Consider the following 70426-nt stretch of genomic DNA (forward strand, 5'->3'; position numbering starts at 1 on the left):
CCAGAAAGCAGGGCATTAGAGTATATACGACTGGAGATAACAGCATGCATTAGTGTCTCTGTGTTAGCTTGGGAAACTGGCAAACTCTGGCTATGTTTTTTAGATGATGAAAGTCTGTTTTTGCTATATGCTGAATATGTGGAATAAAAGTAAGCTCAGAGTCAAAAATAACGCCCAGTTTTTGAACTTGAATTTAAGGATTTAAGGACAATGCCTTCAATTTTGGTAAAAGTTTCGTTCTCTGTGTAACACTGTGGTGAAGTTGTCTCGTCTTGGTTTTATTTTGTCTTGTCATTTCCTGTTTTATTTTGAAATTCCTAACTCTCCTCTCGTTTCAGAACACTTGCCCTTCCTCATGTATCCTGTGTGTCTCCCTGTTTGCCATTGTTTGCACCTGCTCCCCATTACCCCCACATCTTAAATAATCTGACTTCCGGTTGTCTTGTGCCAGTGTGTTGTTGATTCATGTCCCACACCAGCGTTACGCCCATGCCACAGTCCTTGTTTCCTTGAGTAAGCCTTTGGTCCTTGAATTTAGTGAATGTTTGTTTGTAATTTCTATACCTGAGTTAGCCCTTTTTTTCCATAGCCTTTTGTGTTTCCTCTGCCTGAGTGATTCTTTTGGACAGATTAATTATCAAAGCTTTTGTTTTCCTCATTTAGAGTGATTTTGAGTTCTAGTAGCGTTTTCAAAGTATTACCTTTTGATTCTCCGCTTAGCAGCATGAGTGAGTTTCTCTTGTTTTCTTAGTCAGGTTTTTCCTCCTTATGGAGTTTTTTTTTTCCTCCTTTTAGGTTCCTCTAGTATAGAGTTTTTACCTCCTTTGGGAGTGATTTTGTTTTCCCACGACTTAGAACCTAGTGACATCCCTTTTATTTAATGTTCCATAGACCTGTTTCCTTTTTTCACTTGGCTCTGAAATCTTTGCTGCCAAGAATAAATTCTGTGTCTTACAAAGCCTCTGCATCTGAGTCCCGGCCTGACCCTCTGTGCCAATGATCAAATGTCAGTTATGTCCTGGTTGAGCTACAGAAAGTTTTATGCCATCCAGGATTTGATGTCTAAAATACAATTTTTAAAAAGGCCATCAGATGGCCCTGTGTCATCAGGACATAATGATACAACCAAGAGGCAGCATGTGCAGATTTAAAAGTACAGGACAGTACAGTACAGGAGCCTTGGGAGACACCACATTTAATTTCATGGATCTCTGAAGAGCATGTATCCATACATACCAAGAATTTTGTCTCTGTGAGATAGGAAGTGAACCACTCAAGAACAGTACCAGAGAGGCTGACCAACCGTTGGAGTCTGTTTAAAAGAATAGGGTGAGCTGCTGTTTGGAAGGCAGTGCAGTAGCACCAGGACTGAAAACTAAAAGACAGCCTGATAATCACCTGATAAAATTATCATAAGCGGAATGGATTATTGATACAAACTCAGAAAATCCATTCATAAAAGTAGCAGATTGTTTGGGTGGTCTGTAGATTGTGACACATAGGATAGAATGTTCAAAGGTGTACTGATCAAATAACATGTTATTTGATCACACCTTTGAACATGCAAATTTGTGGAGATTGATGCAGTCGGTACCACCGCCCTTCCTACCGCTCCATACAGAAAATGCACAGTTAAAATTTGGTGGGGGCCTCGGTGAGCACAATTGGTGCGTCTGCATTCAGTCATGTTTAAGAGCTTTCTGGTGACAGCAATGCATTGGACAGAAAACTGCATTGGATGGTATTTAGTTTGCATTGTTCAGCTTCAGTTACAGTGCAGACATTTGTATATGTATTAAAATCAGAAAAATTTATCTGATTCCTGCAGGGAAATCACCTTCATAAGTTTCAATTGAAAAACAGACTAAATAAGGAAGAACTCCTATAAAATAGTATAATACTCTGCACAACACAAACCAAAAGTGTGAGAGCACATTGAAAATTATAAAGTCTGAAGATTCTAATAAGTTTTAAAACACAAGAAATATCATTTGCTACCATACTTTATGCCAGGTCAACCAAATGTTTGCCTGATATTACAACATATTGAATATGACATTACCTATTGCTCACATAGAAACTGATAATGGTAAAAAATGACACCTACATTTTAAAGCAGCCTGTCTACCCAACAGCCACATATGTTTAAATTTTGAGTGTGTTGGCATTTGCCTCTTCAGTGTCTGGCAAAAGCAGCGGTGAACGACAGCAGCAAGATCTTCACTGAGCTGCAGGAGCTTCTGGAGTTGTGTTGCATGGAGAAGAAGGAGCTGATCCAGGCTCAGCAAAAGACTGAAACAACATGAGCAAAGAACCAGCTGCACCGTCTGGAAAAGCACATCTCAGAGTTTAGGAAGAGACTCTGAGCTGGATAAGCTGATGAGTCTTAATATTGAAGATAATTTCCTGAGGTGACCATGGAGGATTTTTTTCTATTCTGATAACCTCCTATGGAATCTACGGAATCATCCATAAGTATCTTCAGTTTATGGGCAAGCCTTTGTTGTTTGTTTTGTTGTATTTCTAGGCAGCATCACTTTGGCTTCCAGCTCCACTGTTAGAAACCTTGGAGTAACCTTTGACCAGGATATGTCCTTTGTCCCTCACATAAGTCAGTAGGGCAGCTTTCTCCCCCCTGAGAAACATTTGGAAAATCAGAAACATCTTTTCTCAGGATGATGCAGAAAAACTAGTCCATGCATTTGTAACTTCTAGGCTGGACTACTGTAACTCATTACTATCTGGATGTCCACAAAAAAAAAAACAAGGAAAAACAAAACAAAACAAAACTTGTTCAATCTAGTTTGCATCAGCCTTTTGGTCATATTCAAGGCACATACGGGCCCCCAGGCTGAAGCAGTGCTGCCCATCACTGAGGGCTGAGGGCTGAGGGCTGGTGACTTCTCCTACATACTGTAGCAGCTGCTGTGATGTGTTCCTGCTGTCACGACTGGACTTGGACCCAACCCAAATGCACAACTTAAGGACAAAGTATCAAAGTAAACAATCCTTTAATGAAAAGTATGAACAGAAAAAAAACACAGAAGAAATTATCTACGTACAAAAATAACAGGGGGGGAGACAAAATATTAGTACAATGCTAGGGCATGGAAAATACAAGTACCGACAAAAACACAAAACCTGGCAGGACATGAAACTTAGCAAAGCAGTAAGTGCTGGTTCTCTGACATGAAAAGAAGACAAACTGGCCCAAATCTTCTTCTTCTTCTTCTCTTTGTTGTTTTATGGCGGTTGGCATCCAGCTTAATGGTGCATTACCACCACCTTCTGCTCCGGAGTGTGGGTCAGACTGGAAACTTACATTCTTGGTCCCCAGAAAGAAAAGACAAAAATAAATAAATAAACGCTAACCTGCCCCGATTCACACATACCCACCTATATTCTCATTCACTTATACCAGAGGTGTCCAAATCTTGTCCTGGAGGGCCAGTTTTAGATGCTGCCCTACTCCTATGCACCTCATTCTCATGATCAGCTCATCATCAAGCTCTGCTGAAGCCTGATCAGGAGTCACTCATCTAAAACATGCAGGACAGTGGCCCTCCAGGGCTAGATTTGGACATCTCTGACTTATACTGTTTGTCTACTCCCCATCATACACCCCTAGTGCCCTGTAACTCTATAGTAGAGCCCTGTGCTCTTTAGGTATTCTAAGAGTGCTTTGACCTGTGCTCTGTCCTCCATTTTTAATACACCCTTCAGTGCAAACTCATTTATTCCCAACTCTTTTATCCTATTCCTCATTGTCACTCTCTGCATCTCGTATTTACTGCACCTGAGAAGAACATGTTCTTCAGCAGATGGGTCCAACTCCAGTCCTGGAGGGCCACTGTCCTGCATGTTTTAGACGTTTCCTGCTCCCACACAACTGATTCAGATGATCAGCTTGTTCTCAAGCTCTGCTGAAGTCTGATCAGGAACCACTCACTTGAATCAGTTGTGTGGGAGCAGAAAACATGTAAAACATGCAGTACAGTGGCCCTCCAGGACTGGATTTGGACAACTCTGTTCTACAGACTCAGACTACAGGTTAATAATATATTAATGATATTAATTCTGTGTTTTGCTTTTTTAAGGCTCTCTTTGCCAACTCATCTACCGTTTCGTTCCTCCTCATGCCAACATGCACTGGTACCCACAGAAACTTAACTTGTCCCCCCTAATTTGATATTTTTGTGACTAATTGTAGTATTTCATATAGGATGTTTTGACGGCAGTTTGAACAGAATGACTGAAGTCTTGCCAAGACTGAAGTGCAGATCAACACCATATCGTGCTTTGCTTTTTCCAACCATTTTAGTGCAACTAACACCACCACCATCCCCACGATGTAAACCCCCAGTTTATCTAATATTCTTTAATATTCTATTCTAATATTCTTTTGTCGGTACAGCCACCCCAAATTATGTCACACCAGTGTAAACTTCTTGATTTTTTTTTTTCCCCCCTGCAGACTCTATTAAATACCCTTGCCAGGTCCCTCCTTTCCTTTCTTCTAATTTATAACAATTGCCAGTCTATCTCTGGGTCTACTAGCATCCAGGGGGGCACATCTGGGTACACCACTGTGGGGCTTATCTTCAATCCTATTACTCCCAACTCTTAATTTCGTTCCCTATTCTACCAAAGTTACTCCTCTGGCTCCTGCCATTTTCCCAGCACTCCTGTAGCACAGCTTTGGTTGAGTGAGAGTCCTTGTGCCCTTGCAGATTAGCCCAGTCATAGTTATCCGCTGCTTCCTTCTAATTTCTAAGGGCATTTCACCCATTTCTACTTGTAGGGCTGGTACTGGTGAGGTTAAAGGCCCCGCTGCACACAGCAGAACAATACACAACACACCCATAGTCAATCACAGATCTAATCAAGGCCACATATGTTCGTTTAAGGGCTGAACAGCTTGCCCCCCAATTGCTACCTTTTAGACACCTCATCACATTCATTACTTTTTTACATTTCTTCTTCTATTCTTTGTATATGTTGTGACCAGGTTAGGCAAGTGTCAAGGAGCACCCCTAAGAACCCTTTCTAATTTCTTTTCATACATTTTTAGCTTCAGCCCTTCTTTTACTCTCCTCCTTGCAAAAAAAAAAAAAAAATATATTGTCTGAGTCTTTTCCACTGAGAAGCTGCACTGCACCGTCTATCCCCATTTCACCACCTCATCTGGCACAGATCCAAGGGAGACACGGGTTATATATATACACACACAGGTAATGGAAACAGGTGAGACAAATTAGGGCCAGGTAGACAATCAGAACAGAGGGAAACACACAAGGGGAAGAGCAAGTTACCTGAAACGAGAGGAGAGAAGAGTTTCAAAATAAATCAGGAAGTCACGAGACAAAAAGCCAAAAAAAAAAAAAAAAAAAAACAACAGAATGTGATTTCCTTGACATGACACTTGCGGAGATCAAGATGCAGATGTAGAATAGTTGTTGCACGAACAACACAATAGAGACGAGATGAGGATCTGCTTCCACTGACATTGGGATTTGAATTTTAGATATAGATCTGAACTGAATCCCTGTCTACTTCAGTACAATAGGGACAGAATGAAATATTCATTAATTAATCTTATCAGTCAAACTCGCATATCAAAGTCAGTGGGCGGGGCTAACGCAAATCGAGTGTAATCGATTGCTTTGGTCAGAAGCCTGAAAATATTTATAAGACTATGGACTATGTTCTTCAACTTTCTCTGGAGTTGGTGGTAGACATTTTAGACCTTGCAGAGGATGTGGAAGTGGGGCCTGCTGACCCAGAGCATGTAACGTGTAAAGCAGGGGAATTTACTGAAGTTGTAGAAATTATTTGCGCATTTTCCAACAAAAAGAATGACACACCGACTACAGTTCTGGAGCACCGACTACTTTCTGCTAAACCAGCTTGTTCGGAAAGTCAACGAAGACTATCAGGAGGCACATGCAATAAAGCGGTCTGAGGTATTTACTTTAAATTTGTGCGTTTTAAGCGTATGAATTGCTGGTCATGCCAGATATTACGCCTAGTCTAACATTACTCGTTATTGTTTGTTTTTTGTTGTGCAGAGAGACAGACCTGTACTCAGCTGTGAGTGATGAGGAGTTGGATCGTGTTGTAAGTGATTTTCACAGAAGACATCCAAACACCGGCTACAAGCTAATCCGTGCTCATGTGAAGGCAAGAGACGTGCGTGTTTCATCCTACCTGGGATTATTTCTCCATAAAGATCGGCTCATTCTACATTATACATCGTGGCCGTATTATTACCTGGAACACCTGCAACCCCCCGAAATTAGTTCATTTTTAATAGAACCTTTCCCTTTTCTCACTGCACCTATGTCAATTGAATATATGCAAGAAGACATAACCATTTGTCTACCCAATGTTATTGATCACTATGATGAACCGAAATTATAATAAAATTTTTTACATTATTGTTAGTCATAGTTGTACTATTGATTACGCAGGTCTGTGTCTTCCTGACTGGTTTAAACCTTAACAATGCGGTGCATTTTAAAAGATTGTCACATTTCCCTTTATATCAAATCTTGATCTAGAAACTAATGTCAAATAAAAATAGTGAAGGAAAAAAATATGCAGTTGAGCAATAGAACAGTGAATGGAAATTGGAAAAAAAAACAAAAAAAACAAAAACAAAAAAAAACTTCAAAAGCTTTATTGCATATTCAACTGAAGTAGCCTTGAGTGCAGTAATAAATAACAGATGGATCGTCTTTGTTGATCTTGCACCTGATCACTCAGTTAGGGTTCCTAAATGTCAATGGTGGCCTGCATAAATAAAAAAATTTTAGGTCAGGACATCAGAGGAAAACATCAAAAAGGGAGAAGACACATTACCAGCTTTATTAATGTTAAATTAAAAGATGAGGTTATTCATCTGTTGGGCATAGTAAGGGTTTATTCATACACTTGGACAAAATTAACACTGCCAACATTGTAAACTATTAAATTATCATCAATGTAATAAAGCATGAAAGAGCTGTCAAACAAATAAAACAGATAAAAAAAAATGAGCATTACTCATAAACATGAACATTTGAATTTAATTAGTAAGTTCCCTCATTGTAGTTCCCCTATTGCTACTTTTGGGAAAGTGTGAGTGTGTGTAAGAGTGGGGGGCATTATGGTAAAGTGTTTTATCTGACTGGCTCTATAATGTATATGACTATATGAATTCAGTGTTTTTACCATTTTTGCATTAGAATGAATGGAGGTGAAAATGACCTCTTGGCGGTTCTAGGTAAAACCACAGTTCTTTTTCTCTTTTTCTCCATTCCAGAATCACGAAAATGCACAAGATGTAGAACACAATTTTAGGAAAAGTCATGGACTTTTACGCAAACAGAGTTACATGCATTTTAAGTGGCAAGCGAGGTCAAAATTATCTCACTGCGGTGTTTTGTCACAGGAACATCCTGCTGGATTTCCTCTGCACACTGTCCAGCATGTCTTTCAGTAACCTTAAGAATGACATCTTAAGAACTCTGGTTGAACATTTATTGTTTATAAACCTTTTAACCTTTATTCTTTCCTTGGAAATTAGGCCTTCAACCCCTTTATTCTTGAGGTAGGTCAAAGTGCTACAAAGTACATAAACAAATAAGCAGCACAGAACAATAAATTATTTAACTGATTAAAGTAGTAGTAGAATGGTGAAGATTGGTCAAACCTGGTGAAGTCGTATGGCTCAGGCAGGTCACACCCACATGTGAAAATGCTTGACTGACTGGGCTCATAACAGTCACAGTCTTTGTGCAGTCAGCCATTGCATGTCTCGCACTTCATCCAGTCCTCCTTCTGCACATGCGGATGTGGATACAACGGCCTACAATTTCAAAGGACATGACAGGCCTAAATTAAGGAGCAGCTACAGCAGTGGCTGCAGTGTGCTACTGCCAACTGAAATTGAGATTCAGATGCTACATTGAATCTCCAATTTCAACATTTGAACTGTACAAAGCTTCAAATTTGCAGATATTTCTCTGCCTGATGTAACATTGCCAGCAAACTATGTGCAGCTAACAGCTCCAAGCTTTGAATCTGGCACTTAGTGCATAGTTTTAACAACTCTAATACCACTGTACCTTGACTGTCCCTTTCCAGTACTGTCGTAGTAATTGCAGGCATATGTACGCAGCCTCCATATGTTCTGAAATGCAAGGCTAAAAACAACTGACGTATCAAATTGTGTTATGGTTTTCATATAATGTTCATCAAAATGATTTTGTTTGCATAGCTACCTTAGAATGTCCATATCAGGTGGAGAAATCAAGGTGTACTTCTCAAGGGAATCGTACACTCTAATTTCTGTTTTTGAGCCATCTAATACCTATCAACACAAAGGCCAGTATAACTGTCGTGCAGTGCGCTGCATGTAAATATAAATTATTAAAGTCTTTCTATGATTATCCATGGTGGCGCATTAGGCTATGGGCATAGCATTATTGTGATGTGAGGTTTTAAGTACTCACCTACAGAATGAAATGATGGCCAGTTGCTGGAGTCTCATGGCCAACAACCCGTGGAAACAGAACCTTTGAGTCTTGCTTTAAGTCCTTGAATAAGAATTTAACACCAATTTACAGCTGCAACACTAAGGAATGATGCCCTCTTCTGTTAAACTGTCACGTGTAAACAATTATTACTAGTTGTGGCAAGAGTGTATTTCTCTAAGATAAAGCAAAAAAATATGCAATGCAAATGGCGGGAGCTGATGGATTCCTTATTGATTCAGTTCGTCCACCAAGCCATGGAATGAAATGTGTGCAAAGTAAACACCTATAAAAAGAGCAAAGGCTTTTTGGTAGCTGCACATTGTTTCTGTATGCACTATCCATGCCAAAGACAAATTACAATAAAAACTCATCTTACATTCTCCAGAGGTCTTGCCAGCTGGAAAAGTCACTTTGGTGTAATGGAACATCACATGCATTCATGTGTACTTGCATTATCTGTAAGCCATGGATATGAGACATGGAGGTACATGGAGGACATGGAAGATAAAGTAATGCCTGGTCCACCTTAACAATGGCATAGTCTGTTGCTGTTCCCTTCAACAGCTCAAGCTGTTTTGCCTTTGTGGGGGGAGGCGGGAAGTTTAAAACAGAAATCACTGTTACACATTAAGATTACAAATGCGTAACATTTGATGTATATATCCTACATAACAAGGTAACGTAACCTGTTCCATTAGCATTGTTTAGGGTTAACATCCCAACCTAGCATGAATTACCTCTACACTATTATGTAAATAAAGTTGGACTGCCAGCTATTATTTAAAGTCTGAGAAAGTACACACCAATTGACAGTGATAAAGTATCTTTTTCTACAACAATAATTTATGTTAATTGTAGGGAATTAATTTATGGCTTTATTGACTTTTTTTATTTGTAGATTTGCATTTGTCACATGCTAGCAACTTAATGGATTGGACTATGCCCAGCAGTCCACACTTGTAAGATATGATTTAAAAACTTAACATACCCACAATAGGAAATACTATGTTTGAACACAACTTTTTAAATACCTTGTGTTGTATTGTCAAATCTACATCCACATTTCCTTCTGGGGCAGTGACCTCTGAAGTCATAAAAATTCATATTACCACAAATTAGTTTTTCATGTTATGTGGAAAAGGTCAGGACCAAAATGGGTGGGCGTTGCCAGGAAGATGACAATTTGTCAGAGAACTACCTGTACTTGGACCGCAATGGTCCATCTAGCCCAATTTGAATACCTTCCTTTGCTTGTTTCTCCATGTTTTTCATGAATGTCTGATTAATGTTTTCATTGTGCAAATGGAAGACCAACCTTATACAAAACAAGAAATGTGTCTCCTTCATTTGACAGAGGAAGTATCAGTCAAAAGACAGCTCTCTGTTTTTTTGCTCTGCCTCTGAGGAATTGACAACACTGCACGAATCAGGCACAAGGTTGAGGCCACGCAGTACTTCGTCAGCCGGGTTTGATTGTTTTGATGGAAACGATCATACAAAGAGAACAGCCCAGCAGAGTCTGTGATGGGATGTTCTTCATGATTTGATCATTTTGGGGGTTGGCGGTATTCCTCCTGTACAGAAGATATTTCATCCAATGAAGATTTACAGTTAGACTTTTATCTTGTGCTGCCACTATGTTTTCTCGTGTAGGTGGGCAAGACTTCCATCATTTGGATTTATTTAAAAAAATAAAAAAATAAAAAATCACTGCTTTTTCCTGTTGGTGGTGTGTCTTGCAGCTTGACTAGCTATGTCTGAAATGTAAATTGTTTGTGGCTTTGCAAAGCTTTACAAGCCATCAGCATGGTCCCTGACACTTTCCTGCCACAGAAGTGGGGAGCAGTAATAAACCACTGAGTGAGAAGAGCCCACGTGCAGTGCACCACCTAGATGAAAACAAATGATCATAACTGATGTTACTAACAGAAGAACAAGTATTAGCTCACTCTTGCTTGATTAAAAATTTACATCACCTTCTTTGAGTCACTTAAGCGAAGAGGATCATCCTCATTAAGGCATGGATCTTTGTGAGTTTTGAGGTCTGTTGCTGGCCTATTGTTTAAAAATTCCAGGATCACAGTCAAAGGTAGCACATCCCCAACTCTAGCAGCTGGTCCCATTCACGGCACAGGAGTGTGTCAACTCCACTGAATACGGGTTGCGGGTTTTCAACTCTTAAAATAGTAGAAAAAAAAATGTTTAATAACTTAATGTAATTTTCTGCAGTGTCACATTCCTTGTTCTTCGTTGCTGCATTCAGCTAAGTCCCAATTTTAAAAAATATACTACAATTACAAACCTTCGCATATGCCGCTGGCTATAATTTCTTTTTCCAGTTGGTCCCACTTTGCAGGAATGTTGACTGAAAGATCTTCTTCCTTCACATCTTTGGCAGCTGGTCTCTTCAGTGTGGTCACTAGTTATAGAAGCGAAACATCGCGAAACAATTTTTTTGCTATAGTGTTCAACACTTCACCCAACAATAGACACGTATAGCAACCGATCTGTTGATATTTTGAGTTTCAAACAGATGGGTACTCTGACTCTCTGAGTTCCATAACAGCAGCTATGAGTAGAAAATACATTTCTACAAGCCTCAAAGAACTTGACATAAAAATATTGTGGTTTTTTTTAGCCTAATGGGTGCATTACTGAGTGCTCACATACCTGGCATATCAAAAGACAGCTTCCAGTTGGCATCTGCTATTTGCACTCGGTGGTGGTGGCCACATTTGAAGCAAAAGAAATCATACTGATAAGCAGTAAGTGTAGAATACTGAAAAAATGCCTTCCGGATGGTGTTGTGGTGGATTGTCACATTTAGTTGGTGTTCCATTGCACTGATGAATCTTCCAATTGCTGTGTGGGTCTGTTAAAAGGTCAAGCAATTATTTGTTCTAGACTTGCTGTACAAATTAGTGCTATGCCATGTTTTTAATGAAAAAGGACCATGTTACCCTCAGTAAATTTGTCATGAAAGAGCATAACTGAAGGGTCAGATACACTTTGTTATTGTAGTTGTGACTGCCTGTCAATTCTGAAATCTGGCAGGTGTTTTGCAGACAGGGCACATTTTGATGTTGACATGATTTCTTTGTATAAATGAACCCTACTTCTATCGACTCCGGTGCTTGTATACCAAAGGCATACAATTTGGCAAATCAAAGAAATATGTAACCAGCAGTTTCAGCAGACAAACCTTTTTTGATAGTAAGAACGCCATACATTGTTGCATTTTTAATGATGCATTTCTCTTCAGACAAGTCTGGTGGTGTAGGACCTGGACAGTACAGGCACTTGGTTTCCTCAGGTGAGAACTTCTGTGGGATGTTTGCTGTGTTATTTTGCAAGTCTGGTACATTTTGTTATGGTTTGCCTTCTGTCCTTGTAGCCAGGTTCAGATTTTGTGAAGTCTACAATCAGTGAGGTCTATTGACATGTTTTTCTTAACATAAGTTCCTTTTATCGGATGCAGTCATATGACTATTCCTGTTTGATACCTATCAGTATTACAGTTTTTCCCAACTGCTAAAATACAAAAGCCAATTCTCTAAACCAAATGACCAATTCTCTAAACACATTTAATAAAACTAGCCCCTAATTGCCTAAACCATGAACAAATTTCACAAGACAATTCACAAAACACAATCCTCCTTTTCTCATAAATCTAAACACATTTTTCCTTGCTAAAACACAAGTTGCAAAAAACTCTACTGAAGTCCTCAAATTAAAGCTCATGTGATGCAAAATGCTTGCCAAAGTCAGCAAAGTGAACACACCTTGCTTCATTAATATTTAGAAAAAACACAAGAAACTTGTGCGACAAAAAATGGACCAGACTCAGTGATCACCTTCCTAGCAACAAACCTTCACCCTGCTCTATGTTCCCTGCAGATAATATCCAACTAGGCCAGTGAGCGGTGATAGCTATCATGTCTTTGGTATCATCAGGTGGGAACCTCCTTTCATCGGTGTTTCATCTAGTTAGTCCCGCAACACCTCCAGGAGGCTAGACCATGAACACTTGCGTCCCAGAGTCACCCCCCTAATGCCAGCCATCACCACTCCTCACACAAAGAAGCTCAACCCTCAAACCCTCAAAATAAATGTTTATTGTTCACTGTAGGCTAAATGCATGTAGCAAAACAAAAAACCTGTGCATTAGCACATGTACATAGTAAAAAATATAGAAGTACAATAAACAGAAATATTGCGTATTTATATGAAGCACTTGTACAGTACAAAAACAAACAAATCTTGTGCATTTAACACTTTCAGACAGTAAGCCTACATAAAAATAAAAGTACAAAAATATACAAATGAGAAGTACATTACTCAGCCACAGCATCATTTCTCCGAACTGGGTCAGGCCACAGGCCACAATCACAGGCCACATTTTGTCTGGCCAGGCAAGGGGAGGAAAAAAAAATAAAAAAAATAAAAAACCTTCACCATCACCACAGGCTAGTTCCATGGCTTGCAGGAGATTTACCCTGGTGTAAGGTTTGCGTTCATACACCTTCCACCGAGGATGAGGAGAATAATTCTTCAATGGGGTTTAGGAAAGGGGAGTATGGTGGAAGGCAAAGATTGATGAAACCTTGGTTCATATTGAACCACTCTCTAACCCGGAGGGCTCCAAAAACTCACATTGTCCCAAACAACAATATAGATGGGATGCTCATCCTGCTGCCCTAACAGAGCATCTCCCATGTGATTGAGGTAATGGTAATGGAGCTGGTGAGTGTCGTAGGGCCCAAGATTGGCATGATGCTGGACAACACCATGATTGCTGATGGCAGCACACAATGTGACATTGCCACCACGCTGCCCAGGGACACCACCGTTGGCCAATCATGCTACGGCCTCTCCTTCTCCTTTTGGTGAGATTAAAGCCTGCTTCAGCCATGTAGATGTAATCATGGGGTCTTTCCATTGTATCCAGTTGAAAAACTCTCTGTAAAAATAAATATACTTGTGTAAGTGATCCAGAAAGTAATTTAGGCCACTACAGTAAATCACTACTTACAGTAATCAATATTGAATGTGTCTGAATATATACCAACCTGCACATACTGGACTCTTTGCTCTTTGCCTCTGTCCAAGTTACGTTCAAAGGGCACTCTGTACAGCTGCTTAATGCGTAGTCTGTTGAGCTTGAGGACACAATCAACAGTAGAGAAGCTGACATTGCTGATACCCTCAAAATTTACCTGGTCCTCAATGATCTTCTGCTGAATTTCATGCAGTTTAATGGTGTTGTTCTCACGGACCATATCGACAATTAGGGTCTCTTGGTGTGGGGAGAGCATAGCTGTCCTCCCACCCCCATGTGGCAGTCTTTCAATTCTACAGAAAGAACATGCAGTTACAAAAATATACATGGAATACAAAGCCTACCAACAGTTAGACTAACCCTGCATTACAATACTACAGTACATCGGCACAGTGATGTGCTGAAACATATATTTACTTAGAGTATACTGTGGTACAGTATATAGTATAGTCATACAGTAATTGCTGTCAACATTTACATACCATAATGTCAAAAAAGGTAATTATCCATTCTCTTCTCTAAATCTTCAGATTCTGGTGGACACAGTGAGTCTACTGATGTTTGGTTGTACCCTTTGTCCAGCCTCCCTCATGCTCATAACATGGTCAATCAAAGTAGCTCTGATTTCATCAGTGATTACTGTTCTTTGTCTTCCCTGACCACCTCTTACACCAACTCCTCTCAGATTTCTATCCATTGTAATGCCTCACAAACCAGTGCTCTCTGAACTGGCTTGTTCCCTCACATCATTAGCCACAAGTGTCAACCAGTGACACCTGTGTTTTAATTGTGTTTGACTTTTGCCACCTGTGCTCACCATTATGCAACACACGTGCATCACAATGAAAATGTGTTGGCGAGTTGTGTCTAAACAGGTGAAAGGTGCTTATGTTTTTTCCAAAGGAGTGGGTCCAGACAATAGGGTTTAGTGGTTTAACAACTGAGAAAAACTATAAGCAGGCCTATAGGGTACACTTTGAGTGCAACTCTGATCAAATCAAAGACCTGTGTTATGAGTGTGCAAGTAAGTATACATCCATGGTCACAGTACTGTGGGTGCACATATTGTGTTGCTCAGTGTCCTACAGTACAGCTGTACAGTACTGTGCTATTGTATTTACTGTTCTGAACATCTAAACACTTTCACATTTTCACAGAGGATATTCCGGTTGGACTTGATGGCCAGACCTCATGAGCACAACTTCCTGGATGAGGCGAGGTTCAATCTCATGAAATGAAGGCAAAGAGGGCGCAACATCATTGACCAAAGAGCTATTGTTGAGGTTCCTGGCCAACGTGGGGGTAACATCACTCTTTGTGCTGCAATGAGTTCAGAGGGGCTTGTCCACCGGCATGCTGTCCTTGGCTCATAAAACACCCAACGTCTCCTCACCTTCCTGGCAGAGCTACGAGACATCCTCTTGGAATGCCAGCAACAGAATCCTGGGCCTGCATATCATCCCATTTATGTCATCATTTGGGACAATGTTCGTTTCCATCCAACGAACAAGATTAGAGTGTGGTTTAACATCAACCAACAATTCCTTGATGTCTGCCTGCCACCCTACTCGCCTTTCCTTAACTCCATAGAGGAGTTTTTCCTCATCATGGAGGTGGAAGGTGTATGACCTCCAACCTTACACAAGAGAGAACATTCTCAGGGCTATGGAACTGGTCTGTGATGACGTGCCTGTGGAGGCCTTCTAAGGCTGGATGTGCCATGCCATGGCCTTCTTTGTGGGCGTTCTTCCCACGTCGCAGGCAATATGTAGATGAGGTCCTGTGGCCTAAACCAGCTTGACAGCGTGATGCTGCACAATGACTGTAGTGTGTGTGTTTGTGTAGTATAGTTCAATAAATAAATAAAAAACATCACACCTTGAACATTGTTTTCAATGAGTATTGCTGTGTGTTATGGATCCTCTGTAGTGTTTGCATTGAGTTGTGATACAGTAGTGTACATACTGTATTTTCTGTAGATTTACATACTTTTCATATGAAACACAGAAATCTATGAATGCCAAATTCTCGACAGTGATATATTTTTGAGAATGGATACTGTAAGGTTTCTTAAAATATGCTTTGGGAGTTGTGGAAAAAAAGAACATTGTGTTTTCAGTTGTTTTGTTGTAGTCTGTAATGATGTGTATAGTGTTTTAACTTTTGCAGGATTTGAGCAGCTGTTTTGGTGTGAAAGTCTTGGGGCAGCATGATGGCATAGTGGTTAACACTGTCGCCCCGCAATAAGAAGGTTGCGGGTTCAGTTCCTGGGTCCTTTCTGTGCGGAGTTTGCATGTTCTCCCCATGTCTGCGTAGGTTTCCTCCCACCGTCCATGCATGTATAGGTCAACTGGAGATTCTAAATTGACCATAGGTGTGAATGCGAGTGTGGGTGGTTGTTTTTGTGTGTTGGACTGGCGACCTGTCCAGGGTGTACCCTGCCCCTTGCCCAATGTGAGCTGAGATAAGCTCTAGCAGCCCCACGATTTGGATGAGTGAATTTTTGAAGACAGAAGGTGCTGTCTTGTTTATGTAGCTTTAGAAAAGTGTGTTGTGTTTAAAGGTTTGGGAAAATGGAAGACAGTTTTGTGAAACGTGTTTTAGCATTAAGAAAAACTGTAATTTAGGTTTTTTTTAAATGGTTTATTAAAATGTATGTAAATAATACAAACTGAATAATTTAATTGTAATACTGTGGAAGTAATTTTAAAAAACAATTCATCCAGTATCTTTCATTTACAGTACAAACTGTTAATTGAGAAAAAGTGCTGCTAGTTGTTTCCTGTTTTTTTACTGGAAAATTTCTTACAGTGTAGCAGTCTCAGAAATTGACTCCAAAGCATAATTGACCACACTGTGAGAACACTTTGTCTTTCCCTATTTGTCTCAGAGACCATTCAGCATCACAAAGTGCTTTAAAACAAACTTTTCTGTGTAGGAATGCAAGTAAATGACTATAATTTGACATCTTGATTGGGTAATAAAGTAAATGTGAAAATTAATGGATAACAACTATATTTTTGCATTAAAAATATAATTTTGGCAAAAGAGCTTCTACATACCGGTGTATTAATTACTACAGAAACTTGCAAAATTTGTTTGGTCATTGCAAATGCTGTTATTTTAAGAAAGCTGTGGCATAACATTGGGTGGTGGTCTAATAAATTTGTTAAGCACTGTATATTTAATATGATTAAAAGGTGTTGATGGTAGCTGATTGTAGCTTTTATTGACACCATTACTATTCACATTATTTGCCTCAAATTAGACTATCCTTATATCCTGTGTACTAATATAATATATATAAACGCCAAACAAATGGGTTTGTCTGACTCACATGGCACGAGGAACTAGTCAGTCAACATTTCTTTTCTGTTACTCATTTATAATTGAGGTGGTTAACGTGCAGTCTTACCTCTGCCTTATAATTTGTACGGTAAGCACACAAGAGACACAGTAGCTTCAGTGCTACAATTGCTTTTTATTATTGTTATTAACCGTTAACACAATCAGCAGAGAATAAAGGGGTGAAAAAAGACAGAAAAAGACTAACTGGTATCAGATCTTGTTGAAAGCTGCTACATCAACACTCTGGACCTGAAAGAGGAAAAAGGCTGACATGAGTTTACAAGGTTTCAAATACAACAGCATAGTATGATGCGCTTTAATGGCAGTAATATACAGATCACTGTAACCACTGCCAGTTTAGTGGGTACATACAAAGTGATTAACTTATCCAAAGTGAGTTACATTGTTTGCATGTGGGCAAAAACAAGTGTCAGCAGAAGCAAATACAACTTTAGTTTAAGATGTTTAAGTGTTTTGCAGCTCCACAACACAGTTGATACAGATAAACAGTTGGGAAAATGCAGCTCCAAAACAAAGACGTTTGACACCAAGATTAAGTGGTGAAAATTAAATTGATCATATCATTCAGAATAGTTGGTCGGTTTCTGTGTGTGACCACTATAGATACGCTGAGGAGTACTCACATAGTCTTCAAACTTGGTGATCTCCTCCTCCAGCATGTCTGTTCCCACCTTGTCATCCTCCACCACACATGCAATCTGGAGCTTTTTGATGCCATAACCCACAGGAACCAGCTTGGATGTGCCCCATAACAGGCCATCAGCCTGAATTGAGCGCACACACTCCTCAAGCTTGGTCATGTCTGTTTCATCATCCCACTGAAATAACAGGACAGTCTCCATCAGCTAAAGACATTTTTAATCCCATTTTGATAGATGGATGTTACATTGGGACTCACAGGTTTGACGTCCAGTAAGATGGAAGACTTGGCAATGAGGGTGGGCTTCTTGGCCTTCTTCTCTGCATACTCTTTCAATCTTTGCTCTTTTAGCTTCTCTGCCTCTTCATCCTCATCACTACCGAACAGGTCAATGTCGTCCTCATCCTCATTAACTGGTGTGCTGGTCTTCTGCTGGACAGTAGTACCCTAAGAGGAGAAACTGTGTTTACTCGTATATGCTGCTAAAATAAAACTAAAGCCAACGATGATGAACTGAGGGAGACTTTGTGTAGAAAGGGAGACTCACATTTGTGTAGCGGACTGAAGGAGCGGGAGCTGGTGTCACAGCTGCAGGAGATTTCTCCAGGACTGCTATGCGACATTCCAGTTTAGAAAGTGCTACCCTCAAATCATCTACCACTGGAGAAACGGAGCCAGAGACCATGAAGATTATTAAGCAAACTGGCATGGAAATTACTCAAAGATCCATTATAATGTCTAATGAGTGATCCTGCAAGAAATTTTTTTCAGGAAATAATCAAATATATTTCCCAGTTAGAGCTTCTCAAATACTAGTATTCTCCATTTGAATATAATTTTAAAATGAATATTTCTAAGCCACTGGTCACCTAAAATAAGCAGCACAGATTTAATAATTTGAACACATTGAATATTAATTTCCTGACTAGATTTTGTTGTACAACTACTTAAGGATCTGATAAATTTGGTCATAATTTTTCTACATATTTTCATTTATCCACCTTATTTAGCAAATAAAACATGAAAAAAAAAAAAAAAGGTACTTATCTCATAATGCAATTGCTTATATTTTCTGACCAACAGCTCTGGACAATGACAAATAGCTATAGAGCCTCATGTTGAAGAGACTGGAGTCCACAAATGTTTGGAATCTCTATTTGTCAAATTCACATTTTCAGTTATTCATTCATAATCAATCAATATATTTCATCAATATATTTGATTCTCACAAGCAGATCTACACACACATGGTACCTATAAAAATAAGGATCTGCCTTCAAAAAGATAAAGATAAATTGCATGAATATTTCATCCACGTTGAAAAACATAACCACCTTTGTGTAGGTTGTGGTTCTCCAGCTCCAAGCTCTTTATGCGAGAGATGATTTCTCCTTGATCAGCTGCACTGTTGCAACTGCTGGTGCTCTACACACAAAGACAGGAGCAATAGTTTGAAATCTAATGCACAAACCAGAAAAATTTGTACCTTGAAACTCACTGACCACAGCACACAACAGATTCATAGACCCTGACGGAAATATAAAAGGCAACTCTTTGTTTTGTGTGTGCAACAGCATGCACAAAATCACGCAGCTTCTGTCTTTGAACTCTGTCTTTGGTTGAACTCTACTTAAATCAAACTTAAGCGTTGATGTCAGTGTGGCCCCATGACCAAGCGGTTGGCAGCAAACGTGCCTGCAGTGACACACAATGCTCGGTAGCACTTACAAGGTGGGGGTGTTGGCTCATGGGTGCTTGACCAGACCCTGTCTTACTCAATGTCGTCTTCAGCTGAAGGAGGGGGTGAGGAGGAAGAGGAGCAGATTTCAGTAATTGAAGAAGGGGCAGGTGGGGGGGGGGTCAAGGAAAAGAACCGAATGAAGTACATGCTGAAGAAGTGAACATACACGTGAACATGGAACTATGAGGTTCTTGAAAAATATCAAGACTACCACAAGTGTAAGTGAAATGTGATGGTAAATGCTGCATAGTTGGGAACTGCAGTAAACCAATGAGGTTCACACAGCCGGGAACTCATAACACGCTGCCAACTTTTGCAAAAAGAAGAAGGTAAAAATACCCCTGAAACATGGTGATTTGCATTACTATGACGACCAACACTGTGTCAGCCACTGCCAGGTATAGGATAACCAACAACATATACAATTAAGTACCCTGAGGTATTGAAGCCTGTTCTTGTTGCACATTAAACTCCTCGAAAACCTCTAATGCTCAACGGGGGCTGATTTTTCTCACATTTCTCTGCTAATCACACTGAACTACTATGATATGTCACCAGTTGACACAAGCAGAGGTGGCAGTGGGTAGGGCATAAGGCTTGATCCAGATTTTTACGTTAAGTTGAACTAAACATGCTTACAGCCCCGGGGTTTTATTTGTTCGCACTTCACAATTTATCATCGCAGAGTATTTACAGGTATGTAAAATTAAACAACACAAAGACTCTTACCTGCCCTAAACCAGGCTATCAAAAGGGCATGTTGTAAAAAAGAAAGTGCACCTACAAATACTGGACAGGCTCCAGACTGAAAAAGCACAACCAACAGAAAAGCAATACCTCTCTCCAGATACTGCAACAGCAGTGTTTATACTGTTTATTAGTTTCCAGAAGCCTTTCAAAGTGTTCAATAGTCCAATATATTTTGTTAATAAAATTTTACATCTGTAAAAACGCACAGACACTGACCTTTGGATTCACATTATCTTACATGGTTTTCCCTGATTATAATACCGGGAAAGTTAATTATAGCCCATAAAGCGTCTATAGATCATTATGAATCTGGGTGAATTCAACCTTAGCGGCTTCACAATATTCCTGACGATTTTAGTACTATATGTAAAATAGACTACATATAAATGCTGACAACCTCAGCTAGATGCAACACAAACAAGTGCACTCACTCCTGCCAGAGATTTCTGTATGTTTTCCCGGGCCCGTGCAATATCTTGCAGGATGGCATTGGCTCCAACATCCTGAGGGAAAATGAACAGACATCCACAGTGATTGATAACTTGACACTGTTATGTTTGCTTGTGTATATGCATTGTGTCCATGTAGCTTAAACAATAGTCTTAAGTTTTAATGTAAACCCACGGTTTTATTGTCTCACTGTTCTCTGAAAATAAAGTGGTGAAGAAACTAAATTTTAGACCCATTCAACAGCCAAACACACATCCTCCACAGCTTGCATTGCAATTAGAATTAAATTTTGACAAGTAGATTTTATTGTTTCAGTCTTAAATGTTTTGCTGTCTCCCTCCCAAGAGACAGCACATGGCCATGGCCTACAGCAAGATTTGGCAAATTCACCCAACATCTAACTTTTTGCATAAATGAAGTAATGAACCGTTATTAACTTAAATAATACCACGGGCAAATTCTTGACCTAATTTATGATGTAAATGTGTCGTGCTTCTGTCTATTTTTGTTCTTTTTGGAGATTACTGTTGGTGCATTCAAAAATATACACAAGGGAACTACTTCAGATGGGATGGGTGGAGTGACAAATTAAAAGTTAAATCTTATGAGGGCACCTGTGTTGGTTGTGAAGGACCATTCATTCGCTCATAGAAACACCTCTCTGCCTCGTCATAGCAAGGTTTGTCGAACCAGATCTTCTCCTGGGCCAGAAAGTTGACTGTGCTCATGTTGCTACAGAGGAGAGTGAGGAAGGAGAAGAAAGGGATGTGTGAACAGGCCATAGCATGTTAGGGAAGAAAAGAAGAAAAATCCATGATAATATTATATACAAAAATTATACTTAATCACCTTCTTTTTTCTACAGTCACAATACTACATTTATTGGCTCTTAAACATTTATGGTTAGCATTTTTTTTTATCTACAGTTCCCGCAAATAGACGACCCCAACACAACTATACACAATAAAAAGTAAAAAAAAAAAATAAAAAAAAAAAAAATAAAAGGTGAAGTAATGTTGACTAAATGTAACAATGGTTCGTACAAAAAGTATTCAATGGGGGTGGGGGAACAGTGCAAAGAATTAATGAATCAAGACAAACAAACAAACAAAACTCAAGCTGAACAAGGCAGGTGTTTAAAAAAACACAACAACAAAAAACTCACACATTCAATAAAAAAGGCAAAAAATGATGGCATAAAGAGAAAAGCAATGAAAGATGAACTGAAACATCAGGAGTGGCTCCCTTCTCCCAGTTTGGTCATACTTGTCCCTCAATGGGGCGGTGGAGGCAACTGAGGAAGCCTCAGCTTCTGGCCTCCGACTCTTCTTCACCACCATGGTTTTAATGCCACTGCATCCATGGAAATGGCTCTCCGCAGTTTCATACCACCACTTGTCCAGCCACACTCGCTCGCTGTCCGGATGAAGGAGGTAACAGATTCCTGCCATCGATGCATCTTGCTTCTCGGTGACCTCGGCTGGCTCCTCTTCCTCTTGAATCGGGTGCAGAGCGTGAAAGACCTCGGCTTTACTCTGTTGTGCCACCTGCTTTTCATCTGCTGGTCCATCTTCATTTTCTTCTTCTTCCTCCTCCTCCTCCTCCACAAGGCTTTGGGGGTGGTCATTACCTCTTGATGTTGATGGGCAGCTGGAGTGCTTGGCTGAATTGTTTCCATGCAGATTCTGATAAAAGGCGGCTTCAGCACGGTCGTACACCGGTTTCTCAAGCCACACCTCTCTAAGTAACTCCACAGGGACACGAGGCAATCCATTAATGGACTGATAGTTGGTTGGTGTACCAGCTGCCTGCTGGATCAGAGGAGTTGCAGGAGTCACAGTTAGAGACTGATATCCTTCGTCCGGTGTTCTTGGTGTGATGGAGCGGTTGCGTGAGGAAGGGAGGATCAAAGAGTTTGGAATTGAAGGCTGCATGGATGCTTCCACAAAGTGGCGCTCTGTTTCGTCAAAGCTCGTCTTGTTCACCCACACTGACTGCACAACATGGTGACAAGCCACCTGATCACCATGGTGGCAAGCCAATCCAGAGAGAGATGGAGCCACAGTAGATGGATGGTTTGCTTGTTTTCCTGAGACTGGCAATGACCAGTTCAAATTGGTGGTCCCACTGGAAGAACTTGCCAGCCAGCACTGGTAGAGGCTCTCAGCTTGCCCATAGCTGCTGCTTTCAAACCACACATTGGCACACTCAGACTGCAGGCCCATGAACCCAGCACGGGGGTCAGGTGGCAGGCTGGCCTTTTTGACTGGCTTCTCCTCAGCCTTGGTCTTGCTGTTGAATTTTTCTTCAGGGTGGCTCTCTGGATTTGATGAACGTTTCTTGCGGCGGCGGCTTTTCCCACTGCGCTTTCCATCTCCATTCAAACTGCCACTTTCTGGGGAGGATGACACCACCTCTTCATTTCTACCTGACTCAGTCTTGTTCCTACAACCTAGTGCTGCATTCACAGAGCGGTCCACCTGACAATGGCCGGGAGGCTGATCATGCTCCATCTGATCCCCTGTGGGAGACTGGGGGATCTTCTTAGACATCATCTTTGATCCGTTGCAAGGGGGGAAAAAGGTAAAAGTAAAAAGAAAAAAGAGAACAACAAGTACAGGCTTTTGGGTTATTTACGCAGGAAGGTTTAGAGACACAACGGGATTAATCTATTAGATGCCGCACAACAGGCATTAGGTTTTGCTTTGTTATAGAGTCTACCACCAAAAAAAGTCTACAAATCAATCCAAAGTATCACAAAACCACATGCAAGAAGCTAAAATGAACCCATGCAGATTAAATAAAATTATGCTTTATGGAATCTATTTGTTATTATCAAGAGTTGGTGTCATCCAGAACATTTTACAGAGCAGTCATTGAATTGCCCTTACATGAGCTATGAGAGTAACACAAGAGTACAACTAAGCATGGAAAATTTTTCTAAATTAGCTGGGTTTTCTGAGGACTAACAAATAACTGCTTTATTGGCAGCCTGCAATATCAGAATCAATCGCCAAACATTGTTTTGTTTCCACTTGACACTTCTTGTCGAAATAACTTTTCTTTTGCCATAACCACCCTAATTTTTCTCAGTAAAACAGACTTATTTTACATGTTAAAAATGAGGCAAGACTCACCCAATCTTGACACAGTGACATGAAAGCATGCAAATCAAAAAAAGCATGTGACGAAGGCAAAACACTAATGAAATATATATATATATATATCAAAATGAGGTTGATGGATCACTGAGATGCTCATGCATGCAAGCAATTCATTCATCCATCTTCTATCACTAATCCGTTTCTGGATCACAGGGATTCCTGGAGCCAATCCCAGCTCACATTGGCCATGGGCGGGGTACACCCTGGACAAGTCACCAGTCCATTTAAGGGCCAACATACAGAGACAGACAGAGACTAACCACCACTCACACTCAGACCTACGGGCAATTTAGAATCACCAATTAACCCAAACATCAATGTCTTTTGACGGTGAGAGGAAACTGGAGTACCTGGAGGAAACCCTGCAGGCACAGGGAGAACATGCAAACTCTGTACAAGGAACCCAACCCGCAACCTTCTTGTTGTGAGGCAACAGCGCTAACCATTATGCCTCTGTGCTGCCCGCATGCAAGCAAGCAATAGGTTAACAAATATTAAAGTTTATTGTTAAATCAAAAGAGCAAGCCATGCAATTTTAATGACGTTTCAGTATTGTATTGCAACATAGGACATGCATTCCCTTAACATTTCATCAAGTGAATACTACTAATTTTGAACTAACACCAACATGCAGCAAAATTTAATTTGGACATTGTTTTGTTTAGTTATTTCCTACTAATGTTGATTTATCTAAAACATTTATTTAAGCTCTTAGCTCACCTTCCGTGGTGAAGTTGCTGAGTTTAAACTAGTATCAAAGTCAAATGCTCAACACCTTCTTTTGATCCAGTTTATCGCAAGCCCTTGAAAAATTTTTAAGAAAATTAACAATCACCGCCTCGTAAAACTATTAAACCAGTACAGAGGATACAACTTCAAGGCACAATTTGAAGTAAAGAATACTTACTTGTCAAATTCTGAATGCAACATGAGAAGGAAGAAGTAACATGTTAAAGACTAGGAGGGGGGGGGGAGAAAAAAAAAAAAAGATTCAAGCACACACACTCACACAAAAAGCCTCCTTGCAGACATTACAAAACATTCCTGCCTGAAAATTGCTTTCAGGATCAAATATTAAAAACTTACAAGATTACCAAAGAATAATTGGCTACATCAAAAGCCCTCCCCCTCTCACCCTTTGTCCATTTGACCTCTCAGCTAAAGCACAGAGCTCTGGGGATAGACTTTTGCATTTTCCACCAAAAATGGAGATTTGTTATGAAAGCCGTTTTAGCAAAACATCTAAGTTCAACTAGGCAATCAAGTACCGTATTTTCCGCACTATAAGGCGCACCTAAGAGCCTTCAATTTATTCAAAAGCTGACCATGCGCCTTATAATCCGGTGCGCCTTATATATGGATCAATATTGATATTGATCCATATATATATCTGCCAGGGGATCGTAAATGCCTGGGCTGATATATCGGTCTCAACTGTGGTCCGAGCTTTCAGGAAGGCAGGAATTGTCGATGAACTGCCTGACAACAACAGCGACACTGACTCGATTAATGACGACTTTGATGAGACGGAGCCGGGCGTGTTGGATGCCGCATTCGCCCAGCTCTTCAATTCGGACACTGAAGAAGAAGAATTCGAGGGATTGGTAGATGAGGAATGAACTGATAAAGTGAGCTTTATGTATTTCTTTTGTGTGTTTACAGTTGAACAAGGTTGGTCATATTGTGAATATGGACATTAACGCATAACGTAATGTAACGTAACGCAATCCCAGCCTCTACTGTAGCGCCTTATAATGCGGTGCGCCTTGTATATGGAAAAAGTTTTAAAATATGTCATTCATTGAAGGTGCGCCTTATAGTGCGGAAAATACGGTAAATTTGCTAGAAATTCACAATAAAAAGATTGCTCTGCATATTTTTCAGCCAAACCAGGAGGTGCTACGTAATGATGTGCTGGATTATTTTTCTCACAATTTATAGATTTTTCAAATACTTGTCTGGTTAGCCTGCTAAAACAACTCCAATCTACACTTTTCAGACAACAGGTTTATAAAATCATGACCATCATCTTTCAGGTCAGAAAGCATTACAAGCTGGGGAGGAATGGATTAGTGCTTTACAGAAGCTTTTTGAGTGTGCCCTGGTTCCATTAATAGCCAGTGTAATAACTCTTAAAGTATTTGAAGAACACGAGGGATCAGCTACAGTTGTTAGCCTTTTTTATCTCCTTTCTGATAGTGTACATTTTTAAATTGATCATGAATCTGGTCTTAATAATTGTCTGGAGCACCTCATTACTATAGCTTATTTTGTTGTCATCGCGTTGTTAGGTACTATTTTTAATCACAGATTTGGTGCACTAGTATATATTTCTGGCAGCAGGACAGTGAATGTGGGATCAACTCAAAATAAACCTCAGAGAACTACAGAACACACTGAACAGTGCAGCTCATTGATGTGTTTTTAATAGTTTCGTGATAAGAATTCAATGCTATTGAGCAGAGAATTAAGCTCGATCAGACTCTGCGTGGACAATAATAAGTGTTAAGATCAAATAATTTTTGGCTCCCACTTTTTAATGTGGTGTGTTGGGGGCTTACTTAATATCACCATTGTTATCATTTAAACAGTGGCTTCATATTCTAATCAAAGAATACTCATATAATTTTATTGAATTATTTGAATGTTGACTAACGCAATCAGACACCATTTACTGAACCAGGACAAAGCCCATGGAGCAAATATTATGCTATACTGTTGATAATACAAGATTTTAACATAGGCTTCCTACTATTGACCCTCACACTCATACTAATTTTAATAGATTATATTTAAGAGTAATAGCACCTAACAAACTTAGGTATGAACGCTTTGAGCGACAATGGGTGATCTGGCTTTGATTTGGTTACAAATGCATGAAATTATTAACTTTTATACACCATTTTAGTCACTTCCACTGTACAGGACAATAATGATAAACAACTATCATGGATTAGACATTTCCCACATCCTGGACCTGGAAAAGGGGTTGAATTGATTGACAAGTTGACATTTATTAAAAGGGTCTACATTCAAGGTCTTTGTCTATATAACTTTAGCTTTTCCAGTTGTAACTAGCTAGAGTTGTCAGTAATAACACAAGGCCTTTGTGGATTAAATATGATTCATGAAAATGAAACCAAATGTTTTAACTGGATTTACTCCAAATCTGCAAGAATAGGCACGAATGCAGAGATAACTGATCCCATATAATGGACTTCCCACTTGAAAACAACATGGCACTTTAGCTGAATGGCCACAAATGTGTGCTGACATGATGACAAATCTGGTAGTGAGAGATGTTGGTCGGTAAAACTCAGCTCTCATCAGCAGAAGGAGCGCCCTGCTAACCATAGCATTAGCTGTCTTTCAAACCCTCCAAGCGGCTCCCAGCTTCGACGAACAGCCCTTTGGTTATATTTTCTTGGGACCTCCAAACAACCATGGCTGTTTTTATATTTCTCTCGCTCTCTGTCTTTTAATTTTGGCATTTACAAAGATGGACACAGCTGTTCCAAGAGTAGAGTGTCCGCCAGGCATGACTGCCACTGCGGGAAGCATTAGCGATAGCAGCCAGCGTCCGGCTAGCTGCTCGTTAGCCTCGGCTAACACCAGACGAGTCCCCCACTGTCCCCCAAACCGCCGAGTGCCCTTCAATTCCCCACGTCTCCCGGCAGATCCCCGATGCTGCCCCCCAAGACTGACCTATAACTCTTAGACAACGTTTATATTACTTACTGTTGTGATTTGTTGTCTTGTTGGAGTGAGACCAGACCAGTGTACAAAACGCGTGTTTCTCCAGCCGTGAGTGTCAAGGAGGAGGAGGAAGAGGAGGAGGAGGAGGAACCGGAGGAAGCAAAAAAGCAGCCGTGAATGTGTTGAAAATTCATAAACTGTGACCAGTTTATCAATCTTTTAACCTTTGTCCTCGACTGAAATATTTTCACTTTTTATGACACATCATACTGGTCACTGCTCACTCATTTCCTACTCATCTTAAACCAAGCAATTCAGTCATAGACCAAGAATCTGTATCACGAAGCTGGATTTCAGCTTTGTGAGGCAACTTCCGGGTTAACTGGGTTTACGGTGGCACGAACTTGGTTTACTTTTTTTTTTATTAGGGTATATTTCCATGGTAACTAACGCGGAACGCCTAATCAGCTCCGGAGCATAGTATGTTCTGGATAAGAGCGTGGCTGTAAGAGTGGCGAGTAGAACCGGAAGAGAGAGGGGAAATTCAGAGACAGAATTAACCCGTTTTATTTTCCGGACGAGGTTCGGTAGACTGAAACAGATCCGGATGCTGGGAACAGCGCTCTGACAGCTGACAGAGTGGAGTACAGACTGGATGGATGTGTGGCACTGCGGTCCTTTGCCTCAAGTAAGTGATAGATTTTTTCTCCATTTATTCATTTATTTGTAACCTTCTAGTGATGTTTTATAATCCCATATAAAATGTTATACTGGACAAGAATGACAGCAATATGTAATGTAAATTATTTATTTGTTGCTAATAAATTGATTAGATAGTCCACTCATTCATTCATAGGTACGTTCATGTATGCTGTTGACAACGCTGAGAACCTCAGCAAGCAGCAGGGCTATCCACTATGCAAAAAATACAAATAAAAAATACAAATAAAAAATAGCAGCATATGGTAGCTGCACACTGAATGTTATCTTCATTATATTCTGAAACTGAGTTATGTGATTATCATCAAGGCTATTTCTTTTTAACTTTAGGGCAGTTCAGTGGAGGGCTGCTGGGTCACAGGGGATATGCATGCCAGTAAACGACTGAATTACCTTTCTCTTGTGCTTTTTCCACCCCCTCTCTACAGTCTGCATCAAGAAGGACCCTCATTATTTTAAAGGACAAGCTCCTTTCATGTCACATTTTTTTCTGTGGGCTGCAAACAATATCAAGCCATTATTGTGATGATCCTCAAAAAAGGATACAGTGTACAAAAAAGTGCAGCTTTATACACATTGGTTATAGCTCACAACAGGGACACATATACAGCCTATAAGATATTACAGTAGACCTGCTGACCACTTTGAACTATGTTCTTATGTTTGTTTTTCATTTGCTCCACTGAGGTTGCAACTGTAATACTGAGGTTCAAATTGTCAATCAAGTGATAAAAAGAATCAAAAACATCAATTCATACATTATCATACAACTTAATGCCACACTTTTCTAGACATTTTTTCTGGCTGCATGGAATAAAGTACAGTACACTTTCTGATGCTAAAAACTTTTTTTAAATCTTGTGTTATATTTCTTACATTTTAGCAAGTACAATCAAGGACCATAATATCGATAATGATGATAGTATTAAATACCACGATAATAATAATAATAATAATACTAATGATAATAATAATAATAATAATAATAATAATAATAATAATAATAATAATAATAGTAATCAAATTAAGAAATTCTCTAAATAAAGACACACACATTGAACATTTTCTGGGCTCCTTTTGTTCTATTTATGTCTTTGTCTGTCTGTTTGTCCCCATGTCTGACATTAGTAACAACCAACCTGCATGAATATATGTTGACAATATGTTTTATTACAATGTAGCGATTAATGATCACTTCATTCCTCTATAGATGTAATGCACTGTAGGAGAGAGTGGCACTGTACCAAGATGGCCGCCGTGTAGGCATGTCGCTCCGGTCGGCAGCAGCAGTCAATGCGGCATCTATGTACATATGTCTATGGCTGTCACCACAGATAGGTCAGTCCAGTGCACAGCCTGCTCTGAAATTAAAGCTCTCATCCATGTGTTTTGTCTTTATTATCACAACCAGCTACTGTGATTTCTATCAATAAATAGGCTAATATATTTGTGAGTTTACATTTTGAATAGTGTAGACTTTTGGAGGAAATGTGTGCTTATTCACAGTCTTTTTTATTTTTATGTCTTAAAACCACTTCCATTATAGCAGGGAAAACGCATCCTGACAACAGCATTTCGACACAACACCTGCACTGACAAGCATAAAAGAAACGTATGTTTGTATTGTAATAGTTAATATTATATTGTTAAATGTTAAAAGCTTGTCCCTCTTGTGATCATTGTGCTGAAATTTTCCAGTCATCCATTGTGAATTGCATTGCTTTTTGCTTTGCATTGTGATTGGTCGGAAAACGCAAACCCCGCCCTTTCTATGTGAGTGCGCACTGATCTAGATAGAAAACATCTGGGTTCAATTAGCGAGTTGATAACCTGCTTTGTGACACTGATTATCGGGATTACTGATGTCTGGGCAAGTGAAGCCAGAGCTGTGGTGTCAGAACAGTCTCATAAAGAATTAACTCTGGCGCAGCTTCTCACGAATGCACATGCTTTGTTTCGTTGTTGTATTTCGGACCACACTAATTGTTGAATGGGCATTAACGAAATCTGTATGTTGAATTTTGAGACTGCTCTGACGTCTTAGGTCAACCAACATCACCATTGGCTGATGAAGCTGTCAATCAAATGTATGTTTCTAATTGGCTGATTCATCAGCCAGATTTATTCGTTTGTTTAGCATTCTATCAGTATTGTAAAATGAGATTTTTTTATTTTATAACAGTCCTGTACAAAAAAAACAAAAAACAAAACGTAAATGTAATGTAAAAAGCCGACAGTGTTCACAGTAAATATCTGTATTTTTCAAAGCAGTCTCTGTAGAATAACCAAATGTTTTTTTTTTTAACTATCATTTGACAGAAAGTGTTTGGCAACTTGTGCTGCCATACTTTTTACTGTTTTTGTTTTTTTCTAAGATTTTTTGTGTACTCCAGTTGCTTGATTTCCAGCTCTCGGTTCCTTTTATAAAGGGCCCCCATACTGCCTACTCCAACCTGTATTATTATTATTATTAATAATAATAATAATAATAATAATAATAAATTTATATATAAAGTGCTTTCCATCAAAGTGCTGTACAGCAAGTAGAATATGAGGACACACAAAACATAAAAAAATGCAAAGCATATTAAAACAATGTCAATAAAAAGGAGTCGAGAGCCGATTATAATCCTAAAATAAAATAAAAACAATTTAAACTAAAATTAAATTAAAACACACACAATCAGGAGTTGTATGTCAAAGGTAAAAAGTGGGTCTTTAGCTTTGCTTTAAAAATGTCCACTAAGCTGGCCTGCCTGATGTCAAGAGGTAGATTGTTCCATAACGTTGGGGCACGAAAAAAAAAGGCACGCTCACCGACAGTCTTTTTGCAGACCATGGGGACACACAAAAGGCCAGACTCCTGGGAGCGCAATAGGCGTGTGGACACATATTGTTTCACCAGATTGGAACGATACGAAGGTGCGGTACCATTTACAATTTTATAGGTGAAAAGTAACACCTTGAAGTCTGCTTGCACCTGAACTGGAAGCCAGTGTAAGGAGGCCAGCACTGAGGTAATGTGATCGAATCTACCGACTCCAGTCAGGATACGAGCTGCAGCATTTTGAACCATTTGCAGACCATGAGTGCTTTTTTTGGGTAAGCCAGACAAAAGGGCGTTACAATAGTCCAATCATGATGTCACAAATGCATGGATCAGAACCTCAATCTTTAAATGATAAAGCAGGTCTGATCCTAGCAATGTTTAAGTGGAAGAAAGCAACTCTTGTAATCTCTTTAATATGGAGATTAAAAGAAAGCGTGTTATCAAAGACCACACCAAGATTCCTGACTCTGTCTCCACAATGAATAACACAGTCATCTAGAGACATAGTAAAGGTTAGGGTTAGGTGGCTCCACTTTGATGGTCTAATAAGCATCATCTCTGTCTTGGTTGAGTTCAGTAGTCCAAAATTTTCTGTTTGTTAGACTCATCATCGATAGTAAGTGGCATATAGCTGCAAATCATCCGCATAACAATTAATATCGATATTAAAAGAACGGAGAAGCTGACCCAGTGGTGCCAGATACAAGGAAAAAAGCGGGGGCCCAGAACGGAACCCTGTGGAACTCCATACCTTACTGTACAGGACTCAGAGCAGGTGTTGTTGATCACAACACTTTGTGATCTCTCCAGCAGGTATGACTTCAACCACAGGAGGACCTGACCTAAGATGCCAAAAAAGTTCTCAAGCCTGTCCAACAATATCTGATGATCCAGGGTGTTGAAAGCAGAGCTCAAGTCTAGCAGTAATAAAATAGTGGGGGAGTCTGAGTCTAATGAAACTAGCAAATCATTTACCACTTTTGTAGTGGTTTGACCTGAAGGCTGATTGTAATGACTCAAGTAGTACTGTATGAGCTGATTTGTGATCACTTTCTCGAAAAGTTTTGATAAAAAGGCAAGTTTTGAGACAGGTCTGTAATTTGTCAGAGAGTCAAAATCTAAGTCAGGCTTCTTTAGTAATGGTTTAACCACTGCAATTTTAAAACAATCTGGGAAAACCCTTGAAGAAAGTGACATGTGCAATAGATATAAAACATAAGGTCCTAATGTTGACCATAGATCTTTTACAACCCAGGATGGCATAGGATCCAGAGAGCAAGTTGTACCACGAGCTGACAAAAACCTTCGTAATTTGAGGTGTTCATCAAGCAATAGAGATGAGTGAGACAGACTTTTCACTTATGTCGGTGTGCTGTATTCATCATTCAATTACATGTTCTTGGTAAGCATAAATCTCAAAAAGTAGACATAGGACTGCTAGAAATTATAAAACCCTTACCCTTTGTTTTTTTGTAGGCCTAGAGGTGGAGGCAACAGACTGAGGGAAGGGCATCGGAATGTCCTCTCCTAATCTGAAACAATAAACATGCTTTTTGCATTTTACCCCCAAAGCAAAGAATTGCTGCTAGGAGCTGCTGACACTGAGGTCTGATTGTGTACCCCTTTGTATCCCCTCCATGATTGGCCTCCCTTCATTGTTTGCAAGGGCCAGCTCCTCTGAGGCTGTGTAATCTGCTGGACCGGGGCCCCCTCTAGTCTTTCTCCTATCATTTTTCTTCCTGTTTGCTTAAGATAATATTAACACTTAATGTGTTACGCAGTGACCTGTCTGGGGTGTACCCCACCCTTGCCCTTGCCTGGAACGTTGGCTGGGATTGGCACCAGCATCCCTCACGACCCAGAAAACGGAAAAGCGGTAGAAAATGGATGGATGTTACGCAGTGTATGATCCACATTACGCTAAAATAGTGATGTATGCACAGCAAATGCATCCCATTTATATATATATTATATTTTTGTGCTTGGTCCGGAGTTGCTGTTGGCACTACAACTGATAGAACACCAATTAGAAAATTGCTTCGACTTTAATCACAAATAAAAGAAATCAAATTAATTTCACTTTGATTTGGCCCTAATCTAAATGATTTCCACGTATCCTTCATTGTGACATCATGTCAGGGAGCGAATTAAAGTAATATAATGATATACTATATATAGGCTATATTAACACATTTGCACAGTCTGCCAGGCGTCCTCTCTTGCCTTGTTTGGAGCAACAGTGGTATTAGGTATTGGTTTGAATTTTTCATGTGTAATCGGTTCCATTTTTCATCAGAAATAGCGTCAAATAATGCCTAAACACCCCTTGTTATGTGAACGTGCGTAGAGCCTGATGAGGCAAGCCTGGGTCGACAAATCAAGCTGATAACCACCACTGTGATAATCTGCTGAGCTTCCTTCCTTCCTTAAATTAACCCTGCAGCAGTAATTTATTATTATTTCCATTAACTTATCTGTGTCTTATTTCTATATTATTCTTATTCAAACTAGACAAAAAAAATCCAATCAAATCTCTTTACATCCCCTGATAATGTTGTCAATGTGTTGGTTTAGTTCAACCACCTAGAATATTCCATTTATAATGATCCAAACTAGAAGAAAGCAAACAATAACTAACTAAATAATAACTAATCTGCTGACATATTAGTTCAGTAAATGTAGATCTATTCCTTAAATTTCTATGATTCATGTATCTTCCCTTGCTCCAAAAAAAAAAAAAAAAGATCTAGCGAAGTACAAGAAAATTAGACAATGCAGAAAGCAGTTCAGTTTACATTACATTACACAGCAACTAGATGGATGTAACACACTGTAATGCAGCTGTACAACCATGATCACTCTTCAATTACTCCAGATTAAAATGTTATATTATCAAGTTGCCTTGTTTCAGCTGATTGATGCTGCTCTAAGTGAGAGTTTGGGTTATTAACCATGAGGTCAACTCAGGTACATCCACAGGCGGAGTGATGTGCCGATGAGGATGGGGGCATCAGCAAAAATGTGTTAAAAATTTTATTTTGAAACTTGGCCGTATTACTATTTCTATTGTACTTTGAGTATTTCTGCAGTCTTCAAACAACAAATAACCCCAATTATCATTTTAAGTCCACATTGCTTACAGACATCCCTTGGCCTTCAATAAACTCAACTATAATGAGAACAATATCCACAATTATGGGTACAATAAAATGGTACCAACCATTTCCGATTTTTGTAATAGTGCAAAAAATGTGTTATTGCTGTGCACCTTTGAGTCACCAATCTTTCAAAAACAGGTAGATCACAGAGTCATGAGTAAATTATTTACTTGTCAGTGTCAGTTGTAAAGCCAATATTCACTTTTTGCTCAAAATTGCTCATTTGCTCAACATTTTGATCAGAGGCAGAAAAGAAGAGAAAGATGAAATGCACTTGTCTAGGGGTAGAAAGTGGGAGAAATCAAAACCAAAGCTCCTATCTTGTCTGTATGATCCATAATGTTGAGCCAAAAAAGTCACAACTATTTTTAGGCTTTACTTAATTCCAATGAGCAGCTATTAAAAGGAAACCAGCTACTGTCAATTTCTGCCTCCTGGCACTGACTTTCTGCCGAGTTCCCTGGCTCGTTCTGTCGCTGATTCCACAGCGCTCATGGTCGTTGCCCTCATGCCGCCTTGCTCCAGTGCATGAAGACCATAAATAGTTGTTCCGCCTGGGGTGCAGACCTCAGAGCGAAGCTGAGCTGGATGCTTCCCGGAGTCACGTAACAATCTCCCAGCGCCCTGCAGAAAATGGGAGCAAAATTTAAATTTAACAGCGTGCTAATTGTATCAATGACAAGTAACCACAGCATGTCTTATTGCATTGTGTTAAAAAAACAAAACAAAAACTGCCAAGTGAAGTCAAGTATTATTCTGTTTGTAGCTTGCACTTCAGCTTAAAACATATGTAATTTTTCCAAACAGAAATCCGAACATTAGCAGAAATAAAATGATGTTGCTAGTGTGAGACACAAACACTATAAAACTGACCAGAACAGTTTGTGATGCAATGCTTTGGGCCAGAGCATTAGGCATGCCCATCTTAACAGCTCCTTCTGCCAGTGCCTCAGCAAACAGGTACACCTGCAGAAAAGATTCACCACAGGTAACATAACATCACCATTCATAAGAATTACAATTGCTTTAAAAAAAAACATGTTAAGACACTGGGCTTTTTGCATGTTTTTCAAATCTTTAACCCCCAGCATTGCCCCTTGAAACACCCCAAAGATATTAAGCCATGTGAGATTTCTACTCTTGTATAGTAGGCAGTATGATGAGTTCTTGGTTAACAAATGTCTTGGTGACTTTGTTTTGGCCGTCTGTATTAATTTATGAAGTTTATTTTTGTTTTCTGTACAAATCTCTTTGAAATTGAGGATTTTCATAAGTCATACATGAACTTGCTAAATTAAGCAAAAATAACTGGTTGTAATAAGATCAGACCAGAGGTTCACTGTGATTGTTACACAAGGCTAATTTGACACTCTGCATGCTGATTTCTTTACATCAGTGAAGGGAGTTCAAACCAGAGCTTGTCTTCCAAAAATACAACACTTTAGTTTGCTTGAGCAAATAGTTGGCTGGGAGGTTAATGATCTGTAGTGACTTTTGGGCTGAAGCATTCTTTGTGGAATGAAATAACCAAGTGATCCATTTCTGCCACTTTAACTTGAGATATATTATCATGAGTGATCCATAAGATAATGACCAGCTGCCTGTGTAGTTTGCCCTTTAGCTACCAAAACAGCCCTGACCCATTGAAGCATGGACTCCACTCGATCTCACTAGAATTGAGCTGTGGTATCTGGCAGCAAGACATTAGCAGTAGATTTTTAGTCTTGGGAGTTGTGAGTCTGTGCCTTCATGGATCAGACAAGTTTGTCCAGCACATCCCACAGAACCTTGATTGCATTATGATCTTAGCAATTTAGAGCCAAGGCATTGCCTTGTCAATCCTAAAAATCAACCTTAAACTACTTTTTCCATGTAGTGGGGAGCAATATCCTGCCATTATGTCTGATCAGAACGATTATAACTGTGCTTACAAAAATTTGTATTCAAATTCTTCAAGTTCTTAATTGCTGCCATGATGGTCTGCAAGCAGATAAAACTACTTATTTCAAAATAAACAAAAGGTCCCTCACAAAAGCAACTCCACTCCCACTCAGTCCAGTATGGATGTCAATCCAGGTTTCAGGTCCCTCCTCCACCAGACCGCAATGATGCAACAAAGAGCGAAGCAACGCTGCATCCTCCAGTTTTGCATTCCTTCCTCGTGCAAACAGGAGAGCTCCTTCCTGAACCATACACGGCAGGTTGGGCATCAGCCGAATGACAACAGAATTCTCTGGTAGGAGCTTGGAATTGAAAAGATGAAAAAAGTTGAAGAGGAGCACTCAGCACACAACTCACTTCTCGTTTTTAACATCACTATATTGTATATCTTGTGCTCACCTCTTCTAATGTTGTCAGTGTCACTCCTGCTGCAACAGACACAACTGTGTGTCTGTCGGTGATGTGCTGGGAGACCTCATTGAGAACTAGTGGAACCAGGTGAGGTTTTACTGCCACAAAGACTACATCAGACCCACAGACCACCTCTATGTTGGAGTGAGTGACGACAATCCCCAGCTCCTGAAAGCAAGTGGAGAAGATTGAAATAATGTTTTAAGAATATTAACATGTTGAGATGAGTCATGGGGTCAAATGTAAAAATGCATAGAATAATCACACACACACAAATGCAGGTAAGACAGACCAACAGCTAACCTGCCCTTATTTGCCAGGAAATAAGAGGAATACCCCCACTTCTAACTAACCCGCAAACAAATCAGGAAATGATAAGCGATCGATGTACCTGAAAGCGCTCCAGGTTCCTCGAGGATGGCGCACTCACTCTTACATTTACAGGAAGAACATTTCCTAAAGGAGAACCACAATGAGATCCTTAACTCCTTCACTTAACATCCCTACTTCCTTTACGCACGTCTTTTCTTTGACTCACCAGACAAGATGCCCTTTGCAATACCATAGGCCATGTTCCCTGCACCAATGAAACCTATTTTTAGCTGCGTGCCCATTTCAGGGTCCATCTTGATCTGGGAGGAAAAAAACAAAAATAGAGAGGAAAAATGAGAGCAGGATCATTAACAAGTTTATATCATGATTAACTAAAAACTGAGGTTATGAGCCAAACACAATATGACACAATTTCGCACAAATATACCAAATTATAATAATGCAATACAGCTTCAACAATTAGTTGATTATTACATTGGTTAATTGGTCAAAGATTCAAATCTTTGAAGCATTAATGTTTTAGCTTATCATACATTAATGGTAAACCAAACATTTATTTGAATACATCTTGTAAAGACAGAAACTATATCCAGCATTTTCACTACTTTCTGACATAGAAGACAAAATAAATAAATTAATCAGCAGAAAAATTAAGAATCGAAAAGTCACAATCAATGATCAGACCAAGCTGTTTTTACTGAACCTCAAAGCATTACAGTTTTTATTTCCATTTCTCAATCCATTATCCATATGTTTAGAGAGCTAGAGCAGATGTCACAAATGTTAAACAGATGTGACAAAAATAGTTTTGAGAGGGGAGATGAGAACACTGGACACTGCATTGTTACTGTCAAATGCATTTATATGCAGACAAAAACTTGATCATGAGAAATTGGGTTTAAGCAAGAAATTTGACAACATGCGAAATATTGGTCTACAGTTGGTCAGTAATCAGATCCCCCTGACAATTCCTGCTATAGATGAATTTCCCTCATTACATCCTTTTATTTTTGTTGTGCAACTGGCCCCTCAATACTGTTATAAAGTTTACAGGGGCAAGAAATCAACACGGGAGCCAGTCAGTCTAATACTTAAGAGGTTTCTCACACAATGCTGTGAATCTGTCTTGCTCTGACTGACTAGAAACACATTTGCATAAATGTATATAGGATGAGGAGATCTGTGATCTGAGCACAAGTGGTCATTCAAAATGCTGAAGATGAGACATATTCTCATGCCAATGGTGAAGTTGTGTACTGGGAGCTAACCACTTGCCATCACACCCCCCAAAACAGGTAAATGTCCAGTCAGATCTGAAAAGGGTCTCAGGTTACATTCTTTTATCTGTGTGAACACAAATTTCCCTGGCCACAATCCTCTCCTATGGTGTCATTGCTGTACTTTTAATTAACAATTGATAAGTTACCATTTCAAATTACTAAAATGACCCCTCATTCAATCCTCAGGTCACATATGACATCCAATCATTCAAATGGTGGTCTGGTCTATTATATTTTATTCCTTTTATATCAGAAAAATACTGTGAAACAATAGCAGACAATTATCATCCAATGCACACCTACATATATCACAATAAAACCTATTTAGATATCAATGTATTGTGGGAGAAAAAAACCAATTCAGCTTCCGTTTTATTAAGTATGCCTCAGCAAAAGTAATGCAACTCAATGCAACTGTCCATAAATAAATTCTAACTTTATGACAGTTAAATCATATTCAGTCCTTAATAATGTTTTAGCAAGGTGACAAACTGTATGGTTACTCTGGAGGTTGCAGCTTGTTATACAGTTTAATAGTTTAAAAAAAACAAACAAACAATACAATCACAAAGAGACAGGTGGTTAATTAAAGGAATACAATTCCAGACTTTCCAGCTTCTCAAATCAGATTATGTTCTCTATGCAGTCATCTATGACAGAGCTGCAATCATTAGCTGATTCAATTATTTCATAATTAATTGTTGCAGTTCAAGCAACAGGTATAAAGTGATCATCTCATATTACTGAGATGTTCATATAGTGCAACATTTGCTGCCCCCCCCCCCAAAGTATGAAAGTTTCAAACATAATTTTTTTGGACAGTTGATGGACAGAACAAGCAAATTAGTTCATATCCCTGCCTTGTAGTTGCAGTTTTAATGATTAATGGTGAAATATTGGGCAGATTAAGCTGTAATGACAGTTTGTGCACTTTTAATTCTTGGTCTTTTGGATTTAAAAAGTTAACAAGTGGGCCCATTCAACAACACTATAAACGGCAGTCTCTATGATAAACTTTGAGGTGGATAAACTGGTTTCAAACGCAAACACCTTGCAGGGCCTGAAGCCCATTGCATTTGCTTTAGGCTGAACAGCAAACTGACAACTGAGGATATAATTTATAATAATAATAATAATAATAATAATAATAATAATAATAATAAGACATTCAAACAACTGGCCAAAGGATGCATGCATGCAGACAACACAGTAAAGACAATGAAAGGTCACAACTGTGGTCAAATGAGAGATGGCACCGCATCGATCAACCATACAATTAAATCCAGGTTCTGAGTGGTATTGTCCAGGCAGGGCTGCGGCCAGCGCAGCATCGAAGATTCCCCGTCGGAGTCTTCTGTCACCTCATCGTTTCTATCAGAATTCACCCCAGCTCCGACCAGAGAGTGTCTGGACTCCATGATAGCGACCATTGTCTTTTCGTACCGCCACCAGCCCTGAATCTTGGTTGCGGCCGGAGAGTGAGGCTCCCTCTTGCACTTATAGTAAGCGCTTTTGAGAAGTTTCCAGCGAAACTTCAGCTGGTCCACGGACCGGTGGTAGCCCGCCGCCGTCATTCTCCTGTGCGCCACCTTGAAGAGTTTGTTATTCCTCACTTTCCTACCGTCTAGGCACTTCTTCATGTCCAGTTCCTTGAGGATTTCGAGGAATAACTCCGTCTCCTTCACGTCCCAGTTCTGCTTCTTGATGCCGGAGTCGTCCATTGTTATGGCAACGGCGGCTCGGGCCCGTTCAACCCAACACCCGAATCCTCACTCGGCTAGGTGGCTAACGGTTAGCATATCTGATGTGCCAGAGCCGGAGCCGCGCAACTCTTGGCTAAAACCTCAGCTGTATTTAACCCCCGAGCGATGAAAGCCGTCAGATTCTCCAGTTACAACCCACGGTATCTGAAAAACGACCCCCTTGTTGGCATCGTGCTGAGACAGTGAGAATAATCCGGAATAGAATAGATTAGAAATACAATGCACGTGTGTCCTGTTGCCTGGACAACCATAAACTAGCACGGAGTGACACAAACACGCCGCCAGGCGATGCTACGGACAACACCGAGTAACGTTGGTGCTGTTAGGGTATTTATTCACCTGATGTTTTTCTGATTTGCAGATGTCCCACCCTTTGAAAGCTCGAAGTGCTGTTTTAATGTGAAATGCCGCGTTCACCGTCGCAGATTCCACAGACAGACTGGCTCGGGAACCGATGGATTGGCTTGAATCACAGTGACGCCGCTGCACCAGTTGGGTGGTGCTTCCAGCACTCTCTCCTACGCTATCCTTACTTACCACCGCTCCTTTCCAGTACGTTTGCAGTATGAACCGAACGCACCGATTAATAGGCGTGACGCCATTGGCTGCACCGTCATCGTCGAGGCGGAGAAATGGTAGGCGAAAAAAAGAGCTGTCATTGGCGGTAATGCACCTTAAAGCTGGTGCCACCTGCCATAAAACAAAACGAAGAAGAAGAAAAAGAAGACTAGCTGTAATTCCAATCAGGTGTGTCAAGTAGAAGTAGGGGTTTGCCTCTTCTTCCGCCGTGCAAACGACCATTCTGCAAAATTCACCAGGTACATGTTTTTGGACCTTTTACATTTCGTTTTATTCAGCCCTCCCAAAACAGGGATGGCATTTTATTCACATATACTTCACAATTTGCCAGAGACTTTTGTATGTGTTGAAGTGTTACGTTTGAGTGATTTTATTTCTTGTTTCCAATCTCCCTTTTGTGAAGGCAGAAGTAGTTATTTTTTTCAAATCAAATATATGAAAAAATCTAATGGATTAAATTGTTGCATCCTTTGGTCGTGTCAGGGGCGGCAGCAGACATGCCCTTATGCCCTCACCCCGCAGTTGACAAGACCAAAAAAAATAAAAAAAAAATCAGAAAATCAGGGATACGAGGAGGCTGGATAATATGTTGCAAGACTCGTTCTTACGGGCTCTGAAGACAGTTCTGTGTATTTCAGCACATTAATCTTGGAAAGATCAGACTCCTCTAGTGTTAAAACCTTTGTAAAGTGATGTGATGTTACAAATGAATTTACCAATGAAGTTCACACTGAATTTTAAAATGTTGGCTACTGGTGTTCTCCTACAGACATGGCCTGTCTCCTGATCTGCCACCGTTGGTGTCTCCTCCTGGCCATCGCTCTAACCTGTCAGGGTCCTGGAGTGAGTGGGCTGTTTGACTGGTTGAGGCACGCAGAGGCTCCTCCAGTTCCAACGGCTCCACCACCAGTTGGCGTAGCTCCAGCACTTCTTACAAAGGAGGCTCGGTTTGAAATGTCCACTATGGAGGAGAAGTTTTTGTCAGAGGCAAAACAGCTGGAGCTCAGCCCCCTGGATGGTTGTCATCACAGGGTAGGAGATGCATTGTACACTCAGGCCAGTTCAATAATCAAGTCAACGTGAACTTAATTGTCATTCAGACTGTATGTTGGAATGTCACAGTAGAATGGAGCTGTGTTTCTCCTGGCTCAATGCGCAGTATCCAAAAAGGTATTAATATAGAAACAATGGATAAATTAGACAATGCAACACGCAAATTTTAATGATGAAATGCTCAGGTCATCACTTGAATCACATTTGAGTATAGCACAAGGGTGGTTAAATTCAATAGCAATATATAAAAAGTACAGTCATTTGTATACATGCAAGTGTGTTTTTCTTAAAAGGAATTGAAGAGTCTGATGGACTGCAGCAGTCCACTGATTACCCCATCCAGAGGGTAAACAGTCCATTTGTGGGGTGGGTGGACTCTGGTTATTTTAGTGGCTCTACTCAAAAAAAAATAAAAAAATAAATAAATACAACTGTCAGGTGTAGATCTTGTACAGTTTAGAGATAGACAGGTCTTGAGGTCTTGTGTTTTTTCTTTTTTTTTTTTCCTTCTCTCTCCCTCCAAAAAGAGGTAGGGCTGTTGCTGTACCACACTGAGATGCTGATGGTCAGGTTAATGTTACCTCTGTACAACATGTTGAGGATGTGAGGGTGGAGGCTTGGCCTCCTTACTGCTGTGTTGACTGTGCTGCAAGTTATTTTGTGGTTGTAGATATCAGACCAGAAACCTTGTGCTGTGATAGGTCGTGGCCCAACTGAAGACCAGTTGTGAAAGCCTGTCAGAGGAGCAGCTTGCAAAGCTTGGAGTCATGCTGTTCAACTGTCAGGCAGAGATTGAGGGCCGGCGGACCTACACCTGTACAGACATGATGGTGTGTGTGTGTGTGTTTGTTTGTTTGTTTGTTTTTATAATGTTAATTATATGGACAATTATTTCCCAAACAATGACTGCATATATAATTCAATGTTTCAGTCTATTAAAGAGTGCACAGCGGACATGGACTCGGACACATGGAATGCCTATCACATAGTAAGCAACCGAGCTCGCTCTGTTTGCTATGCATCTCGCCAGCATCTCTTTCGGCGCAGAGCAGAGCAGACGGTGAATGCTCTCATCTCCACAGCCACTAGCCAGCTAGATGCTATGAAAGACCTGAAGGTAGACCTTTTTTTTTTTTTTTTTTTTATTTATTTATTTTTAATTCTTGTCACGTGATGAACTGGCCTCCTAATTGTAGTTTTATAAATAGGAGGGTCAGCTGGAGTTAAGGGAACTGACTGCAGCCTCCTTGGACAAGTTGTTGGAGGGGCACAGTGCTCTGCAGGTCCAGCAGGGCAAACTATATGAAGGCCAGGGGCTAATGGAGAGTTCACTGAAGGACAACCTAGAGCGTTTGGGACAGGAGAAGGCTCTTATTGCTTCAGGACAGGAGCTGGTAGCCCAGCTCATTCAGGGCATAGCAAAGAGAATGGGTGAGTGCCACCATAATATTTGATTTCAGGAGCTGTAGCTGATGTCTCAGGCTGAAATCTGCCTCTGTCCCTCCTTCCAGAGAATGTGAGTGCGCATCTGCAGATTCAAGGCTTGGAGGTGCAGGACAACCACAAGGCCATTGCGCAAGACCTTACAAATGCCAGACACCAAGCGCAAGATATCTATGAAAAAATAGGTAATAAAACAAGGGCATCCCAAACTTCGGTCATCACACAGTTTCAAAATTTGCAGCTAATGACAATGTCTGCCTGCGTGCTGCTGGTTTATCAGACCACACCATGCTAGAGTTTCTGCAGTACCAGGACCAGACCTCCCAGTACTACACCGACCTGATGAACAAGTTGGAGCGAATGAACGGCACACTGGGAGTTATGCTGCACTACATCGACAATATGCAGAGCCGGATGGAGGAGAGGCTTCATGTAATTCAGGGCTACCTTGGCTGGGCAGGTGAGACACCTCAACTGCAACAACAGTTTGTTTACCTTTTTATATAGTTAATGAAGACTTTCATAATTAATGACTTTTTTTTTTTTTTTTTTTTGGTACAATAAATTTGGAAAAACACTTGATTAAAAGAATGATTAAATGGAGCCAGATATACATAAATACAAGTCTGCTCTCGTTACCAAATCAAAACTAATCTGATAAATGACAACAGTGTAATTTGTAACCCCCCCCCCCTTTCAATTTTTCCCTGTTTGGGGTTGCCACAGCAGGTCTTGCATTGTTGGCGTGGTTTGAAACTAGGGACTTTGCATGTGCTCTGCCACTGAGCTACATCCCTGGGCTGACAACATAAACATTTGTAATGGTATTCATAAAAAACAATCTTTTTAAAAGCTGTTCTAAATTTGTCATCAGATTTATATGATGATACAACAGTACAACAATATGAAAATTTCATATCACTATTATCATGGCTGATAGACTTATGATTACTGTTTTTAAAAAAGAAAAAAGAAGCGTCATAAACTCTGCTCTAGCACACTGAAATTAAACAGTAGTGCAGTGTTTGGTGTATCTGAGTGTCTCTACTCAGAAGTCATGGATCACCAACTGTTTCCCTCTATATGCTACCAGGTTTGAGCCTCACAGCCATGTGGACATGCATTGCTCACATGGCCTACTTCGTGGTGTCTGCAGTCCTGATGACCTTTCTGCACTGCCCGGGTTTCTCTCGAGCGATGCTGATGCTCACCATCCCTCTCAACGCTGTGGCTGAGGTCAACCAGCAGCCAGCACTGGATTTCACCAATCTCAGCCTGCTGCTGCTAACACTGTCTCTGGGTACAGAGCAGCAGCAAAGACTGCCTCCATTATTCTCACTAGAGATAGACCAATATGTTTTTTTTTTTTTTTTTTTCCCAGGACCCAGTTGTTGTTGTTGTTGTTATTATTATTATTATTATTATTATTATTATTATTATTATTATTAGTAGTAGTAGTAGTAGTAATCATCATCATCATCAAGGTAGCTGATATTAATTTGCAGTAAAAAGGAAAATATTGGTGTCAAAATTTTTATGCCTGCCATGATACGCATCATGTGCCACTGAGCAACAACTGTAGGAATGAACGGTTCCCGCCTCAGATGCAATACATCCATGTTCAGAACATATCTGCTCTCTGGACCGTCTCCACTCTGCCGTGTGTGAGCACTGTACATGCACAGCTTTCACTGCTGATTGGCTCTTAACTGTTTAATCTTCTAAAAGGCCAATGCTGATATGCGTCAAAATGCAGAATATTGCACACGATAATTGGTCGATTCTCACTGCAGGTCACTGGTCACTGAATCAGCTGTGGGCCTGCTTCCACATCAGAAGAGAGTCAGCTGCCCTGCTGCCGCTGGCCCCATGTGAGATTGTGAAGCCGCAAAAGCAGCCAATTTCATCCTGCCCCTCATATCCACAATCTTCCACACCACAAAAGTGAGACTGTTTGTTTGATTATAAATTGACTGAAATTTAAAAAAAAAATATCTGGTATAATTCCAGCCCATAACCAAGTTGACATCTTCAAAAGGGAATATAACAGCTGGATTATATTTCTCATATTCCCAAATGTGCAGTTAAAGTATATGGGAGTACAGCAGCCGGGCCACCTTCCATTGGAATGTAGAATATTATTACTAATGTAATATATTAGTTGTTAATGTATTGCTTTTTAGTTGGTTTACTTGATGCTGTTTATCTTTTATCCTCAGAGATGATGAAAATGACAAGGTTATGGAGCGAGATGACCTGCTCAATCAGAACAGCTTCATATCAGGTGTGACCTCTGTATGCATTGTACCTTAACAGTGTGATGCTTTGTTGAGTATTACTGAATTTTTGCTCCTACTTATGTATCTGGATTCAGGGTCACTTGGAATATCAGACACGCCCCCCCATCCCAGGAAGCCAATGCTGGAGTCCGGGTTTATGCCAGTAATTGGCATACCCAGTCCTTACACTCCAGGGCTCATACCACAGCCAGATTTGTTAGCTGTGAGTAGATCAATGAATGCCCTAGTTTGTCTCTTACTAATGAATCCTTCACTGGTATAATCAAATCTTGTCATTTTGCTTTTTTAGACTCTGATTGACAATATACCCCCAAGGAACCTGGGAGGAGTTTCTGATGCAGTGAACGACTCCCATGACTTAGTGAATTACACAGGTTGTGGGAGTCCTACCTGGTCAGCCATGGGCAATAGGTCAGTGTTTAACTCTAAACAGCAGCCATGAAAGGGGCTGGTTGAATTCTCTAAGTGTTTCATTTTTCCTTCACCAGCTCTCTGTCAGGGCGTCAGCTGTGCAATGGAATCACAAAAACAGGAAAGGCCTGTAAGAAGAGAGCTGTGCCTGGACAGGAGTACTGCAGAGTCCATGAAGGGGGTCACGCCTCCTATGTCAGCTCCTGAAAATGCTCACATTCTGTTTTGACTGGTATTCTTTGTCAGAGAAAACTTCTCTGCAAAAAATCTAATGAAGTTTTGCTTTATCTTTTTACAGTCACTGAGTTTGCTGATTTATTATTTTAATGTACTTTTATATTTGGGCCATGTTTTAAAATTTTCATTTTAAGTTAATAAATTATTTCTTTGTCTGTGAATCTCTCGACACCTGTAGAGCTGAATTTCTATAAATTGATTTAAACACCCCCCCCTCCTCAACAAAACAAAATTCTCATTAGGTATAAAAATTTTATTTTTCTCAATGCTGGCATGCAGAGCTATAAACCAAGTCACCAGTTAACCATACACCGCATCCAATTCCCTGGTCACAAAATAAAGATGAGTCAATGCAGAGACCTGGAAATTACAAAATGTCAAACCTCTCTATAATAAGTCATTCAGTAATGCACCCTTTGTATTACTGAAAAAGTTTCACCTAAATAAGACAAATTGTACCACCGCCTAGCTTCCAAGATGGAAACAGTGAATCAATTAAAATTATCAACACTACCTTAATGAATAAGAATATAATTACAATTGCTAATTTTATCCAAAGAAACCTGCAGTCACATAATACAGTATGGTGCTGCAACAAATTTAAGGTGAAAAATTCAACACCGCTCACCAAGTGCAAAGACAGGAGTAACAAAACTGCTTTGTTTCCCTCTGGCCCTATATTTCTAAGCCATTAACATAATTTCCTTTGTCCGTCTTCCCTTCTGAATTTTTCACTTGCGGGCAGCATCGTAATTGGCAACAAACCAATCACAGGTTTCTTTTAAAGCTGTAAATGAGAGGAGAAATTGTTGAAGACAGACTATTTCATGTCATTCACAAAAAGATGCAGAGATTTAAGGTCCGTCCCACCTTGTTCAAAAGGCGTGAAGGTGAAGTCTGGCAAGTAGTGGCGCAACTTTGCATTACTGGCTGTCTTTTTGAACTGCCCATCTGCTTTACTTGTATCATACTACAGGTCAGAGGTTAAGGAAGACCATGAAGTCCATTACTATTTCAAATATGATTTCCAAACTTTGAGGCTGCAAAATTTAAGAGTGACTAAAGGTGAGAAATCCTTCATCGTCACACATGCTTCCAACAATTGCTCCCCTCCACAGAGTAAATTTAATGTTATTTGAGAAACTTCACACATCTGGAGCAGACTGATCTGATGATGACAATAATTGACACAGGTGTATCAACTCAAAACTCTTGATCAATTATGAATTTGCTTGCTTGATTGAAAGGATACAACAACTTCTCCTTTGAAGCCTAACGCCTTTGTGACTGCATCAGCTGCTTCCTTGATGGACACTTCGTCTTCCTGTCCGACTGCAACAACATACACAACAATGTAATTAAATATAAATCATTTTAACTATCAATATCTTCTGTGCGCTGTGGGTTGAAACTCACCAGAAAGAATGATAGGATCAACTTCAGGGTACTCTCTCAGGACCCACAGGAAGAGACGGGCCAAGTCCAAAGAGTAAATGAACTGCCTTCTGGGACTCCCAGAGCCCCAAACCACCAAGGGCCGCCCTTCCTCTAGCCAACAAAACAACATGCACACCCAGAAAACATCTTAATTTAAATGAATCATGCTCACAAAGGGTACCTTCAGTCTATGTCTTTCAAATTCAAATGGTAAAAAAAAGGAAATTTCTGAGATAAATCTAACTCAATTTTTAAGATTTCAACTTGCATTTGTTTGCTGTATTCCTACTTAACCACAATAAGAATGTGACTTACTCTGAGCAATGTAAGCTTTGTGGATGAGGCCTGGCAGCACATGACCATCTTCAATACTGAAGTTGTCATGAGGACCAAACACATTGGTGGGAATTACAGCAGTATAGCAGCGCCCGTACTGCTGGTGATATGCCCTTTGAAACATTCACAAAATCATTTCCAAAAATAAGTGTGGCTGGACAATTAGACTGATACAGTAATAACTAAACAAATTTATATACCTGTTGTGAACATCAATCATTCTCTTTGCATAGGCATAGCCAAAGTTTGACTCATGAGGAGGACCATTATGGATCTGGGTCAAAAACAATATAGGGAAATAAAGTCAAAACTTACAGAACAACACACACAGTGGCACATGTCAGAGTTTACGAGACAGTCACCATGGTCTCATCGATAGGATAGGTGGTCTTATCTGGAAAGATGCAGGTGGATAGGCATGACACCACCTTGACAGCACCCACTTCATGCGCTGCGTGCAGCACGTTGTCATTGATGTAGATATTGTTCCGCTAGAGGACACAAGCATATCAGTAGCTACCACTGACAGATGTCAAAACAACTTTCTGAATACTGGAAAACATAACACAGATCTAAAGTCAATGGACTGATGCACAAGCCTTTTAAATACCTGTGCTGGCTTATTAGCAGTGATAGCAGAAGAGCAACTTCTTCATACCCAAAAGTCCAGGTTGAACTTCATATTCTTGAAAAGCCCTCCAACCATAGCAGCTAAATGGATGACATGGGTTGGCCGATGCTTTTGAAACATCGCCCGAGTCTCCTCCATGTTCCTGAAGAGAGGTCACACACAACATGAGCACAGTCTCTGGAGTACTTGTTAGGAATATTTAATAGAAGTGTGGTACTCACATGAGATTGGCATCTTTGGAGGACATGAAAATCCATTCCTCCCCCTCCTTTGCTCCCTTCTCCTCTTTAACAACATGTTGTATGGCCCTTCCTAACAAGCCGGACCCTCCGGTGACCAAGACCCTCATTGGAGTGGTGTGATTGTCCTGACTGTTCATCTATGAAATTACAATGCAAAAAAATATTTAGTAAATTTTATATGGCACTTCCATCATCCTTTTAATAATGTTGGGAACATGCCTAACTTTGCTAATAGCCTACAAAAAAAAAAAAAAAAAAGGAACGAACCACAGTTGGATGTCAGGTTTTCAAAAACCCGATAACATCTTCATGATGTTTTTGGTATTAACCAAATTAGATTTAAGAACTCTACCAATGAGTTTGGTAGACTGACAGAAGAGAAAAATTAAGTTCTACTATTATTTATGAATTGAATTCCACTTGTCACAATTTCCAGCCGTGTATAATCACAATTATTCTTCAGTACATGCAACCTGGACCTACATATATATATATATATATATATATATATATATAAAGCCAGTGGGACACAGCATGAAATTAATGTTGATATTTCTCATTTGAATGTGAGAGAGCTCAGTTAGAAGATGACAAAAACAAGACTGCAAGACCATCAGAGAAAAAGAAGATAAAAGATGCAAACACACCACAGCTTTTTGTGGTGCTTTAGAATTATTATTATTATTATTATTATTATTATTATTATTATTATTATTTCTCAAAGTGTATTGATATTGATAAAGACGGATGGACAAAATAATCTCATACCAATAACTCAACTCAAGCTTTATTTATAAAGCACGTTAAAGACGACAGCAGTCGATCAAGGTGCTGTACAGAAGAGGAAACAGGATACAATAAAAGAAAAATATGTTTTAAACACGTAAGTACTTAAATGTACAAAATGACTTGTCCATTATGAGAGATGATGGGTTTCCAATTAATTTTGTCCTCACAGCCACATTGCACAATATGTGAGCTTGGTCAACAAGCCTTTATCTATTCTATCAGGAGGTTCAACCCAGAACAGGTACTCTGACTAAATGACACAGCTTTTATGGCTCACTGACGCCAGCGCAGGTAAGTGACGTGGAACACACCTGTGACCCCCACCCATTCATACACACTTATACAAAGACACACATATATATATGTTTCTGTGTATACATAAAAGTATCATAGGATAGTTCCTCACTAGCTCGTCTGTCCAGACCGCTGCCGTTGTTTGTAGCCACAAAGTTAACACATGCGAGCGCAAGTAGCCAAAGTTGCTGTTAAGTCCAATTCATCCCTTTTCAGTGACTGGTGTGTAAAAACGGGTGACTGAAGTCCTGGCGCAGTTGAGATGTTACGGTCGGAGCTGAAGTTCCGAGGTCTGTGAGGCGCAAGGTGGGCGTGTCCAAATAATGCCTGTGTCTCAAGGCCAGTATCTCCGCCCCCTCATTGTTTTTAACATCACGTGACCAAAGACAAACAAAGTGCAGTTTCTCTGAAATCACGTAACTGACTAGTCGTGCGGTGCGAGTAGAGATAGAGGTGCGGGAAATACACCAAGTGTTCTTCGTGACCGACGATGATTCTGAGGACCGTTACGTGGCAGACTGACTAATGGAGCCACCAAAAGACCGACGAGCATCAGCGGTTTGGGAGCACTTTGACATAATATTCCCATATCATCACTTTATTAATATACCATGCTCAGGATAGAATCTATCCGATAGATTCGTGTGAGCTTGCTTTACATTAACTCATACGTGAATTCTGACATTATACTTGCATCATTATGTTTACAGATCCACTGGTATATATCCTAAATGTAATATTACAGTACCACTGCTGTACGTCAAACGACCAGCAGATGTCAGTACCTCTAAATGAGCTGTTAAACGGGGCTTCGTGTGACCTGCCTTTAGCGAAGCAATTGGCTGGAAAGACCCGACACATTCACCAGGCTTCGTCTAACCATCAGTACAGGGCAGTAAAGAAACGTTTTCCCTGAGCTAACGACATGTATAAAGTGTTAGTGTCTCACCCTGTAACTGTGGGCAGAAGACGAGCTGCTGTCGAGTTGGTATAATCCTTCTTCCTCAGCCTGTCCTCCTTCTTCTTCTTCTTTTTATTGTTGGATGGTGTATATCTGCCACCTGCTGGGTTGGAATGGATAAATTAATAAACAAACCGAATCAAAAAAATCTCCAAATTTAATGTATTAGCCCCGTTTCAAGCACAAATGCTCAATTTAATTTTCTACTAGACAGAATTTACATAACACTGAAGGTTTGTTTGTTTGTTTATCCCACGCAGTGTATTTCTAATTGGTATGCTCTAATCTCTACCTTGTGAATATATTCTCTTCCATGATTGTCACCCTGCTCCTACCCTGTGCCCTCTATCACATATCGCACTATTTTAAAATCCAAGTTTAGTCTCAACCATGTTTCCTGCATGCAAATTTTCTGTTTACAGATACATCTTTTACTGACTTTTTCCACTGCTGTGTAAGATTGTTCCTCATCATTTCTTATCTACTCCCACTATCCAGCTACAATATATCTAAATGTTGCAATGCTATGTTTATGATTGACTGTATTCTCTCTGTTTTTACTTGACCTCCATTGTAACATTTCAAGAACATCTGTTGGGATTTGGTAGAAAGAAACCTCCTCCACCAGGTGGGATCTTGACTCTAACTAAAGTAGATTTTGTCTTCTGAGGTTTTGTGATCTCAATCATAACAGAGGTGAATTATGTTTGCAAATATATTTTTGCCCTCCTTAGTCCTTTGAAAAAGCCAAAGGTCATCAGGGTGACTATCTACAGAAGAAACTCTTAATGAAAACTCTCAAACATTGATAATGCAGTCGCTTTATTTTTTACTGACACAGGCAAAGTATTCATATGAAAGATGCAGATACCTTTATTCAACTATTCCAGCCAAAATACAAACCTTAAATAAAAATTAAATCTCTTTATTAATAGCTACTATCTATTTCATTGGTAAATCATCACCGTAATCTAAACTCACATTTGGGGGGGAAAAAAAAACAAAACTGTTTTAACTTTGCATGAAACTTCTTTCACTGGGTCTGCCTACTAAGGAGATGAGAACCTGCCCAGGAAGAGAATGGACTTGGTCTTGTTGTGCCTGATGAAGAAGATAAAGGGGTGGTCTGCCATGAAGTGCTCCTCCCTCAACATACAGAACGCAGCTATGCCTGCTGTGGCAGCAGCTGCCTCTGTGCCCTCCTCATTCACCTCCACGAAAGCTTTGTGGGCCACCGTAGACAGGAATAGTCCTCCTTCGCCATTCATGCCAGAGAGGTCAGCCTTTGCAGAGCAGAAAACGTTGATCATGCCAAGTTTAGCCAGAGGCTCATTCAGCTCGTTGTCTTCCTCCAGCTTGAATTTTGGTAGGTGGACAATAACCTCGGAGTCTACATCCATGTTTTCTCTGTTTGTCCATTCATCCAGCGTCCTCTGTGTTAACGCCTGCTGCACCTTTGACAGAACAAATAGATTTTTTTTCATCTTTCAAACCAATATATATTTTGAAATTGTGTAAGCTATGGTTTAGGAGGTGCTTAATCAAGCTATTGAAGGCTTATTTCATAGTTACAAATTCCCTTTCCTGTGTTGCGTGATGCAAGATGATGTCACAGTGAAGTTGGCCTACCGTTTGGATTTTTAGTTTGAAATTGTGTCATAACTAGCCATTGTGACCTAACAAAACATGTTTTGGCCATAACTGACAGTGACAATGACATTTGGAATTTTTTAACCATTTTTCAGTAGCTGTTTCAGATTTTCCAACCTTCTGCATTGTGGACGCATCAGGCAGCAGGATAAACATGCTGAGCTCGTCATCTTTGTATTGCAGCTCCAGGATCTGCAGATCGTACTCTGGGATATAGTTGTAGGGCAGCTTCCTCATCTGATACATCATCTGGACTGGCTTGGTCTCATCCTAGCATCCAGACAATTTAAATAAAATCAATATTTATCATTTCTGTTTGAAATGAGTGCCCCCAAAAGTCAGATCAATCTGTTTTTTTTTTTTTTTTTTTGTATTTCAATGTGAGTTTGTTTTCACCTTGTTGACTTTGAAGGGCATCTCTTTGGTGTTTGTTTCATCAAAGTGATGCATCCAGTTTCCCTTGAAGTAGATGGCATTGACCAGAGCCAGTCGTGTCATTGGGGTGACTGTTCCAGGCTTAAGAAGATCTTTTATCTTATCTGAAAGGTAAATGACAATGTAACCTTTGGACACTGACAGACAGAAGGCTGAATAGAACAATTTATGGTGAATTTTATGGTTAAAAATTTTCACTTTCTGTCTCCTGCTCGACCCAGCTGTTGATTTCCTCTCGGCATGCCTCTGGAGCCCCGATGAAATCAACAGCCTTCGCATCTGCCTTATAGTGCTTCTGTGTGGCTATGAGGAATTGCTGCAGAGAGCACCGCACCAACTCAGTGTCATGAAGTATTGGTTCAGTCAAAGTATCTGCATCTGTTTGAGCAATAACTCACCTCGAGGAAGTTGGCGGTTTTCTCTCCATAAAGACGGTTGGCTGCCTTAAGGATGTACGATGCTGATGTTGAGTTGATGTCGTTATTGAGTGCTTGGAAGTCTTCATGGACACTTTCAGATGAGCTGAATGATAGGGCCTGTGTGGAAATTTGCAGCAACACAAGGCAGTAATGAGCTATTTCATAATAGCCTTAAAGTTATTCACCCTGGGGCATCCATTGGTAGAGCTGGCTTACAGGGTGGAGCATACACCACAAAAGCTTTGCCCTTTGACACCCCTCTTTCCTGTCTTTAACCTCTCATCTCACCTCTCTTTTATTTACTATGCACTGCGTGCATTTCACTGATACATTGCCAAAATTATAAAAACAATTAAGTCCACACAGGCTCTATTGAGACCTGGTAATCCAATCATCAGTGTCTCCTGGTGTGACTGCAGCCAAGCAGATGCACAAGGATAGATTTGAGATCTGAACACTCAAACCACATTTGCAGGTGGTCTGGGCTACATGTGGGCACAATCTTTGAGCTGTGTGAGCCCAATTTGCATCCTCTACAAGATGAAGGGCCAGACCTCATCAACACCAGTTCTGTGATCCCACTCGTGATTAACATCTACAATGTAGGAAAGACATGTCCTAAGAATCACAGGGAGAACAATGTGTTCACATACCTTTCAGCATGCAATACATGTATATTTGTGTTGATGTGTTGATCAATCATTAACCTACTGGGGTGTTTGCAGATCGGCTACATAGGGCACATTTACACGACAGAGGTCAGTAATTAACAATAAATGAATTCATTATTTATTTATTTTTTTTGCATAAGAATTTACTGTGTTTTTTACAAAACCAAAAATTGCATGAAGTGAACTACAATTGGATACTCTGCACTTTAAGAGAACAGTAGATTACTTGTTCCTGACACAGGTGTTTACTGAGGTCAAAGTACTGTTAGACAACTTTACTTGTCTAGTGACACACCTTTCACTCTGTGCCTACATACACAGCTTGAAATACGAGAAATACTAGACAGATAGATCGATGTTGATGATGTACCTTTTCTATCTGAGCAGCAGTCTCCCCTTTAGCACCCAGGTAGACCATGGCCAGAGCTGAACTGATGCTCAGTGGGGAGTAGAAAATATTCCCACTGGGGTTTGCTGTGCTCAGAGTCCTCAACAGCTCCAAGGCAAAAACTGTGTTTGAGCAGCTGACGGTAGCCATGGCAGGCGATGCAGGGTGCAGTCTAAACACAAATGCACTGGAGTTATATATCGTAGCTGACAGTGTTTGTATGAGGAGTAAAAAAAAATGTGTGCTGGACACATTTTCCACCAAAGAAAAACGCTGACCTGGGAAGAGAATGCCTCTGTCTCTTATCATAAAAAACATTTGAACTTCATGGAGTTTAAATATTAATTACATTCAATTTGCATGTAAACCTTAAAGTTTGAAAACAAGTCCAACTGTTGTTTTAGCTGCTTTTAAGGATATTTAAAGCATGGTTTTGTTAAAAATCTTCATATCCTGGCAATTCTCCAGTGGCCTGAGATCCATATGTGACTCTGATTAGGGATTTTACGTCATTGATTCTTGTCTATCTGTTCAAAAATAGAGACAAAATACTAAAATATTTGTTTTTGTTTTATTTATTATGTTATATATTGTATTAGATAAATCTGACATAGGAAGAGCGAAAAATAAATGACCGCTTTGTCAAAGAAAAATATACGCAGCTGCGTTCACGATCCAGGACAAGACCCGGAAATTAAGATGTCATGTCATCATGACATCTTTATTTCAGAATAAACAGTTAAGCGCAGCCTATCCACGTATGCGCATGTATGTGTTTATGTGTGCGCGTGTCTGCGTGTTGTTTCTTACCTTCCGCCGCGACTGAAGCACTTTATTCTATCACACAAACTCGGCGTGAGGTGGCTAGAAAGAGAAAACGGAAGAAACAAGCCTGTATGTAAAACTCCGGAAAGAGGCACGACAGTGATGTAAAGTCAACGTGGTCGTGCAAAAGTTAAGAACCGTCGTCCACCATGCGTTTATACCGAGCCCGGACTGAAGGCCAGTGGGTGTGGCGCAGGAGTGTTCGACAAGTGGCTCCTATTGTACCGATGAGCGACAGAAATGTAACCAATACATTGATCTGTAAAACGTTTTCAAAGGCCAAACGTTTAATTTCATACGGAAATTATGTGATTTTTGATCTGTGGTCCACGTCTTCCCGAACCCCACCAAGATCATAGAATGTTTTCTTTATTTCGCGAGTTTTACAGTGTGAATGCACATTAGTGCTGAAAAATACTGCTAATACTATTTTTTTTTTACATTTTTCCTGAAAAAAAAAATCAAGAAAATCAAAAACATATAAAATCAAATATAGCCACACGAGACCCGGCAATTCATTTTTGTCCTCTGTCGTCAACATTCGTTTTTGCTTGATTCCTTTACTTTCGGACATACCTGACTCAGAGATAAAACATGACATCACGTGGTCCTGTTGTCCAGTACAGTGCATATGTTATAACGTTTCCATAAAGTTTAGTTTTTTTTTTTCTTTTTAATGTGTTCTTTACCACCCCCACATTTAGACTAATTAAAAAAAAAGTCAAAATGAAAAGACTTTTTTTCCTTGGGTCTCAGGAGGTTAGACCACAAAATACCAGTAATTTGTAAGCCCCTTATGTATGTTCGACACGAGTTCCTTAGAAGATTTCATCACAAAGTGTAATATGCTGCAGGCCAATCCCCCTAACATGCAGCCTGTCATGTCTACTAAAAACTATATCCTGGGCTGCTGGGGCAGCTCTATGACAGCTTGCCCACCCAGTAAGATACATGAAAAAAATATATTATTATTTCCTATTCTCCCTGTCACATCTTAACAGTGAATTTTAACAGAACAGAGGTCTAATTGTGGAGTATACAGTAGACTAGGACTGCTGTATATCCTTTCATACATGTAGATATTTACAGATGTCCGACAGATTGTTTTTACACTATATAATTTGTACGCACATCTCAGCTTTAAAAAAAAAATTAGGCCCATCCAGATTTTTGCAGGCCTACCCATTAGCTACATTCTGGCTCCGCCACTGCTGGGCTGCCAGCTAATACTGGCATGGGCTGTAAATCATAAAGTGGGACACTTTGCAACAACGCCCTTGCTTCTAGAAATATTACATGCGTTCTATATGACCACCGATATAGTAACACATGGAAGTTGAGGTAAATCAGTAACAAAGCTCTGTCAGATACACAGATGTTAGACTGCTGCACAGGCAAATCAAAGCATACAGAATAAAAAGACAAAGTCATATAGAGACAAATGCAAAGAATTGATTAAGTTCTGTGATACACAAAATGCATAAACTGACCAAATGATCAAGAGTGAATGTATGAATAAAGTAAATGCTGAGATTAATTGCTGAGAGAAGCAGCATAATTTCATGGAATCGAGTGGCCATATCAGCTAGAGAGTTGACTCACAGCAAATAACCAAAGTATTTGTGTTTATGGAGTCTGCTTATGAATTTCAACTCAATTCTGTGGATTTTAGGAATTTAGGAATACTGTGGCAGAGCCCTGCTCACTGCTCTAACACCAATTTACAGTGTATAGAAATTCTCTTTTCCACCCCACATCCATAAAGTGTCACAGGGGTTGCTGGAGCCAGTCCTAGCCAACGTTCCAGACAAGGGCGGGGTTTCACCCTGTACAGGTCACCAGTCCATCACAGATCTAACACAGAGATAGACAGAGATGAACAACCATTCACAGACCTGTAGACCTATGGGAAATTTTGAGTCACTAAGGGTACAGAGGGTAGCATAGTGGTTAGCACTGTTGCCCCACAACAAAGAGGTTTCGGTTCCCGGCCTGGGCCCTTTCTGCATGGAGTTTGCATGTTCTCCCATTGCTTGCGTAGGTTTCCTCCGGGTGCTCAGGTTTCCTCCCACCGTCCAAAGACATTATGTTTAGGTTAATTGGTGAAATTGCCTGTAGGTGTGAATGCTTGTTCGCCTTTGTCCGTCTCTAGATGTTTGCCCTGCGATGGACTGGCAATCTCAACATGAGTTGGGATTGGCTCCAGCACTCCCTGCAACCTGGAAACAGATAAGCAGTAGAAGATTAGTGTGCAAGTAAAGTGGAGAACATGCAAACTCCACACAGAGAGGTCCCAGGTCTGGGAAGTGAACCCACTCCTTTTTTACTGTGAGGTAACAGTGCAAATCACTATGTTGCCGTGCTGCCACCATGCAGAAATTAAAAATCCAAATTACTTATTTGCTGAAATCTCACAGCTGCAATCTGATTATAGACACCGGACAAACACATTAGTGGAAGAGAAAGAACGCTCTGTAAAGTTGTAAAAATTGTGCATTTCTCTTTTAATGTTTTTTAAATGGTAAATCTAAAGGAATATAAAAATGCATTCCAATTGAGTCAGTTAAACAGGAGTTGTTTTGTCTTATTGCTATAAGATAAAACTATTGATATTTTTCCTGTGGTTACTACTCTTTCTGTTTTGCTCATTGAACCCAGCAGCATATTCATTGCAAGTGACTCATCTACTCATCATAGACAGTGAATGAACTTCAGCACATAAGACCACACTGTCTGCTTGTCAAGTAAATTTAATGAGCCCTCAGCAAAGAATCATAGGAGGTTACTCCTTTGTAACACTCTGTATGTAGAAGGTGTGTCTGCATGTTTTACTGAGCTGAGATTACGCCATATCTCCATCTGTCACAGACAGTTGAAGTTTAGCCTGGCAACCGCTCCAAACATGATAAAAATGTACCATGCAAGAAAAGATAAATCATATCTACTCAATAAAAATGAGGTAACAGAATAATATTATTATTTAAATTTCACAATGTTTGGTATTGAGTAAATTTTAATTAAATGAGACCCTTAATAGTTAAGTATTTAATATGAGTAGATCTGAATAGAAAACAGTACAGAATTTATTAAAACCTAAACAAAAATATTGACTTGATTTGAAAAAGATAAATTCCCTAATGTATAAATTGTACTAATAAAAATGTATTTAATTCTACATATCAATGATATATAATTGAGTAATAATTAACTCCACCTATCTGTGCATTAATTTAAATGTATTCAATGAAATGAATTAAATCAAAATATTCTATAATTATATTCTATAATAACTAGACTATGGCCCAGAAAGTACAGAACTAAACAAATACTCAAATAATGTGTATTAATCCACTTTTGTGCTTTCGAACACATTGTAGCACAACTACAGCAATCCACATTTCTTTGTAAAAACAAAAATAAATTCCATTTTACACAGTGATGTATCCATGAACGTGTTTCCATGCTTTCTCAACTTAAGGAATCACTGAATTAGTTCAGTAATGATCTTAAAGTAAAAAGTCTTCATAAGTGCATGTGCCAAAACATAAATCCTAAAAGTGCAATTTGCACAGATGTCCCCCTTGTTCTCCAAGGTATTCTATGAGACACTGAAGGACAACCTCTCTGTGTGGAGTGTGATGGTCTAACGCAGACATAGATTTCGGCTCCAGATGTACAGTAGTTGTTCTTTGAAATTCTGCATTGATCTGAAACACAAAGGCAACAAAAAAGACAATGTTATCACATCAGGTCTTAGCCTGTTAAACTTCTTTTGAATAAATTTTCTAGCATTCAATACTTTTTGCCACTGTCAGAGTACTTGAAGTCCCCCTCCACAATATTGCATATTTATACATTCTGTAATTCTTAACGAAGGAGAGTTTGTAGATGTAATTTTAAGGATTTTAATTACATAACTTTTTAGTGAAAAAATCATTTTAGACAAATTATTATTCAAAGAGTATATTTATAGATCTTTAAGTCAATTTGACAAAATTATTTAGAAGCAATCCCTTACAGGGTCATTATGTTCACATTTTCATTAGCTCTTATCAGGAATTACAAATCCCACTTTACTTGAGAAGGGTCAAACAGGCAGGCCAGCGGTCTTTTATAGCTCGAACAGTTGATGGTGTCATGTCATCTGAGGGCAAATGTTTTGCTCATTTTGTCTTTGACTATCTTTTCATTGTTCTTTTTTGACTCAGTGACCAGCTCTTCCCTTACTTTCTCCAAGTTCTGCTTGTTTTCACCAGCTGGATAGGCTGGCAGATAATTGACCACTGCTCTTTTCGCCTTTTTCACATTTTTTGCAGACTTCCTGTCAGCAGGGAGTTTATGTTTCTGAGCATTGCATGTAACATCTGAAATACCAAGGCCTCTTAACTTTGTTCTGTAGTTGGCCATCTTGTATTTAATGCTATTCTGCCATCCAATGATGCCTGAAAAGCTCCCCGGCTCCTTCAGACATGGGTGTGCCTTGTCAAGTGCTTCAGCAACAGAAAGACGATTCTGGAGTGATGGATAGGGGATTTATGTATAAATGGACTGAGCTAGCTTTTCAAGTATTTCTGACTTGATGTTTGGGGAAGTCAGCAGTGTGCCCTCTTTTCTGTAAACACCATTGGCTCTTTCAAGAATCATTTTGGTTTCAACAGAGAATCGTGGAATAATGAATTCAGTTGGCCATGGTTTCTTTTGTAGGCTGCTGCTTGCTGACATCATGGCTGAACTTGCAGGTGATGAATCAAATGAGTCATAGGAGTCTTGTGCAGCAGAACTTGTGGAGGCAGGATCATGATTGATCTGAGGTGATACTTTCTGTATACAAATTGAGAACCACTGGTTCGATTGCCACAACCTTAATTGTGGCTTTGTGTGTCATTTCAGCAGTGGAGTTGAGAGTGAAAAAGTCCTCAAAATCTGGATCTAAACACTGCAGGCTGAAGTCGTCGGGGATACTTAATGTCTGCTTGACAGCCAAGTTCAGCTCCTCCATAGTCTCTGTTATTCCAGATGGAAGAGTCAGTTTCTCTATTCTGTGACCAAAGATGACCCAGAGCATTGCTGGATCCATATCAGGTGGTCTTGTAGTGAGAAGAAAATAATCTTTAAAAAAGTAAAGGTTATACCTCTAATAAGCACCAAAATTACTCAAACCCTCTGAAAACAAATGATGTGTGGGCAGCTGTTTTTTGGAAATAGGCTAATTTACAAAATCACCAACAATCTACTCTTTATGTTTAGAATCTAAAATGTTCAACAAATGTAACATTTCAGTGTAACCACACGCATTCCTGAAACTCTGTAAGCTGCAAGTAGATAGTCATCGTGAAGGCTGAGGTGATGAACAATTATCACTTCCTTACAGGTTTCCAACAAAAAAGATCTGAGGTGCTCCAGGTACCAAGCATTGAGCTTCTTAACAATGAAGTAAAGACTGCTTTCCAAAATCAAGATCTGTATGATCTTTACAAAGTCTGGGAGCCCTCCTGTAGAACCATACATCAAGATCATCCCAGCTGAATACCTTGTTCCATTGTATGTCACAGTGTTTGACAACTATACACTTGTGAGGTGAGGGAACAGTTTCTTTACAGACTCCTGGATGTCGATATGCAGTACTTCCAAAGGCAAAGACGACACTTTGCTGATTACCAGGGCAGGCTTAGCCATATTTCTTTACCAATTGTAAGCCATCATCAGCTGATGTTTTGTTGAAAGTGACAGCAAGACATTCTTGAAATTGCTTGAGAACCTCACAACACGCTTGAAGAACTTATGCTTGGCCTCAAAGCGCATAGTCCACAGTCCAATTAGAGGGCCAAAGGCTTCTATGAGCGCGGGATAATGCTGGGTGTCAATCTTAAATGAGGGAAAACTTCTTGCAATTTGTGACGATGCTCAGATATTTAGACATTAGATATTTAGTAACACTTTCAACAAAGTGGAGAGGGGCCACAGAGAGCTCTACAATGTCTATAAGAGTCATAAGGATTTGCCATGCTGGATCATCAGAGGGTACCCTTGGGCCAACGATTAATGGCAGTGACCTTATGAGTGCCCAGTTCTCGTGAGCATTTGCTCCTATAGGATCACAACTACCAAAATTTACTGGGATGGACTGAGGGCAGTCAAGATTGTCTGTAAACTTAAATGGAAACTACTTTATAAGGTCATTAAGTTCTGATAATGTTAAATATTTGTTCTAAATGAAAGTATTCAGACAGTGTGCTGATTCTGACGGGACAATGCCTTCAAACAGATCGTGGAGGATGTCAGAAGGGTAACCTCTGAGAAAACTGAAGTGACTCTGTCACAGTTGGGTGTGGGGGTGCGGAAATGAGGACCCAACCGCAAGAGCCATGAGAACCAGGTAGGTGTGAAGAGTGAGACTTTAATTGCAAAAACTACAAAAGAACTGAGATGGAGGGACGACAGGATGGCAAGCAAAGACCACAAGCAGCAACTCAGGCAAAGAGACAACATGTCGTCAAGGGACAAGGATCTGACCCAAACTAACCAGAAACCAAACACTTTAATACAGTGACTAGACAAGACACAGGTGAACCACATTAGGGCAGGGAAGGCAATCACAAGAGGGAACAACCAGGAAGTAAATCAACGGGCAACATGACAGAACCAGGACTTCAAAATAAAACAGGAAGTGACAAGACAAACCAAACACGCTAGACAGAACTTGAAATGTGACAGAACTCAAAACGTGACAGAACTGTGAGACTCAAACCAGACCAAACTCTACACATGACAGAGAAACTCAATCCCTGACAGTGAAACCAAACCCATGACAGACTCAGCTTCTTAGTCAGTGGGCAGGTTTTCTTGACTCCATAGCAATGAGGCAAAGCAGGGTCTTCTACAGTTTTGAGATGCAGTTCATGGGTTTCCTTTGTCCGAGGTGGAAATTCACCACAGCGTACCTCCTTTTGAGAGTATTCAGAATGAGACCCTAAGCGGAACCTGCAAATGTAAGGACTACTGAAGTCTTCAACAAGTCCACCAAGAAAGTGTGTGCCAAGATTGTCTGCTGCCACACAATATACTGCCCCCTCTATGTTCTTTCCAGCACAGGCAACAAACATCCCTTCTTGTTCCAAAACAGATCTTTCAAGAGAGGCTCCAAAACATAGCTGAATCTTTTAACATCAACAGCTTTGCAGAGAATGTCCAAGTTTATTGCAGAAAGAGTAGAGCACAGTGCAGGTTGTACATACCTGCACCGTGCTCAGGTATGGCATAAATAACCAGGTATGGTTAAAAATAACCAGGTATGGTTATTTTTAACCATACCTGCCAGATTTAACTTTTTAAACTTATTTTTTAACCATGAACTGTACCAATAAACAGCCGTGATCTTGTGATTTTTACGTGATGTCCCTAATGGGTTACTAAACTTCAAAATCATCAACATAGAACATTAACACTATTCTTGGTTCGTCTACAGCAAAAATGGATTTAGTTTCAAATTTTTCCCATCTTGAAATGATTTAACGTAGATTTTTTTTTTTTCCCAAAACCTCATGTGCAATATCCTTATTGGTCAATATATGCTCCAAGGACTGAAGAATGGGCACATATCAATAGCTGAGATTCTCCAGCGAATCAAGAATGGTCAAATTCAAACTGCGTCTTGAAATATTGTCTTCTTTTATACACAGAACCAAAGGGCCCATCTTCTCCCAGTGCCTTGCTTGTAGGGTGTGACTTGCATAGTTCCTCCACCAATTCATTCACAATGTCCTCCAAAGCACAATTATACTTCTTCAAACTTGCATCAACAAGCTGACGAATCACTGAAGCAGAAGCAGTGTATATAAAATGAAGCTCCTCCACTAAATCATCAATACATTTGCCAGAAACGTTTTGCACAATTTCCAACTTTAAGAGAATGCCAATTCTTTGGTGAATATATCTACTGGAGGATTTATACTGGTATCATCATGATCACTATCATCTTGGACTAAAAGATCAGTTTCATTTGGAAGGTGTTACAACCAGCTCGTTTGGGGAAAGGGAAGTAACATAAAACCCAGGATGTTTCAAAAGTCATTTATTAAAAAAGGTAAGCAGTTTATATAAAGGGGAGTAACAAAGAGGTGGCACAAGAAAGAAAGAAAGAAAAAAAAAGGGGGGGGGGGGGCACAACCAATAACACACTTAACACAAAAGAGCACCAGCAAACAACAACAAAACAGCACCAGCTCTCACACAGAGCCACACTTAGCTCTAAACAGCTACAAAACAAGCAGTGGAACACACCGCGGTGGCGAGTCTGCGTATGGACAAACACAGATCACCCCAAACAAACAAAGGACAGCTCTTTTAAGCGCTGGTTGGGGACAAGAGGCGGGTTCTGCTGATCAGAGGACATGGGCTGCAGCTGGAAAATTGAAGGTGCGGAGCACTCCCAGGCAACCCCAGTGATGTCATGGGCATCCCCTCTCACAGGATCAGGCGACAAAGACACAACAAGAGTACAAAAACACACACACACACAAAGAAAGGGAATGCTCTGACAATCCATCAAGCAGCTTCGTTGCTTCACGGTGCATGACTGTGTTGCTGTTGATGATATTGTTGCCCCCTGGCCCCTGTGTGTGTCGGGGGGGGGGTGATAATACCCCGCTACTGTAGACAACTTTAGCGGGTGTTCAGCTCGGCTGCAGGATTTATTATGCAACTTAACAAGTGACATACTGGTAAAAAAAAAATACTCAGTTTCAAAAATGACGAGATCAATTGGCTCCATGAACACAACTAAACAAACCCCGTTCGTGTCTCAATAGCGTTTCAGCCTCTCTCTCTCTCTACTCCTAGCCACGGTTCGCTAGCCTAGCATAGCAGCATTCAGCAAAACATCTCTCGTTTACACATTACTGCAAAACTACTCAACTCTAAACATTACACCTTATCACTAAGGGTTCACAAACTCTTAACCCTTATACCACAGTAGTTGCACGTGTTTTAAGGAACTATTAACCCACCTGTAGACACAAGCAAAGAGGCAAACAACTTTAGCGGGCATTCAGCTCTGCTGCAGGATTTAATATGCAGCGCTGCTTCTATGGGGCTTTAGGTTCTTCCCAAGTGCTATGCACCCTCTGCTGACCTTTCTGAGGATTACACTAACACTGTAACCAGTAAAATGCAATAAAAATTTGTAGTTTAATCGGTATTTAAGACACGGGAGAATTAAAAAATATATAGAGGGGTGTCTTATATTTAACCAGATTTAACTTTTTAAACTTATTTTTTAACCATGAACTGTACCATAGTCCCATAATGGACTGAAACATTGTCCCATGGACTTTTTAACATCTACTGTATTTTTAACCATTTACTCTGAATATTTATTCCTTTGAAACACATTTAAACCTTTTACACTCTAAATAAAAATATTTTTTTTTAACTCTTTACAATAGCTGGTGATGTGCAGTGTAATACTGGTCCTGATTTAGCTTGTATTCAAACTCCTGCTGATTTTAGTGCAAGATCTTGTTTGGGTATTCATTCATTCATTTAAATGCCCGAGGTCTTCTACCTGAAATAGATTTTGTTAGAGTGTGGGCACACACAACCAATGCTGATATCACTGTAATATCTGAGAGTTGGTTAAACAAATCTATTTATGATAATGTCATTTCTATTGATGGTTACAATATAAATCGTGCTGATCGTTTTAAACGTGGTGGAGGTGTAGTTGTGTATTCTAAATGTAAATTCCCCACTAAAGTATTGGTAAAGAAGTCAATACCTAATCAGTTTGAAATTCTTGCCTTGCAGATTGAGTTGTCCAAGGGTTGTTGTATTACTGTTGTTGGTTGCTACAGACCCCCTTCTGCAGCCAAGAAAACCCTGTCGTCCTTATCTAATATTCTTTCTAAAATATCTGAAAACAAGATAGCCCTTTGTGGTGATCTGAACTGGGACTGGCAGTCACCAGCCTCAGATGAATTTAAAACCTACTGTAATTCAATGAATTAAATTGAATCTACTTTAACTGATTTGCTCATCACTAATAATCCTCATAAGTATACCTCTGTAAGTGTATTTCCAAATGACGTGAGTGAACACTTAGCTATTGTAGTTGTCAGAGACACTAGAATTCCAAAGTTTAAGCCTCGTTACATCACAAAATGTGACACAAAACACTTCAGTGAACAGACATTATCTGAATTTCACTGATTGGAGCAGGGTCTTCATTATACCTGATGTTGAACTAGCCTAGTCTTATTTTGCTGACTTCCTTATGTGAATCATTGATAAACAAGCCCCCTACAAAAGGTGTAGAGTAAGGGGCCGGGAAAACCCCTGGTTCTCTGAAGATTTGGCTAACTTAATTTGTGAAAGAAATTATTATTGGGCAAAAGCAAGAAAGTCAAATACTGATGCTCTCTGGACCACTTTTAAATGTTTAAGAAATAAATGTGCTGCCGTAGTTAAGAAGGCGAAATCCAGCTAGTATCTTGCCCATACCATAGCCCTTGGAAATTCTGGCAGACAATTAAATCATTATCTCCAAATAACTCCTTGTCTCCCAACTTGCATTGTGTCAGAGTCGGCAAGCAAGCATTTTTTTTCTTCTGGTTTTCTCATTGACAAAGTAAGTATTTCCTCTTCTGCCCTGGCTCCACTTGTTGCTGCTGAGCCCCCTTTAAATATTGAATTTAATTTTAGACAATTCACCTCTGCTGAAGTGCATAAAGCTCTTACAAAAATTAGATCCTAAAAAGCCAACAGGGCCTGATAATATAGGTGTCTATTTCTTAAAACTTGCTGCAGATTTTATTGCAGAACTTTACTGCATTTGAGTATTTCCACTCAAATTTCATCTAGGGCCACATCAGCATAAATGGTTGCCCTCAAAGGGCCACATGTAACTGTAAGACAGTATAAATGTAACTAAAAAATAAATAACTATTCCTTAATGTTAAATGACTCTGAATTTATTACTTATTCAAATTACAAATAATACATATGTATTTGCATAGATGTAAAACAAATATTTGCTAGTTATTCTGTTATTATAACATAAATCCTTTCAATTTGTCAGGTTAAGAAACCCACATTACTCCATCAATCAAAAATCAAACTCTCCAAGTGAATAGACACCAGTTATGACATTAACTTTTTTCTCACAGCTTAGAGGTGCAGAATAACGGTACAACCAACAATTGTGGCGATTTGTTGTTTTACTGGAAGGCTAACTTGCATACTTGCTCCATGTTTGGTGTCAAAATGCCGATGTAGTACTTTGAAACCGACACCACCTCATAAAACAAAAGACATACTGGTTTTTCTCCTGGAAGCACAAACATGTATTTGCCTTCCCATCTTTCATGAAACAGCTTTCCTTCTGCATCAATTTTTCTCTTCCTGGACATGTTGGGATCATTTGTATTTCTCAAATCCAATTGTTGAAAATCACATTGATCTGGATATGCTGCAATCTAGTGGTGGGAACATAATTGGCATGCATTGTGGGAAATGTAGTTTATGGTCAATGCACACTTTTGACTTATTTTAAGGCAACCAGACCTTTTAAGCTCTCATGGGCCACATAAAATGACACGGCGGGTCACATCTGGCCCACGGGCCTTGAGTTTGACACATATGCATTAGTGGTTCTTCTTCTGCTCACACCCTTTCTGTCCTATGCTGGCTCTTCTGGCTCCTTAAAGAGGTGAAATGTCAAACACACGTAGAACACACACACACGCAAACACACACATTATAACCTTTTAATAGTAGATGGTGCAGGCTACCCACTTGCTGCCAAAACAGCCCTGAAAAGATTAGTTAGTCCAGCACATCCAGCAGATCCTGGAGTGGATTGAGATCTGGAGGATTTGAGCCAAGCAACATTTTGTATGGGTTGTTGTTGTTTCTCATCATTCTTGTGCGAGCTTGTGCGCCTATCTGGTATATTCCCCTGTCTCATCTATAGGATCTTAGCCTCTTACATTCCTATCAGCCTAGGAAAACGGTTTGCCTTAGTCATATCACCATATGTACAACCCATCCATGTAGAAGTCCTGTTGCAGCTACATATTCATTCATCCATCTTCTACTGCCTTTTCCGTTTCTGGGTTGCGGGGATGCTGGAGCCAGTCCCAGCCAACATATAGGGCGAGGGGAGTGGTAGAACCAGGACAGGTCGCCAGTCCATCACAGGGCCAACATACAAAGACAAACAGAAACAAAGAACAACTCACGCTCCCATTCAGACCTGCGGTCAATTTAGAGTCACCAGTTAACCACATGGGGAGAAAATGCTAACTCCACACAGAAAGGACCCAGGCCAGGAACCGAACCTGCGATCTTCTTATTGTGGGGTGACAGTGCTAACCACCATGCCGCTGTGCTGCCCACAGCTATATATTTGCATACATAGCAATACAAAGGTATTGCTAGGTGGCTGATAAATCATGTGCAGTTGTATGGAAAAGATTGAAGAAAAAGGAGATTTTATAATAAATCAATCAAGCTCATCCCACTGTTTGCTTCTTGCATTAATGTCTATCCCTGCAATAAACCCATTGGAGGAAATGTTATGCTGCCCGCTGGACCACATTTTTCACTTGACAAGGGTCAACCAACCTTGAAGTCACCCTTTGGAAATCAGAAGAAACTATGTTTGGCGCACACTGACACTACACTGGGCAACCCATTTTAAAACCATGGGTTTTGTAAATAACCCATTCACCCAGGTTGAGCGTCCATCCACAGAATGACTGAGAACAAGAATTCTCTCTGACTTAAAGTGCATATCTACAAAATGGTTACCTTCATAACTTCTATTATATTTTCCTTTTGTTTGGGTCAGTATGTACATAGCCAAAACACAAGTGTCTCTGCATCATATTGCATCAGTAAATCTGAATCAAATCAAATCAAATTTATGAATATAGTGCTACGTCATAACAAAGTTACATCAAAGTGCTTTGCACATAAAGCAGGTCTAGACCAAACTCTTTATGGAGTTGTTAAAGAAACCCAACAGATACCTCCAAGAACAAGTACTTGGCAACAGTGGCAAGGAAAAGGGAAAAGGATTAGGGAGGGCAGCCATCTGCAGCCACTGGTTTGGCTGAGAGATTGGGGACTGATTGGGGTGGCAGAGAGAAGTAAAGGAAATGAGAGTGATATAGTTAGAGTGAGTGTGAAGAAGAGGAGAGACAGGGCATTAAAAAGGCAAAATATGCAGCAAACACTAAATATGCACTAGTAAATGTTAGCACTTGGGGAATTATGATTTGAATGAATGAATGATTTGAATGAAGAAGAAGTTACAATGGAAAATGAGTTACAGTGTGTTAACCAATGGTAACTCTTGCAGCAGTGGGAAGATTGTGCAAAGATGATTCAGCACCTGTAGGACGGGGACAGGAAGATAGAAGACAGGAGGGACAAAACATGGACAATGGGAATAAACAAGGTTAGAGACATGTAATGATGTAATGTACATGAATAGGGGAAGGAGAGAAAGAAAGAGAGAGAGAGAGCCACAGAGGGACAGAGGGAGGGAGATTTGATTTTTCAAACCACCATTTATTAATGAGTGTGTATTCTGTCTAAAAACAGATTACACACAGTAATACATGCAGTCATAGAGACATTTAAAAGAGTTTTGCTCTGGTCCAAACACTAACTGTCCATCAGTTACAGAGTATAGCAGCTGTAAAAACTAAACTCCAGTCTGGTCACCATGTTCTTAAAAACAGGAAGCACATCAGTGTTTAATGTTTAAAATTTAATGAAGAGAAGCTATAATAGGAGGAATGTGATCTGCAGCAGGATTCTGAATCAACTGAAGGATTTTCAAAGAATTGCTCGGACATCCTGAAAGCAGTGAATGACAGTAGTCCAGTCGAGAGGGAATAAACACGTGGACTAGTTTTTCTGCATCCTTTCGCGACAGGACGTTTCTGATCTTTGCAATATTGCATAAGGGAAAGAAATCTGTCCTAGAGAGTTGTTTTATATGTATATTCATAGCAGTGGAACTGGATAAGTACAGACACTCCCCAATTTATGAACGAGTTATGCTCCAAACGGCTGTTCGTATGCTAAATTGTTTGTAAGTTATTTGTTTACAACTTAGCGTCTTAGTGCTATTGCAAGTTGGCAAAGGGATTGTTCCAAGTACAATTTTAACAGCTCTGTTGTTCTTATCTCTGAATGTTTGTAAAACGAATTTAGTGACTGTCATGCCATCTGGGGTGGTTAGATGATCAGAAAATGCTTCTTTCAGGTGCTCAGCCCCAAATACAATGACTTCACTGTTGTCTGAGTTCAGAAGTAAAAGGTTGCAAGTCATCCAGGTCTTTATATCTGTAAGACATGCCTGAGGTCTGGCTAATTGATAGTTTCATTCGGCTTCATTGACAAGCCGATGTCGTCATACGCCCTTAGACCCCTTTGCCCAGATTCTTCACCAGCTGTAATGCCATGAGGTCACCGGAGCAGGCTTAGGAGGGGAGACAGTGCAATACAGCTGGAACCACAGGCAAAAGTCAGGCGCAAACCCCCAAGGGGTTGTTTTATTTCTCCCAGGGCATGTAATAAAAGTAACTAAGGTAAACAATTCCATTCCAAACAATGTCCAAAATCCAACATAGTGTCCACTTTCCTTTAATGGTGGGGTTCTTATAAAGTTTCTATCACTCTGAGGGTTCCTCCAGGCCTGGCTGTTCAGCTCCTTTTCAGTAGACACTTCTCTGTCCTCCTGCTCTTATATATGTTCTGTCCTACCTCAGGGTTCTTAGTCCTGTTTTAATCAGGTAGCTTAAGCATCTACACATGTCTGAGTGGTGAGGCATTGTGGGAGATGTCGTTGGTGTCCCTGCGGCCATCTTGTGACGCAGCCGCTGTTCCTGTACGGCAGTGTAGTGTCCCTCTACAATGTGTCTCCTGGTGATGCCACACCTTCAATATCTGGCAGCTTACAGCAGCCATTACCAGCCCCATTCTATACAATGGTTAATGGTGGCGGGCAGTTGTAGTGTGGAGTGAGAGTGATAGTGACAGTGCTATGTTGCATCTGTTTTTAACCGGTTTTATCAGCCCTATTATTAGCCCTATTATCTTATCTACTATCTTATCTTTTTAACTGGTTGCAGTTATGACTCACTTCAGTTTAAAGGGCTACTTAATTCTTCTGAATATTTCATGGGAACTTCTGAGCAGACACTCTGCACAACTCCAACGTGGGTATCATGGACCCTCCAGGCTTTTCTTGCTGAGTCATCTAATTGGCACCCCCTGCGCAGAGAACCGGATCTAGGCAGCAAAGCAGCTGACAACTGGGAGAGGAGGGGAAGATGAGTGGTGATGGGGAAGTCATTTGGTGGGGGTCTATGTCTTTATGTAAACAAAAACTGGTGCAACTGTGTGGTCATACAAGAGACATTGTGCACCCAAGCCACGGAACTTTTGTCTGTGTCATTACGCCCCTTTTACTTACCCAGAGAATTCCCG

At 40.0% G+C, this 70426-nt stretch overlaps 5 protein-coding genes across 8 annotated transcripts; 1 reads left to right on the forward strand and 4 right to left on the reverse strand.

The window, feature by feature from the left end:
• Positions 1-17039: 17039 nt before the first annotated feature.
• Positions 17040-23877, reverse strand: LOC115042077 (uncharacterized). The gene is made up of 8 exons (XM_029500107.1): positions 21795-23877; positions 21143-21260; positions 20510-20581; positions 18922-19012; positions 18135-18247; positions 17846-18034; positions 17571-17765; positions 17040-17175 (listed from the first exon to the last, which is right to left on the reverse strand). Exons 1-8 carry the CDS (start codon positions 23081-23083, stop codon positions 17137-17139), a joined length of 2106 nt encoding a protein of 701 aa, XP_029355967.1. The 5' UTR covers positions 23084-23877; the 3' UTR covers positions 17040-17136.
• Positions 23878-33671: 9794 nt separating this feature from the next.
• pycr3 (pyrroline-5-carboxylate reductase 3) lies at positions 33672-40428 on the reverse strand. 3 transcript variants are annotated; one of them, XM_029499987.1, is made up of 7 exons: positions 40164-40428; positions 36987-37080; positions 36840-36904; positions 36437-36616; positions 36127-36339; positions 34970-35062; positions 33672-34720 (listed from the first exon to the last, which is right to left on the reverse strand). In XM_029499987.1, the coding sequence occupies exons 2-7, from the start codon at positions 37072-37074 to the stop codon at positions 34517-34519; spliced, it is 843 nt and encodes a 280-aa protein (XP_029355847.1). In that variant the 5' UTR covers positions 37075-37080; positions 40164-40428; the 3' UTR covers positions 33672-34516. The 3 variants fall into 3 exon arrangements, with proteins under 3 accessions (XP_029355847.1, XP_029355846.1, XP_029355848.1); XM_029499986.1 differs by having other exon boundaries at positions 39336-40428; XM_029499988.1 differs by lacking the exon at positions 40164-40428 and adding an exon at positions 39683-39759.
• Positions 40429-40509: 81 nt separating this feature from the next.
• On the forward strand, positions 40510-45980 carry bmb (brambleberry). Its single transcript, XM_029499336.1, has 13 exons — positions 40510-40642; positions 41173-41435; positions 42158-42286; positions 42388-42573; positions 42665-42887; positions 42968-43084; positions 43180-43359; positions 43993-44199; positions 44693-44843; positions 45119-45183; positions 45274-45401; positions 45489-45610; positions 45688-45980. The coding sequence occupies exons 2-13, from the start codon at positions 41175-41177 to the stop codon at positions 45815-45817; spliced, it is 1899 nt and encodes a 632-aa protein (XP_029355196.1). The 5' UTR covers positions 40510-40642; positions 41173-41174; the 3' UTR covers positions 45818-45980.
• Positions 45981-46091: 111 nt separating this feature from the next.
• On the reverse strand, positions 46092-50624 carry LOC115041678 (GDP-L-fucose synthase). 2 transcript variants are annotated; one of them, XM_029499338.1, is made up of 10 exons: positions 50526-50624; positions 48473-48630; positions 48279-48393; positions 47983-48111; positions 47821-47894; positions 47600-47733; positions 47264-47395; positions 47100-47179; positions 46718-46817; positions 46092-46634 (listed from the first exon to the last, which is right to left on the reverse strand). In XM_029499338.1, exons 2-10 carry the CDS (start codon positions 48628-48630, stop codon positions 46579-46581), a joined length of 978 nt encoding a protein of 325 aa, XP_029355198.1. In that variant the 5' UTR covers positions 50526-50624; the 3' UTR covers positions 46092-46578. The 2 variants fall into 2 exon arrangements, with proteins under 2 accessions (XP_029355198.1, XP_029355199.1); XM_029499339.1 differs by lacking the exon at positions 50526-50624 and adding an exon at positions 49689-49867.
• A 718-nt stretch (positions 50625-51342) lies between these two features.
• Positions 51343-55109, reverse strand: serpinb1 (serpin peptidase inhibitor, clade B (ovalbumin), member 1). Its single transcript, XM_029499337.1, has 7 exons — positions 54911-55109; positions 54083-54272; positions 53021-53158; positions 52821-52938; positions 52584-52726; positions 52305-52457; positions 51343-51991 (listed from the first exon to the last, which is right to left on the reverse strand). The coding sequence occupies exons 2-7, from the start codon at positions 54248-54250 to the stop codon at positions 51587-51589; spliced, it is 1125 nt and encodes a 374-aa protein (XP_029355197.1). The 5' UTR covers positions 54251-54272; positions 54911-55109; the 3' UTR covers positions 51343-51586.
• Positions 55110-70426: the final 15317 nt, after the last annotated feature.

The sequence above is a fragment of the Echeneis naucrates genome, chromosome 4 (assembly GCF_900963305.1).
Source record: "Echeneis naucrates chromosome 4, fEcheNa1.1, whole genome shotgun sequence".
Classification (NCBI taxonomy): Eukaryota; Metazoa; Chordata; class Actinopteri; order Carangiformes; family Echeneidae; genus Echeneis; species Echeneis naucrates.

Excerpts from the sequence above, each read along its gene's own strand:
- LOC115042077 (XM_029500107.1), bottom strand. The coding sequence starts at position 23,083 with ATGATGTCTAAGAAGATCCCCCAGTCTCCCACAGGGGATCAGATGGAG. Across the intron at positions 18,248-18,921 it reads GAACCACAACCTACACAAAG|TGGTAGATGATTTGAGGGTA; the intron begins GTGGTTATGTTT and ends CCGTTTCTCCAG. Across the intron at positions 17,766-17,845 it reads TCTTACTGGACGTCAAACCT|TGGGATGATGAAACAGACAT; the intron begins GTGAGTCCCAAT and ends CTGTTATTTCAG.
- pycr3 (XM_029499986.1), bottom strand. The coding sequence starts at position 39,782 with ATGGACGACTCCGGCATCAAGAAGCAGAACTGGGACGTGAAGGAGACG. Across the intron at positions 36,905-36,986 it reads TGCAAAGGGCATCTTGTCTG|GAAATGTTCTTCCTGTAAAT; the intron begins GTGAGTCAAAGA and ends GTTCTCCTTTAG. Across the intron at positions 34,721-34,969 it reads TTGCATCACAAACTGTTCTG|GGCGCTGGGAGATTGTTACG; the intron begins GTCAGTTTTATA and ends CATTTTCTGCAG.
- bmb (XM_029499336.1), top strand. The coding sequence starts at position 41,175 with ATGGCCTGTCTCCTGATCTGCCACCGTTGGTGTCTCCTCCTGGCCATC. Across the intron at positions 42,287-42,387 it reads ACACCTGTACAGACATGATG|TCTATTAAAGAGTGCACAGC; the intron begins GTGTGTGTGTGT and ends TCAATGTTTCAG. Across the intron at positions 43,085-43,179 it reads AGATATCTATGAAAAAATAG|ACCACACCATGCTAGAGTTT; the intron begins GTAATAAAACAA and ends CTGGTTTATCAG.
- LOC115041678 (XM_029499338.1), bottom strand. The coding sequence starts at position 48,630 with ATGAACAGTCAGGACAATCACACCACTCCAATGAGGGTCTTGGTCACC. Across the intron at positions 48,394-48,472 it reads TCCAAAGATGCCAATCTCAT|GAACATGGAGGAGACTCGGG; the intron begins GTGAGTACCACA and ends ACCTCTCTTCAG. Across the intron at positions 47,895-47,982 it reads ATCCTATCGATGAGACCATG|ATCCATAATGGTCCTCCTCA; the intron begins GTGACTGTCTCG and ends TTTTTGACCCAG.
- serpinb1 (XM_029499337.1), bottom strand. The coding sequence starts at position 54,250 with ATGGCTACCGTCAGCTGCTCAAACACAGTTTTTGCCTTGGAGCTGTTG. Across the intron at positions 53,159-54,082 it reads CTGCTGCTCAGATAGAAAAG|GCCCTATCATTCAGCTCATC; the intron begins GTACATCATCAA and ends ATTTCCACACAG. Across the intron at positions 51,992-52,304 it reads ATGCGTCCACAATGCAGAAG|GTGCAGCAGGCGTTAACACA; the intron begins GTTGGAAAATCT and ends GTTCTGTCAAAG.